The sequence below is a fragment of the Zingiber officinale genome, chromosome 4A (assembly GCF_018446385.1).
Source record: "Zingiber officinale cultivar Zhangliang chromosome 4A, Zo_v1.1, whole genome shotgun sequence".
Classification (NCBI taxonomy): domain Eukaryota; kingdom Viridiplantae; phylum Streptophyta; class Magnoliopsida; order Zingiberales; family Zingiberaceae; genus Zingiber; species Zingiber officinale.
In genome coordinates, this window is record NC_055992.1 from 94,254,749 (window position 1) to 94,326,837 (window position 72,089).

The 72,089-nt window shown below is 40.0% G+C and overlaps 3 protein-coding genes and 1 long non-coding RNA gene across 5 annotated transcripts; 2 read left to right on the forward strand and 2 right to left on the reverse strand.

The window, feature by feature from the left end:
• Positions 1 to 7,134: 7,134 nt before the first annotated feature.
• Positions 7,135 to 15,472, forward strand: LOC121970201. Of its 2 annotated transcripts, XR_006108870.1 has the most exons (8): positions 7,135 to 7,273; positions 7,401 to 7,608; positions 8,475 to 8,672; positions 10,796 to 10,833; positions 10,980 to 11,430; positions 14,352 to 14,809; positions 14,959 to 15,033; positions 15,203 to 15,472. It is a non-coding gene; the product is annotated as an uncharacterized LOC121970201 (long non-coding RNA). The 2 variants fall into 2 exon arrangements; XR_006108869.1 differs by having other exon boundaries at positions 10,796 to 11,430.
• A 4,547-nt stretch (positions 15,473 to 20,019) lies between these two features.
• Positions 20,020 to 25,632, reverse strand: LOC121970202 (ethylene-responsive transcription factor-like protein At4g13040). The gene is made up of 7 exons (XM_042520750.1): positions 25,564 to 25,632; positions 24,920 to 24,970; positions 22,631 to 22,761; positions 21,563 to 21,647; positions 20,773 to 20,953; positions 20,571 to 20,692; positions 20,020 to 20,471 (listed from the first exon to the last, which is right to left on the reverse strand). Exons 2-7 carry the CDS (start codon positions 24,960 to 24,962, stop codon positions 20,320 to 20,322), a joined length of 714 nt encoding a protein of 237 aa, XP_042376684.1. The 5' UTR covers positions 24,963 to 24,970; positions 25,564 to 25,632; the 3' UTR covers positions 20,020 to 20,319.
• A 1,218-nt stretch (positions 25,633 to 26,850) lies between these two features.
• Positions 26,851 to 29,652, reverse strand: LOC121970204 (serine hydroxymethyltransferase 4-like). Its single transcript, XM_042520753.1, has 4 exons — positions 28,863 to 29,652; positions 27,817 to 28,207; positions 27,628 to 27,729; positions 26,851 to 27,283 (listed from the first exon to the last, which is right to left on the reverse strand). The coding sequence occupies exons 1-4, from the start codon at positions 29,550 to 29,552 to the stop codon at positions 27,039 to 27,041; spliced, it is 1,428 nt and encodes a 475-aa protein (XP_042376687.1). The 5' UTR covers positions 29,553 to 29,652; the 3' UTR covers positions 26,851 to 27,038.
• A 1,148-nt stretch (positions 29,653 to 30,800) lies between these two features.
• Positions 30,801 to 33,240, forward strand: LOC121970203 (adenosylhomocysteinase-like). The gene is made up of 3 exons (XM_042520751.1): positions 30,801 to 31,564; positions 32,194 to 32,730; positions 32,818 to 33,240. The coding sequence occupies exons 1-3, from the start codon at positions 30,854 to 30,856 to the stop codon at positions 33,025 to 33,027; spliced, it is 1,458 nt and encodes a 485-aa protein (XP_042376685.1). The 5' UTR covers positions 30,801 to 30,853; the 3' UTR covers positions 33,028 to 33,240.
• The last annotated feature ends 38,849 nt before the right edge of the window (positions 33,241 to 72,089 follow it).

Genomic DNA, 72,089 nt, shown 5'->3' on the forward strand with positions numbered 1-72,089 from the left:
CGAGCCTATGGCTCGGATAATATACGCCCGGCCGAATGACGCGGGGTCTTCGCCATCAAGTCTATGGCTCGGATAATATACTCCCGACCGAATGGCGCGGGGTCTTCGCCATCGAGTGTATGGCTCGGATAATATACTCTCGGCCGAACGGCGGGGGGTCTTCACCATGTCTTTATACAACTATCCGTTGGGCGCACAATGTTCATGCATTTGCTTTGTTCTTATAACTTTCATTCCTCCAGCCACAAGATACATCCGAACAGAATAATCATGAAAATACATTACATCGGCGCACCTTTCATCCGGCCCGATAGGGCTGGAGATGGTTTGCGCTCCATGACCTATCCAGCCGCCGTCCATCCTCATCCTCCAAGTAGTAGGCTCCAGATCGGAGCTTCTCGACGACCTTGAAGGGTCCCGCCCAAGGAGCCTCTAGCTTGCCCACGTCACCGACCGGCTTCACTTTCTTCCAGACCAAGTCGCCCACCTGGAATGTTCGAGGAATCACGCGGCGGTTGTAGTTCTGCTTCATTCTTTGCCTATAGGCCATCAGTCGAACGGACGCTTTGGCTCGCTCCTCGTCGATCAAGTCCAATTCTAGCCGCCTCCGCTCGGAATTATCTTCGTCGTAGTTCTGGATCCGGACGAACTCTACCCCGACTTCGACTGGGACGACTGCCTCGCCTCCATACACCAGATGGAAAGGTGTTACTCCCGTTCCCTCTTTAGGGGTCGTGCGGATCACCCATAGGACCCTCGACAGCTCGTCCACCCAGCTTCCTCCCATGTGGTCGAGCCGAGCCCGAAGAATTCGGAGTATCTCCCGATTGGCTACTTCGGCTTGACCATTGCTTTGGGGATACGCCACAGACGTGAAGTGCTGCTCGATGCTATATCCCTTGCACCATTTCTCGAGCTGATTTCCGACGAACTGTCGTCCGTTGTCCAACACGAGCCGACGCGGAATGTCGAACCAACAGATGATGTTTTGCCAGATGAATTTCTTGACCATGTGCTCGGTTATCTTGGCCAATGGCTCAGCCTCCACCCACTTGGAGAAGTAATCTACTGCCACTAATAGAAACTTCCGTTGTCCGATCGTCATAGGGAAGGGTCCTACGATATCCATGCCCCACTAGTCGAACGGGCAAGACACTGTGGACGTTTTAATTTCTTCCGTCGGCTTATGTGAGAAGCTGTGGTACTTCTGACAGGAAAGACACGTTGCGACGGTCCGAGCGGCGTCCTCGTGTAGCGTTGGCCAGAAGTATCCAGCCAGCAGGATCTTCCTAGCCAAAGATCGGCCGCCCGGATGACCTCCACAAGATCCTTGGTGTACCTCCCAGAGAATGTACTCTGCGTCTTCTAAGCTAACGCATTTTAGCAGCGGTCAGGAGAAAGCCTTTTTGTAAAGCTGATCTCCGATGAGAGTGAACCGGTCGGCTCTCCTCCTAAGTAGCTGAGCTTCATCCCGATCGGATGGTGAGGCCCCTGAGCGCAGAAACTCCATGATGGTTGTCCTCCAATCGCTCGGGAATGTGAGGCTTTCCATCCGGTCTATATGTGCTACCAAGGATACCTGCTTGATTGGTTGTTGGATGACGACCGGTGATATTGAGCTTGCGAGCTTGGCTAATTCATCTGTCGCCTGGTTCTCCGCTTAGGGTATCTTCTGGACCACTACCTCGGTGAAGCCGGTCTTGAGTTTCTCAAAGGCTTCCACGTACAATCTGAGTCTTGCATTGTTTATCTCAAAAGCGCCCATGAGTTGTTGAGCGACAAGCTGGGAATCCGAGTGGATCACGACCCGACTGGCTCCAACATGCCGTGCGGCTTGCAATCTGGCTATGAGGGCTTTGTATTCCACCTCATTATTTGTTGCCCGATAGTCTAGCCGGACGGATAAATGCATCCGCTCTCCCTGAGGCGAAAATAGCAAGATCCCAATTCTGCTTCCGAGCCGAGTGGACGATCCATCCACATATATTTTCCATGTAGCTTCGGGCTCAGGCATTTGTACCTTGGTCACGAAATCCGCCAAGGACTGTGCTTTGATCGCCGAGCGAGGTTGGTATTGGATGTCAAATTCGCTCAGCTCCGTTGTCCACTTGATAAGTAGTCCGGATGCTTCAGGGTTTAGGAGTACCCTTGCTAGCGGGCTATTCGTCATCACAATAATGGTGTGCATCAAAAATTAAGGGTGCAACCTCCGAGCGGCAAAGACCAAAGTGAAAGCCAACTTCTCGAGACCGGTGTAGCGAGACTTAACATCCTTTAAGATATGACTTAAAAAGTACACTGGCTGCTCCTCGCCGCTCGGCCTTACTAATGCTGAGCCCACAGCATGCTCAGTTGATGATAAATAAATGCGGAGCGGCTCACCTACGGCTGGTTTGGCCAACACGGGTAAGGAATTCAGATAAGTCTTCAATTCCTCGAACGCCCGATCGCACTCCTCGTCCCATTGAAACTTGGTGGCTTTACGGAGAATCTTGAAAAATGGCAAGCTCCGGTCGGCAGTCTTAGAGATAAATCTTGACAGCACCGTTATCCGACCGGTGAGACGCTGTACCTCTCGAAGATTTCTGGGAGGCGGCATGTCCTGCAATGCTTTTATCTTGCTGGGGTTCGCCTCTATGCCCCGCTCGGTCACAATGTAACCCAGGAAGCACCCGCCTTTTGCTCCGAACATGCACTTCTGAGGGTTAAGTTTGACGTCATATCTTCTCAATGTTTGGAAGGTCTCCTCCATATCCGCGTAGAGATCGGCCGCCCGGAAGGACTTGATAAGTATGTTGTCCACGTACACTTCCAAGTTGCGTTCGATCTGCTCCCTGAAGACTTTGTTCATCAGACGCTGGTAGGTGGCTCCTGCGTTCTTCAGTCCGAACGACATTACATTGTAGCAGTAGGTGCCGTCCGCCATGACGAAGCTGACCTTCTCCTGGTCTTCACAGGCGAGCGGCACTTGATGGTAGCCTTGGTATACATCTAGCATGCATATCAGCTCGCACCCGGCCGTGGAGTCCACCAGCTGATCAATCCGAGGCAGGGGGTAGAAGTCCTTCGGGCATGCCTTGTTCAAGTCCCGGAAGTCGATGCAGACCCTCCACTTGTTGCTCGGCTTGGAGACCAGAACCACATTCGCAAGCCAACTCGGGAATTGTACTTCCCTTATGTGGCTGGCCTCCAGAAGCTTTTCTACCTCCGCCCGGATGATTACATTCTGTTCCGCGCTGAAGTCCCTCTTTCTTTGCTTCACCGGCCGAGCGTCCGGCTGGACGTGAAGTTCATGTTGTGCCACGCTTGGTGAGACCCCTGGCAGCTCATGGGTCGACCAAGCGAAGACGTCGCAGTTCCGCTGCAGGCATTTGATCAGCTTCTCCTTCTGCTTCTCCTCCAGATCGGATGCTATGAAGGTAGTGGCCTCCGGTCGGGAAGAATCAATCTGCACCTCCTCTTTCTCTTCATAAACCAAAGAAGGAAGTTTCTTGCTTATAGTATTTACCTCGACCCGCAACACCTTCTGAGCGGACTTGGATTCGGCTCGGACCATCTCCACATAGCATCTCTGAGCCGCTAGCTGATCTCCCCGCACCTCCCCTACGCGATCTTCTACCGGAAACTTGATCTTCTGGCAGAAGGTAGAGACGACCGCCCGTAACTCATTGAGCGCCGGTCGTCCCAAGATAACGTTGTACGCCGAAGGAGCATCAACCACAATGAAGCTTGTGGTTCTCATCCTTCTGAGCGGCTCTTCTCCCAGCGATATAGCCAGCCGGACTTGTCCGACCGGCAAGACTTCGTTCCCCGTGAATTCGTAAAGGGGGGTCATCATTGGCAATAGTTCAGCTCGGTCGATTTGCAGTTGGTCAAAGGCCTTCTTGAATATTATGTTGACCGAGCTGCCTGTGTCAATGAAAATGCGGTGAATAGTATAATTGGCTATTACCGCTCAGATGATCAGGGCGTCATCGTGAGGGACTTCAACTCCTTCGAGGTCCCTGGTCCCGAAGCTGATCTCTGGTCCGCTCGCCTTTCCTGGCTGCAGCCGACCGCGTGGATCCTCAGCTGCCGTGCGTGTGCCTTTCTGGCTCTGTTGGAATCTCCGTTGGTCGGGCCTCCGGCGATGATGTTGATCTCTCCCCAAGATGCGTTGCCCCTATTTTCCTCCTCCCGAGCGGAAGGTCGAGGTCGTTCGTGTGATGCCCGATGGTGAGCTCCGGGCTGCTGACGATGCTGCCGCTCGGGGGATCTCCTTTCTATCCTTTGAACGGGGCTCCGTTGTCGGTGTTGCCGGTCTGGTCAAGGCGATCGGTGATGGTAACTCCTCGGCGTGGGATGAGCGATGGGGGGGAGGCTCCGACAGTCGCGGGTGTTGTGAGTAGCCGACTGATGGAGTGAACAAAACATCGGGGTCCATACCTTCCCTCTGGGTTTGGGCCGATCAGCCGTGACTTGCAGGACGGCGTGCGACCGAGTGTGCTGATGAGGACGGGCGGCTTCAGCTCTCGGTCCTCTGGGTGGCTGGTGACTGATGGGCTGCTTCCGCTCGGCGGGAGCTGGTTGGTCACTCTGGGCTTCTTTTCTTCTCGCCGCCTGGGCTTCCTCCACATTGATGTATTCGTTGGCTTTATGCAACATGTGGTCGTAGTCCCGGGGCGGCTTCCGGATGAGTGAGCGGAAGAAGTCACCGTCCACGAGCCCTTGCGTGAACGCGTTCACCATTGTTTCCGAGGTGACCGTTGGAATGTCAATGGCCACCTGGTTGAAGCGCTGAATGTACGCTCGGAGCGGCTCCCTCGCGCCTTGCTTGATGGCAAATAGGCTGACGCTTGTCTTCTGGTGGCGCCTGCTGCTTGCAAAATGATGGAGGAACGCCGTTCGAAATTCCTTGAAACTTGTGATGGATCCATCCGGCAGTCTCTGAAACCACCGATGCGCCGATCCCGAAAGCGTGGTGAGGAATACTCGGCATTTCACACCATCTGTGTATTGATGCAGAGTGGCGGTGCTGTCGAACTTACCCAGGTGGTCGTCTGGGTCGGTTGTCCCGTTGTAGTCTCCGATCGCAGGAGGCACATAATGCCTCGACAGTGGGTCGCGTAGAATGACATTTGAGAACTGTCGGTTTGTCCGCTCAGGAGACGCGTCCGATCGGGGAGCCTTTCCTTTTCTGACGTCCCGGATGGGTGCTTCGTCCGATGAAGATCCCTTGTCTTGGTTGGCTTGTGCTACCTCTGAGGGCGTCTGGAACAGAGCCCGATGAAAAGATATCGGGGCGGGCGGCGCCCCCATCTGAGTGTCGGTCGGCCCCTTGTTTTGCCCCCATATTAAGAGCTGCTCCTGCTATCTTCGGGTGGCGCTCGGCCACCCGAGGCTGATGTCGCCTGCTGCGCTGCCCGCTTAGCCTGAGCTTTCTGTTGCTGCTCCACTATTTTTGCGGCTCGCGCTTGGACGAGTGCCTCGAGCTCTTCGGGAGAGAGCGTTACCAGAAGTTGACGTCCAGCTTCTTCCATCTTCTTGGCTCGGATTCAGGTGTGTTCCCCACAGACGGCGCCAATTTGATCCTGTTCGAGTGCTGAGTCGACGGAAGCTGGGAACGTGGCATGCTCTGCTGTCTCCGACTGGTGGTGTAGCTCTCCGGCGAACCTGCAAAGAAGCCGAGTCGGGAGGGGTTTCCCGGCGACGGCCCTCCGACGCTCAAGTCAGGCAACGAGAGAAGCAGCGTAATGTGGCTACAGTAGAGATGTGCACATACCTTCGTCGACGTCTGGGGGTCCTTATATAGGACTCCGGGGAAACGCGGGCACGCTTCCTGATGCGTGTATGTTTCCCCAAACATACCTTATCGAGCCTGTGTCAGAAAAGTACCTCTGGCGTCATTCCGCAATCGTCCGAGCATATCCCGGATGTGACGGTGGAAGCTTCCACCGTATGATCTTGTGTACGGCTCAGCCGCCAACTCTGTTGCTTGTCGGTGGCAGACATCTCGAGGATGATGTTATCCCCTGTCTCCTTTGTCCTCTTGCTCTCCCTGTCTGTTCCAGGGCTGAGCGGGTCGGCCGCTCGGCAAGCATATAACTTCTGCCTCGGTCGTATGCTCGGATGAGACTGCTCCCGCCTGTGTTGCCTTGTGTACCGGCCGAACGGACATCCCACTCGGGACTTGAAACTTTTTACCTTGAGCATCGGAAACCCGACCCCCAGTCGGATTGTCTTCCTTCGGTTCGAGAGATTCATGGCCGGTCGGTCTGCATCGCTCGGTCGGTCAGCCCGCTTCATTAGGTCGGTCGGTCGGCCGATCTCAGGGTTGAATCTCTTGACCTTTGACCTCCACATGTCGTTGACCTTTCGCCAATGAGGATCCCCGTCCTTATCACCGGATCAGTTCTCATACCAATTTTTTATTTTTTAAAAAAGATTTATAAGGGTGTATGCCCCTTATGGAGTTATGATGTAAGGGTGTTTTCAGACTCAGTGTTTGAGTGGCTTTCTAAAACTAGTCTTTGTTTGGATTGTTTTGAGACTTGTGGATGAGTTGAGGTGCTCAGGAGGTTGGCTTGAGGTAATTATGGATTGTTTTGGGTAGTTGAAAAAGAGAGAGCAAGAGATAGGTTATTCTATTTTGTCTCTTAATTTTTAATCAATTTTCTTCCAATATGTCTTACCTATAAAGGACCTCTTAAGGAATCAATACCTTGACTATTGTTCAGAAATCCGGATAGTACTGGTATGAATTTTTTATAATTTTAAAAATCTATAAGATTTTAAATAAATATAATCGGAACTCCCTAAATTAATCATTAGATTTCAATGATTGATATAGAGAATTCTGATTATATTAATTTTAGGTTATATGATTTTTTTTTTTTTAATGTCTTAAGAATTTTAAATATATTTATGAGAGCGTGAGAGGGAGGTAGTGGAGGGAGGAGGAAAGAGATATTGATTAGAATGAGAATATCAAATAAATTAGTATGTCCTTGATAATTATTAAAGTACAAGTACGCTGTTGGGTAAATTCAGATGGGTCTATGGTAAATTGCCGTTGATTATTTGAAAATGTTTATATTTACCGTCTCCGTAGCACATCCCGTCCCTGGTATGAATAAAAGGACGGCGAAGTGATTCCACTCGCCGTCGTCCTCTCTTTTCTCGGTCCATATTCTTCGCTCGCGCTTCAGCTTTTCTTCCTCCTTCGCTTTAGGGTTTGATCTCATCTTCGGCGATGGATGCCTCGTGGTTCCAGGCTTTGGAAGTGGGTTTGGAGGTCAAGTATTGTTGATAGTAATGCCATCATCCGCTCTAGGCTAACTTAGGTTTTTTTTTTTTCCTTTTTCTTTTCTTTTTGTTGTTGTTATTGATCGATGTCCTTTTTTTTCGGTGTTTGATCTTAGTACTGATATGACGATTTCTGCGGACTGCAATAATGGATCGTGCGTTTTCTGCTGTTGGCAGATATGCTTATTTGACAACGAGAGAGAGCACGCCGGTCCATGATCATGGCCGCCGCCATGGCTGTGTGTACCAGCGTGCTCTTTCTCGTTGTCAACTGGGCGGCTTGCCTTCTTGCGTGATCGACCATCTTCTTGGCCCAGGCTCCAGGTTTGTCTCTTTGTTGCTTGGCTTCGACCTTTGATGCTTGGCTTCTCCTTAGAGGTTTTTTTTTTGGATCGTGTCTATATTCTTTATCATTGGGGTTGGTTTGCGTAAACCCGGAGCATGATTATAACCTAGACCAAGCTGAGAGCTCGCTGCTTCGTTGGTTTGTTCTTTAGAAATGTTATGCAAACACATGTAATATTTGTTTCCAATTTGACTGTTTAAGCTTTCAATTACTTTGTTTAGCACAATGCTTGTCAAATGGTGTTATAGTTAAGTAATTTTCTTCATAGAATTGCCTATTTATTTCCTGGAGAACCTATGAATTTGTGAATTTATACTTAGATAACTTAGCTTCCTGAAGTTCAATTTCTTGATGCAGTTCGCTAGTGATTCTTCACAGAATTTCAAATTTTTTTATTAACAACTGTCTTGCCTTATATATTTCTCTTATAGGAAGAAAACAAACAAATATAATGATTTTATATACAAGTTTAATCTTTGCTCCTAAGCGTCCAAGGTGGATAAACCATCAGTACTATTGTTATGATGTTATGTACTCTAGACATGTGGTAAATAATACGCATCCACCAACTTTGATTAAGTGCTGCATTTTGTAATGTTTGTACGAGTTCTGCAGTATTTATGGAGTCAAATAGTTTGTATTAGCAACAGTAAGGTCCCAACTTGTGAATTTTAAGGAAGCATGTTTAATTTGCTTGATCTTCCATTCTTGATTCAAGCATAAATTATCTAATATTTTCCTACCTAATAAAGCAATTACGAACTTTTTACATTTATTTGTCTTTTAGCAGTGATTTAAGTTGGAAAGCAGTTGTATGCAGTTGGTTCTTCTTATTGTTATACAGTGCAGGGATTGAAGTGCCTGATCAGTGCATTAAGTAGTTGACAAAAAAAATTATGCTTTGGAAAGAAAATCAGTTGATTTGGAAAGTATGAGTTCGCAGTTGGTTTGCTGTGTTTTGGAAAGAAAATCATGGTACATTCATTGTTGCTGATTTATCTTAAGGCAGAAGTGAAAGGGTCAAGGAACTTGAGGAAATTAGGTATATTCTGACAGTTTATTAAGCTTAAGAAACTTATTGTGGACCATCTAGTTCGTGTAACTTTTTCTTGATCTAGGAGGTTTTTTAATTTTCCTTTTATATTAGACATTCTAGACTGATAAGAGCTCTTCCTTGTGTTATATGCTAACCTTTTGGTTCTACCATGTTAATGATTCAATTTTACAGCAGGAAATAGAACAGATATATGCCTCTGTTCGTTTTATACTGACATATATTTTTGGGTGTATTGTGGCATCAATCTTTCTTATTTCCTATGTGATAAATTTTAAGTTGTAAAATGTGGAGATAAGTAGATAACCAATCTGGTTTGTTAAAACTATGACTTTATTCATGACCAGATAAAAGATGGCTTTATTTCTGGTTTGAACCAGTGCTAAATTAAATTTAATTTTTCCAAGAGTAACAAACTAGACTAAGTGTACTTATACCGTGCTCACTTAAGCAACAAGTTTTTTCTTCAACATTTGTCCTTTATTATTATTATTATTTTAGTTGATACTAAAAGTATCCAAGCCTTCGGCCCGACTAATCCTGGGTGACCGACTCGGCCCTATAGAAGTTTCTTACCGACCACTAGGTAAATCAGAAAGTGCTCATGGAGGCTCATCCTAATAGCCAACGTTCTCGAGCTCGCTATCCATTCGAAGGAAATATCTCCCAAAATGCGCCGCAACAGAGTCTCAAACTCCAAATGCTTGGTCTATTGTTGGAGGGTCTGACCACGACACCATTTCCCCGAGGCATTGTCCTTTATTATTTTAATTTTATATATAGATCGTCAAAATCATATCATTATTGGGATCTAATGGTCAAACATCTAAATATCATTTATATTTGATTGGTAATGTTGATGAAATTGGAATTGTTAAGAAAAAGATAAAAATTAATAAATAAAATAGTTTCTTATACCAGATAAACAATGATCTTCAATGGATGTACCTTATATTTAATCAAATATCATAAATTTTAGAGCATATATTATAAATAATAGAACTAATAAAGTTAGATAGCAATACATAATATAGTATCACAATATTAGTAATTGCATATTATTATCATTGTAAGGTTAATAATATCATATTGTTATTATTTGAGAAATTCCTATTTTAGAATGTTAGATTGTTAATAAATAATAATCACATTTATTAATATGGAAGATTAAATTAAAATGCATTATAATAAATAATAAAATCAAGATGTGAATAATAAAATCATATATCAATGATATATATGTGGTTAAATATTATTTAGTAAAATTAAATTGTTATTTAATATTTCATATTATGGGGGTTTAGGTGTTATCTAAGTTGCATCCAAATTATGGTTATTGAATTTCTATCACAATCTGATAGTAAGTTTTCACATTCACACTAAGCAAGAGAGATAGGTTAGGTGCTTGGTCTTAGTTGGCTATTCATGCACTCCTGGTCTTATGACAATCTTGAGTGGTTGCTAGGTTGAAATATTTAAGTTAGATTTGTCTCTCTCCCTCTCGGACAGTTGGGATTGGCGAAAGTTCACTAGATCTCCGAGCCAAATCCATCTATTTTGGTCGACGTTCAATCAATTTTGGTTGTTTTCACTTTCAGCTTGGCTTAAATTTGTTTATCTCCACCTATTTCCTTCCAGAATGTAACTCATTTTCAGTTAATTTATCGATATTGATTAACTTGATTCAACTTAGGTGATCCATATTGCTATAGGTTAATCTCGACAACTATGGTTTTATGTGCTTTATCCTTCTCACATAAGATGAGACCACCTCAAATCCTCAGATGCATACTTCCTACTCTTCCATTCATAAGAAAAAGAATGAGTCAACTGTTAAAGTAATCAACCTTTTGAGATAGAATATTTTCTTTTATTGTACTAGTCTTCTTCGAATTTACATGATAAAGACTGAATGATGCAAGTGATCTAGTAGCAAAGAAAATTGGAACGTGGTCTGTGGACAGTAAATTCAGAAATTAATACTTATCATTGATAAAATAATACCAACTTATTGTGCTTCTTCTTGTAAGTAAATAGTGAAAACATGATTAGTTTTGGCGAAACCTTTTATTTTTTAAAAAAGTCATGAGGTGTTCTTTTAACTTTTGCAGATTGAACTATTAGTGAGGTTTACTGATGGGCCCCCAAGGTATCCTGTATCTCTATAGTGCTAACCTTCATTACGAAGGAAACATACTAATTGTCATTGTTCTATCAAGACTAATAACCATGATAGATGGAAAGACTAACCCAAATTATGTCATCTTGCGGCATCCCAATGGATGTTTCCACCAGTTTCCACCAAGATGATTGCTGTTACTTAGAGACAAACTCTGAAGCAACAGAAAGAAGGAGCTGAGGAGCAGGTTTGATCAGTAGGTAGCTGTGAGAACTATGCAATGTATAATCTATCAAATCAAGATCTGAATTCTCAGAGATAGGTAAAGCATGAACATCTATGTAGAGAGAAATAATGATTAAGCAGTCATGAGTCCTCCACATGAGCAACTTCAAGCAGCTTGGGACAAACCAGAAAAGATGGATGTGCTACTTAGCAGGAAACAACCAGAAAAGATGGACAAACCTGATATTTCTAAAATGCACGACCTATTACTGAAGCTCAAATCCATGATATTTCATTATGATTTTCTGGGTTTACAATCTAAATAGGGCAGGCCAAAGACGTCTGTCAATTTCTATTATGCTTTTGGGGGCTTAACTACAAGCTTGACGAGGGAAAAATAAGGTTAGAAATCTCATTACCTATTCATTGCTTTTGTTCACTTATGAATATTTTCATATGGATTTGATCACTTTTGACATCTCGTCCAGCAAAAAAGTATTGAATCATTAAGTTGTTTGGTCTAACAATTGATCCAAAATGTTGTTTAAAGTGTGATTTTAAATGTTGAGCTATGCACAAATGAAATTTATTAGTCTTGTTCTACCTGCTTACCAGAATATGAAACTGTTCGACAATCTATCTGTCGGAGATTTTGGGAATTAGCAGAATTTAAATACATCGAATTAAATTCACTTATTTGTCAAGATGACCTGAGCAGAAATCTCAGGCTACCAACAGGGGCTGGTTTTTGCCAAGTGCTTACCGCGGAGTGGCTGAGCAAGCAGGCGTCCGAGCAGCAAAGTTCGAGCGACTGAGTCCGTAAGGACGAGAAGCCGTGCACGCGAGTCCAAGCGGATGAGTGTCGAGCAGGCAAGTGGATAAATATACCGAGTGGCCTATGTCCTGAGTAGCTGACAAGTCGAGATTGTGGAACACCAAGTCTCTAGATGAGTGGAGCAGAGCGATCGGGCAGAGTAAAGGGTTGCGTGGACAAACAGTAGAGTGGCCGACCGGAAGAGTGGCTGACTGGATAGATCGGCCGAGCGGCAGGGCTGTGGTCGAGTCACCGATTAGATCGAGTGACCGACCAAGCATAGCAGCCGAATGAAGAATGGTCGAGTGGGCATAGCGACCGAGCGAGTGAAGAGGCCGAGCGAGCGGCCGAGCGAGTATTTGGCCGGTCGGGCAAAATAGTAGAGCAACCGAATGGACGAGCAGAGAGGCCGAATGACCGAGCAAGCGGCCGAACAACCGAGCAGGCAGCCAAGCGAGTAGAGTACACTAGTTGAGCAGGATAGGTGACCGACCGGGCAGATCGGCTAACCGAGAAGAGCAGTTCGTCAACAGTGCAGCCCGAGCGATAGAACAAGCCGAGTGGGCGAATGGACCGAGGCCCGCAAGGGTCGCAGTTTTCTTGAAATAGATTCACCCCACCTTCGGTTGTGCTTCGAGGTTTACTCGGGTCGTCTATTTCCCATGATACAACGGTTAACCGTGATCCTCACCAAGCATTGGTGGTCACGGTGAACTGTGTGGTACTCAATTGCTATCAAGGGCGCTTCGCCGAGCAGGAGTTGCACTACAGAGGAGGAGGGAAATAGAAGTGGAGAGTTACTGCTTCATTCTGTGTGTTGCTCAAGACCACAACCTCCCTTTATATAGGAGCACCATCCCCTTACCGGCATTGAATGGCGAGCAATGGCCATTCAATACCCAGGGAATAACGATAGCCGACGACTATCAATGGCCGACCATTACTATCCGGGATGTTACGAAATTGCCATTAATAATGGTTAATGTTTCTGTTACCTTCTTGAGCAGTAAAAAGAATCCACATGGCAAAATGATTGGTTGTTTCACTTGGACAAATTTTGCCCCGACCGGTCCGACATTCGGCGCGCGCAGGTTATGCCCGCACACAAGTCAACTTGGTTCAGTGCAAATTTGGGCCATGGATTTGCACTCCACGCGTGAGAGAGAGTCTCTCCCTATGTATTTATTGACCTCATCAATGCATATAAATCAATATAAACCAACTAATATATCTTGAAACTCTCAATGTGGGAATGAAGCTTCATGCCTCTTCCATCTCTTTTCCATTTACATATATCCAAGAGAAACAACTTTGAAATCGAAGGTTGTTGATATTGGTTAGATTCAACTTAATTTGCCGTGTGGTTTTTTTACAAAAATTGAAAATGTAAAAATTTTAATAGGAAACTACATACCTAGGATAAAAGATTAATGCATCATTTCACATACCTGGGTTTAAAGACTTAAAGCATGATTTTATGTCATGCTTTGACATGTATCAAAAGTGAATATCAATTCACAGTTCAGATGAGTTTTGTTTCTTTAATGCTCTTTCAATTTGTTTATTTACTTATACAAATAATAGAAAGTCCATTAAAATTAAATTTAATTGTAATATAAAATAGAGTTTTGTTTCTTTATTTCTCTTTCAATTAGTTTATTTACTCATAATAGAAATAGATAAGTCCATTCAAATTAAATTTAATTGTAATATAATATTGACACTCAATACTTTTTCACATGTACTAAAGAATGCTAGTATAGATTCAAATTGGATAAGAAATTAAGGCCTCAAGCATGATGATAAAATACACACTTGCCATATAACAATTGTATTAAAACAAAATTTATTTATTAGATAAATTTAGGATTTAGATTTGTGATATTTTTTATCGTAAAATATAATAGAAAAATATGGGATAAAATATAAATCCACTCTGAATTTTCTTTATTTAATTCTTTCTAATTTAGATTTTGATGAGAAAAATAGTTTTGTTCATTTTTATTCCAATTTAGGTGAAGATGATTTTCTTCTACTTAATCTATTTACTTATAAAATAATACTATTGCCATTAATAATCCATTGAATTAGAAGTTTAGAAAAAATAAAAAAAATAATGCACATTGAGGAGCCTTGAGTGTTAGACATGTCATTATACTCAATGGCACAATCAACACAGGCAACATAAAATTTTATGCAATCACATAGAATCCTTTTCTTTTCATGTTTTTGTTGTCGAACAAACAATACTATAATTTGAATTTTATTGCAGAGTGCTCTACCTTATTGATGTCGTGAAAGGGCTAAATAAAATGAGACTATCAATGGTAAAATAACTTTTGGACAAGCCATAGTTTCTCCAAAAGTTTAGTCTTTCAACAAAAACATAAATAGAAAAAAAAAAAACCGAAAGCATTCCATTGTTGCATTTCATGAACATGGACATGAATATCTCAAATATTGGCCAAACATTTCTTGGATGCAATTATGTAACATGAAAGTTATACAGATGCCTCAAGACCAGGGACCAAGTGATCCATTACGGACAATTGCATCCGATGTTTGATCCGATGTTTGGGCCAGCACACGGTCGTTCTCCTCAACAGTCAGAGCTGGGACTGAGGGGGACAGCAACTCAGAATCTCCAACCCAATTGTTCAATGTGTGAATCCCTTTAACATCCATGCCAATGTGACTTACATGTTGCACATCCATTGGGAGCCCAATCTCCATCTCCACCTCGTCCTCCCTCTCCAGAGCAAACAGCTGAGCAAAACTCCTGATCAGCCTCTGAAGGGCTGCAGATATGTTGTGTCTCGGCATAGGAGGAAACCCAAGTGAGTTCTTCATCCTTGATCCTTTCTATGATCTATTCGTCTTTCCCTTGTAGGAGAAAAATTCCATTAATCAAACTCTGAAGGTTGATGCAATGTAAGGCATGAGAACTTACTGTGCGATGGTTGAAAGGTAAACTTCTTCTGCTTCTTTAATTGAAATAGTATTGGCGTTGCCTTTAAATGGAGTAGAGTATGACAGAAGTAATAAAACCCTTTTTGAGAGAAACTATGTTGATTGACTTGGTTAGCAAGTCTTCCCATCTCCATTTTGTATTGCAGGAATTAGATCTGTGGTTGGTTGCTACCTACTTGTTACTGATAGCAGGGGCATTTGTGAGCTCAGTTGTGTTTCTGGTAAGCATCATGGTGCAGTAGATGTGTCAATGATAATATACCTAGGTCTGTACTGCTATTTTAGATCCTTCATCGGATACATTGTGAGAGGCTTCTTGATAGTTTTATCCTTAAAATTTTGCGTTGTTCTTTGTATTCATGAATCATTAAGTCACCATATCATCTGTAGGGGTACTCTAATCCTTTTGCTGGCCTTAGAAGCAAATGAAGATTTTGAAGACTTCAAATCGTTTAGGTGCGTATTCCACTGATCTTTTTTCTCACGTTAGGATTTAAAAAAAAAAATGAAGATCACACAAAGGATGTATAACATGACAAAAGATATGCATATGTAATTTTATTGTTCTTTCTTATCTCCCTCCTTCTCTTTCCAAGTTGATGGAGTTTAAATGTATTTCCCTTGAATGCCCACATGAAGATGCCAAGTATTCATGAACCATTAACCATAGCTTGGTTGGGGTGTGATGGGAAGATGGAGAATGTATTTTCGAAGCTAAAAGAATACAGATGCTATATACATATATTAAGTCGATACTATAAAATTTGCTGACCGATTTAAATCAACATTTCAGTTTCAATTGGATTTATATTATAATATGATTTCATCAGGTTGCGAAAACCTAATTAGTTAAAATCAAAAGGGCGTTTTTGTTTTAAAAAGGGTTGTTATATTTTGACATTTTATTAAAAGGTCGTTTCATTTTATTGTTTACAACAATAACAATTAAGTTTTTTCTCACTAGGTGGAGTCGGCTATATGAATCTTTTTATGCCATTGAGTTTTATCTCTTATTATATCATCATCTATATTTAAATAAATTTTATCTTGTTTTATTGTTGCTAACCAAGTCTTTTTTGGTCTTCCTCTTCCTCGTTTGATATGCAAGTTTATCATAGTTTCATATCGCCTAACTGGAGTATTTATTGGTCGTCTAAATACATATCCATACCATCTTAAACGTGGCTCTTGGAGTTTGTCCTCAATAGATGTAACTTTGACTTTCTTTCTAATGCTCTCATTGCTTATTTTGTCCATCTTCGTCTGTCCACACATTCACCTTAACATCCTCATCTCTGTAACTCTCATCTTATGCTCATGTGCTCGAGTCATAGTCTAATATTCAGCTCCATATAACATAGTAGGTCTAACAACGATTTTATAGAATTTACCTTTAAGTTTAAGAGATATTTTACGGTCACATAAAACACACGACGCTCCCTTCAATTTTACCTATCCTGCTTGTATTCTATGTAAGACGAATCTCTCAATTCCTCCATCATCTTGTAAAAATGATCCTAAATATTTAAATCTCTCGGTTCCGGGTAACTCGTCCTTTCTTATCTTAATAATTGTTTCATTACTTCTAATATTGCTAAACTTAAATTTCATATATTTTGTCTTTTATCTACTAAGCTTAAAAACCTTTTCCTTCTAGTATTTCCCTCCAAGATTCTAGCTTAGCATTTACTCCTCCACGTGTCTCATCTACAAAAATAATATCATCTGAAAACAACATGCACCACGGTACTGTGTCTTGAATGTGCGTAGTGAGTTTGTCCAAAATTAGTGTAAACAGATAAGGACTTAGGGTTGATCCTTGATGTAACCATATCTTTATTGAAAATGCTTCAGTTACTCCGCCTGAAGTCTTTGCTCTGGTCGTTCATCCTCATACATATCCTTAATTAGTTCAATATATGTTACGCTAACACCTCTCTTTTCTAAAATTCTCCATATAATTTCTCTTGGACTCTATTATAAACTTTTCTAAGTCAATGAATACCGTGTGTAGATTTTGTTTTTGCTTCCGATATTTTTCAATTAATTGTCTAAGGAGATGTATAGCTTCTATTGTCGACCTTCCAGGCATGAACCCAAATTGATTTTCTGTCACTGTGGTCTCCTTAATCTTTTTCCTATTATTTTTTTTTTCAAAGTTTCATAGTATGACTCATTAGTTTAATACCCCTATAATTTGTACAATTTTGTATGTCTCACTTGTTCTTATGTAAGGGAACTAGAGTACTTATCCTCCATTGATCAGACATTCTTTTCGTTTTCAATATCATGTTAAATAATTTTGTAAGTCATTCAATACCTTGTTTTCCTAAGCACTTCCATACCTCTATCGGAATATCATCTGGTCCAATGGCTTTTTCATTGTGCATCTCATTTAAAGTTTGTTTTACTTCTGAAGTTTGAATTCTACGATAAAAATTAAAATTTATATGCTCATTTGACCTAATTAAATTACCTAAGTTAAGTTGGTCACCTAAACCTTCATTAAAAAGTTGATGAAAATACCTCTTCCACCACTCTTTTATTTCTTCATCATTTACTAATACCCTATGACATTCATCTTTAATATATTTTATTTGGCTAAGATCTTTTGTTTTCCTTTCTCTCACTTTAGTTATTCTATAAATGTCTCTTTCCCTTTCTTTTGTATCCAATTTTCGATATAACCATTCAAAAGTTTCATTTTTTGCTTCACTCACTACTTTCTTAGCTTCTTTCTTAGCTATTGTATATTTTTTTAAAGTTTTCCTCGTTCTTACAAATATATAATTCTTTATAAGTTATTCGTTTTTCCTTCACTTACTCTTGTACTTTCTCATTCCACCACTAAGATTTTTTACTTAGTGGTGCATGCCCCTTTGACTCGCCGAGTACACTGTTAGCTACTATTTTCAACTTTGATACCATCTTATCTCATATTGCATTAGAGTCATCGTATATTTAACCTAATGCTTGTACTTCTACCTTCTCCTTAAATATATTTTGTTTCCCATCCTTTAACTTCCACCACTTAATTCTAGGAATTGTATATATTTTCTTTTTATTAATACTATGTTTGAGGCGTATATTCAACACTACTATCCTATGTTGGGTAGTTAAGTTTTCTCCAGGGATGACTTTGCAATCTTTACAAATCTTTCTATCTTTCTTCCTAACCATAAGAAAGTCAATTTGCGATTTATTATTCCCACTTTTGAATGTGACTAAGTGTTTTTCGCTTTTCTTAAAAAACATATTAGCTAATATAAGGTCATATGTTATCGCAAAATCTAATATAGTTTTCCCTTCCTCATTCCTCGTTCCAAACCCATAACTCTTATGTACTCTCTCATATTCTTCATTTTTCACTCCGACATGTCCATTTAGATCACCTCCTATTAAAATCATTTCATTTGGTGAAATATTTTGTAATATTTCATCTAAGTCCTCCCAAAACCTTGATTTGGTAGCTTCATCTAATCCTACTTGTGGTGCATATACGCTAATTATGTTCATAATTTCTTTCGCCACTATTATCTTAAGAGCTATAATTCTATCCTTTTTTCTAATTATTCTTACAACTTCATCCTTTAACAAATTATCTACAATGATACCCATTCCATTTCTTGCTTTACTTTTTCCAGTGTACCATAACTTAAAACCCGAGTTCTCTATCATTTTTGCCTTCTCACCTATCCATTTTGTCTCTTGTACACACAAAATACTAATTTCTCTCATAATCATCATATCTACTACCTCCATTGATTTACCAGTGAGAGCTCCTATATTTCATGTTCCAAATATTAGATTATTAGTTTTCCTATCATATTTGTTTTATCTAACTTATGGTGTGAGAACTTTTGTCTATTTAACACTACACCCAAGTTCTCATGGAGATGTAGTGGTCCTTGCTGAGACGTTACAGTCGGACCCTGTAACGCGAACTCTTGCATATTTATCACTACACCCGAGTTCTGGAGATGTAGCGGTCCTTGTCGAGATGTTACAGTCGGACCCTGCAACACGTTCCTTCCGAGGAACAACCTAGCATTAGCACAATAGTTTAATGGATTCATTCATTGAATATTTGGCATAGTTTGACGCTGGTTGGCAACCTAACGCAACCCTCCTCCTTTATCCGAGCTTGGGACTGGCTATGACCGATCATCATGGGCGGGGTATAATTCAGTGGTGAGTGTTTGAGATAAAGTTATAATGGTTGGATGTTAAAATTCAATAGAGGATTTCACCGCCTCTGTGGAACTTACCATTTGGACTTCATCCTTTTACCTTCCTCTTAATGGTAATGGGTGATCATTAATGTGGCGACTTTATATTTTTTTTTAAAATTGTGTATAGTTATCTTCTAATATTGTTTAGTATTGTTTATATTATTATCTTTTGTTTAAATTTTTTGTCTAAATTTTAAATAGGTTGGATGTATTGGAGTAATTATAAAAGTGCAGCTGTTACAACGTGAATGTTAAATGAGCAAGTTGAAGTTACATTGTAACATTTATGGTTTTATAATTGTTATAACGTGAATGGTAAATGAACAAGTTGAATCTATATTATTATAGTTGTGAAATCATAGTTATTATAGTATGAATATTTTTGAATAGATTAAGTATGTGTTGTAGCAATTATGAAATTCTAATTGCTACATTATATTATATAATGGGTATGACCATTTTAGGATTTAGATGAGAGACAATAATGCAACTAGTACTAAATACTATTGGAGTGCAATTAGATACTTGTACATGGTTGAACAGTGAATTAGGGTGTTTTTTTAAGAAAAAATTAAAGTAGGGTACTATTGGAGTGCTCAAATAAAAATATAGTTTAGTTTTGTTCAATTTATTGGACATTTTTCATAAAAAGATCATTATCTTTATATTGTAATTTGAGCTTGGACAAGCCTTTCTGTTTTTCTTGTCACACGATCTACACAACTTTTGATCTCAATCAAATGATCTATTGAGCAATTCAATTCATCCAGTCCAAAGAATCCTCCACAAATTCTACAGAGAATGAATACTTCCGTAAGATACGCATTTCAATTTGAAGGCAATTCAATTCATCCAGTCCAAAGAATCCTCCACAAATTCTACAGAGAATGAATACTTCCGTAAGATATGCATTTTCAATTTGAAGGCGGTTCGACCAAACCATTCGACCACTCTAATGAACAAGTATCATCCAAGTTTTTCAAAGAATGGAAAGAGAGAGTATTACGATAGTCTTAAACATCCCAGAAGAGTAACATTGGACAGCAATCAAGAAGAATATTTATGCTGCAACTTGAAAACGCTAAGTGAATGAGGAAAGCACGAGTAAGAGCCTTTTTATCCAATTCTAACTCGCCCTACTTATTTAGGACTTTACATGGATCAAATTAATCAGAGACAAATCTAAGAGATGATGGAACTATGCACATGTCTAAATTAGCCTCAATAAATAAATGTATGAGAGCCGTATACCCTAAACTCCATGCTTCTCTAGGGTCACAAGACAGATACATTGGCATCAATATCTTCATTATCGTCCGACATTGATGAATCGTGACTGCCTCCTTCCTGTTCCCAGTTGCTGCTGCTGGAAATCTGAGCCTCTGACGGCTTCTTTCGCTTTCCTGGACTAAGCCTCCTCTGGTTCTCTATTGGAAAAAAAAAAGAAGAAAAAAACAATGAGAATGGGCATGGAAGGTTCTCGTCGGCATGACATGGTATTGAGAGAAAAACGGGAGCTTCATTACTCTTGTTATTGATCGCACTGCGCGTCATTGTCAAGAACTCTTCCCAGTTGTATTGCCTCAGTTCTTGTTTCTCCTCTGCCAACAGCTCAAAATTGGGTTCTCTCCCACACATAAAGGCTGCTCTGTGGGGAGGGATGAATGCATTAACAAAACAATGTCGATAATGTGTCAACAGGCAGGCATGCATCCAAGAACACAATACCTGTCGTATAGTCGGGCAGCTTCTTCTTGAGATCCAACAGTCCCCAAGTGTATTTGTTTCTTATCGACCTTTATTGCTGCCTGCCATTTCATATTTTTGAAATAAACCCCCCTCATCATGCACGGTTCCTGATTGTCATTGTGTTTCCTCCTATGTCGCTTTCCATGTTTTATATCTTTACCTGCAAACAGAAGCAAAAGAAAGGGATTTAAAATCGATCATCGCCAAGCTATACTTATCACATTCATTTGTATTTGGCTGACTTTTATCCCTCTACTTTTCTCTATACAGGACAATACCACTAGCCATGTTCAAATATATTAAATCAAATTTACTACAGTCACTAAACTTTTTTTTTCCCTATTCCTCTACCTGTTATAACTTTCACTCTAATAAATTTAACACTTCTAACTATATAACTTACTCATTGCATTTGAATATGCACATCTCAATATATTCTCTCATTCGATCATGTATTAGAGCTACACCTAATTATTCATGAATATTAGTATTTTTTTAAATCTTTTGTGGTAATTCCAGAAGACAAAGCAAACTCACACAATCTCAAAGACAAAATGAATGATTCCTTTTAGTTGTTTAGTTTCTTTGTACATAATTATTGGCTTTGCATTGACGTATTGCACACGCCAGATTATGTTTAGTTTCTCAATCAAAGTCAGTTCTTTTTTTAGCAACTAAACCTTAACGCAGTTTCACGTTATTCATAAGTTCTCATGTTTAAAAGGTTTAGAAGCATTTAGGTGTAAAGATGCACTTGGAAACTACAAACCTGGGTAATATGGATTTGGCTCTTCTTTTGACATAATCATGGAAGATTCATCCATGGATCGAGTATATATTTCAGACTTGCTTACCTGAGGAACAACACATTTTTTTAATATAAATCATTCACAAAATTATTTATAGTTAACAATGTTATAATAGGTCTCTAACAAGTGCCAAGAATAAGCTACTGGAATAATTGAAATAAGTATTGTGCCAGAAGGGAACCTATTGATCCAAACTCATAGATAACAAAAGAAAAAGTCATTAATTCACTAGTAGAGTTAATTGTCTTCTGAATCCAATGTCCTAAAAAGTACAAAATGGTGTGCTGAAGGTTTATGCTTAAAAAAATAATTAAAATCAGAAACTTTGCTTGACCAAAAGATATGCAATGCCAAATAGAAGAAACATCAATGTGCAATAATATATTGGTCTCTATAAGTGTTATCACATTTTATATGAATTTGGTCATATCAAGCCATCAAGCCCCATTGCAATAGGGAAGTGTGAACTACTGTCAATAAGAACCAACTGAATAAAGGCTAAGCATACTAACCACCATTACCATTATAAGCTAAGTTTAAAAACTCTTTGTTTTAAGAGTTTACAAAAACGTTCTTGATATAATTTTCTTATTTGTAAATCTTTGAAATAGTTTCATTGGACAGCATATTAACACCAATGTGTACATATCTCCCAAAGTTTATTGCGTGAATATGTCTAGTTAACATATGTGATAAAGTTGTCTTCCAAAAGGACTGCAAAATTCAGTAAGCTAACAATGTATTTAGGTATGCTTAATGGCCATCAGTATCAGAAATCATTACTTGCTCCCGTTATTAAGAAACAGAGTATCAATCAATAACTTCAAACTGATGGAATGAAATACGAAGATGTTGAAACGGACAAAGAACACAAAATGCTTCTGATTGCTTAACTGAAATCACAGATCACAAACAGAGTCTGTTTCTTTGGTAGATGCCTAATAACAACTCATAGATCTTTCATTCAGGAAACACAAAGTTAAAAAATTAGATGACTCATAAAATGGGATCCTGGAATAAATTTATACCAGATTTTGAAGACTTGTCTCCACTGAAGGCACCGAATGTACAGCCATTGTCTTAACATGTTGACTGGAATTTTCATCAGCAGTCGGTATCTCAATGTGTTTAGGAACTACCACAGGCGAGGAACCTTTTCCTGAAAATTCACATTAGAACGCTAAGCTATATAGTTACAAGCTCAAACATAGAGACCAAAACTATATATATATATATAGACACACACGAAAATATTAGCCTGCACACCCTTAGGTGAGAGACTGTGGGTGATCTGACGTGGCTTCCTCTCTCATCTACATGAGTACTTTCCTCTTAAATTAAAATAAAATTCTCTCTTCACTTTCTTTTGATTGCATGCAACAATCAATGTGGTGCTGGTTTTCACCACAACTTAAATACACTAGCCACCGTTGTGGTGCTGGTCTTTAAAGACAAGGTGGTGCTGGTTTTAACCTGGTGCTCACCTTTGGTGCTGGTCTGTAACATCTTAGCACCAACATCACCTGGTGCTGATTTTTAACCTGATACTGGTTTTTAAAGACCAACACCACCTTGGTGTTGCAGCACTAGCACCACCTTAGTGTTGGTCAGCATAGCACCAGCACTAGCACCAGGCAGCGGCGTAGCCAGGATTTTTTATTAGGAGGGGCAATTTTCAAAAATTCATGAAATGAGAAAGGTATTACTTACAACTCTTGGAAGATCATTGCTTTTGAGAAAAATAGAGAAGATAAAATAGAGAGGAAGAAGTAAAAAAAAAAGGAGAACTTTCCTTTCTTCGTTAGCAACCTTGACTAGTTTCGGTGAGCTTGGCAATAACACAAAGAGAGCAAGTTAAGACAAAACATGACTATTTTGCTGTGCCAATAAAATTCTAAAAAATACTAGAAGAGGAAGAAGATAGAGGGGTTGATGGCTGCTTAATCTTGTTGTTAGAAGAGGGCAGCAACTGGTGTTGTATTTCTTGCTTGCTGGAGAAGAGAAAGGAGAAGAAAAAAGCTCATGTGCTTTAGAAGAGGAGAGGAAAAAATTATAGGTTTACTAACATTGGAGAAGAGGAGAAGAAGCAAATGAGGAAGAAGAGGAAGAAAAAAAATAAAAGAGAGGAATGGGCGAAGGGGTGGCATACGGTACGTTAGGATGTAACATTGTGGCAAAAAGGCGAATACGCTCGCCCCCAGCGCCCCCGCCAACCCGTCCTAGGGCCAACACGAAGGAGGTAAATCACGGGTGGCTAACGTTAGGATGTAACATGCATAGGGGGAAGAGGGAGAAGAGGGAGAGAAAAAAAAATCAAAGGTTTCGTCAAAGATATCCTAATTCTTTTTAAATCGTTCAAACTCTTTTAAACATTAAACTTGGTTCGGTCATAATTCAACTTCAAATCAATTCTAATTTGAACCAACATAATTCTTATCTCCATATCTACCCGTTGAATTTAGTTCAAACTCTATTCAATTTTAATTTAGCTTCCTTATTTTGTGCCCTACGATTTAGTTCATCCATTTATTATTATATATTTTATTTTTAAAATTCAATACTTAACATTTCAAATCATGATATTTCCTCGTATAAGTGGTACCAATGGATAACTTAGGTCATGAACTTTCCAAATATGTGATCAATTTCAGTTTTTGACATTGAATGGTGATGAATCAACTACTCAAAGTGACGATAAGGACTTCCATATATATATATATATATATATATATTATTAATTTTTAATAAAATGTGAGAGGGGGCGATCGCACCCCCTCTCCTTAAGGTGGCTACGCCCCTGGCACCAGGTGGTGTTAGTTTTTAATCTGCTGATGATTTTTAAAGACCAACACCACTAACACCTTGGTGTTAGTCTTTGAGACCAGCACCTAACACCCACATGGTGTTAGTTTTTAAAGACCAACACCACCTTGGTGGTCTTGGTGCTAGTCTTTATAATGGTGGCTAGTGTATTTAAGCTGTGGTATTGGTCTTTAAAAACCAACACCATAGTGATTGCATGCAATCAAAGAGAAGAGAACATTTTATTTTAATTTAAGAGGAAAGAGAGAAAAGTTGTTTCATGTAGATGAAAAAAATTGGACTTTGGCCACGTCAGTGCCACGTCGGGTGTGCAAGATATCATCTCTCTCTCTTTATATATATATATATATATATATATAAACAAACCTCTAAATTAAAAGTAATTGAATTAGAAAATTATCTCTCACGTCATATTCCCAAATAAAAAGAAACAAAAAAAATAGTTATGAAGTAAAAAATCTAAGAGAGTTGGAGCAAAGACTAAAGAGAAGTACCAGAACAGATCCCTAAATATCTTCTTCGCCTGATGCTAACCATGACTGCTGCTGCATGACACAGAAGAAGAACATTATTACGAAAGGAATAGTAATGATGAAGCAATCCGAAACAAACTAAGCCACGCCAACTTGAAACAAGACTCGCGTGCCTTCTTCGGCAACCATGCAAAACGAACATTCGAACCTTCTCGATTTGTGAAGGATTACCAGCCCCCAATGCCCCAATCTCCATCAGCACCACGAAATCAACAAGCAAGATTCCAAAACTCATCAAATTCCTATCTTTATCACCCCGTGGAATCTCAAAGAGTATGTATTCCCCTTTAATTCTAAACAAACAGTTAAAAGTAACAATAGGAGCTCACCAACCAATCACCCGAATCACCAAACCAGCAAGAACTTTCGAAGATAATATTCCCCAAACCCTTGATCCACCCACCCACTCACCGGCCACCCCCGAATTCCGGAGGCAGAAAACAACCCAAAAAGGTCCAAAATCGCGTCCAAATATCTCCGCGAAATACCACGCGCAAGCACAAAATTAATCATCCGGAAACATCGAAAACAACCAAATAATGAAAAAAAAAAGATAATTCTAGAAAGAGGCTGAAGGAGTTCAAAACCCGCGGTGATGCTGGCACCTGAGAAGGTCGTAAGTCGCGACCGTGCGGCTGCTACTTCAAGGAGGCCCTGAGGAGACGAAGACGAAGCCGGGGCACAATTCCACCACCTTTCTTTTCTTCGACTCCTTCGATCCTCCTCTCGACGTCGCCTTCTTCAAGTCTGTGGGGGGCGTGAGCATTGAAGGGATGGCGGAACGTATACCTTATGCGCCACCACCCTTTCTATGCCCAAATGACCTAATCACCCTCAGGCTTTGCGTGTAAATCCGACAAGGAAGCGAGGAAAGATTGGATCCCGTAGGGGCAGTTTGGGAATTTCGAAAGAACTTAGGTTTGGTTGACGGAGGGAAGGGGTAACAAGACTAGGCGGCAGCCAGTCCCACCGACGAGGTAGCGGTAGTTGGATTTATTATAGCGAGAGAAAAATAAATTAAAAAATCATTTTCATGTATTTTTTTTTTTTAAAATAAAATAATCGGTAGAGATTGGACGGGCGCGAGGATAACGTCCGGCCTGCCCGACGAATTCTTCTCTGTCCGCCTGCACATCGTAACCTTAGCCTGCTCCGCAATGGGGACTGAACCATGAGGCACCGATTCAAGACTTCATGCTCTGATCGGATTGATCAGTTCAATCAAGAGTTGGACTTGAGGGTCGGGACTAGGGGAGAAAATTATATTTTTAGTCTTGTTATTTATATTTTTTCCAATTTTAATTTTATTATGAATTAATTTATATTTTTAGTTCTATAATTTATAATAATTTTCAATTTCAATTTTTTTTTCTAAAATTAAAATTTTTTAAAAATGATGAATTGTAAATTGAATTTGGAGATTTTGATTTTTTATGACTCATGTGCTTTTTATATTCCAACCACAAATTAAACATTTTTCGTTGAAAAATTTTAATTTTGGAGAAAAAAAAATTGAAATTGAAAAAAATATTACAAATTACATGACTAAGAACGTAAATTAATCCATAACAAAATTAAAATTAAAAAAATATAAAATACAAGACTGAAAATGTAAATATGTAAATGAAGAAAAGAAAAGGAGCGCAGAAAAACATGAGAACCAAATTAGGACTTTTTATAATCCAGATTTTTCGATTCTGACAAATCAGATTATTCGGTTTCACTGACTTTTGACTTTTAAAATTAACCAACCGATTCAACCATCAGTAGAGTAGCGACTTGGGAGCTATAAGCATTGTATGCGAAGCGTTTCATGCCATCTCCGATGAAATCGATCTATTCTGGTCCTTGAGACTCGAGTTGGAAACAAAACAAGATATCATAGACCTGGATTGTTGAACAAAGCAGGATAATGGATTTGAAGAAGCAAGGGCAGGAACATAACAAGAAGCAAGAGCATTTGGTTTAACAGCAAGAAAATAAAATTCGATCGGCGTTAAAAGCCAAATCAAGCACAACTTTTTCAAAACAAATGGAACGGTAAAGCATGAAACGAGAGATCAGCGCGAACTAAGCCATCCTAATCCTTGTACTTCATTGCGGACATTTGAAAGCCAGGCATGTCAAATGATGCCGAAAACTTTTCGACGGCTGCCTTCAGCTCCTTGATATCCTTATTGCTCACCAAGCCTTTGTTGAAGTCCTTGAGCAACTTGCCATGTTCTTTTTGGATGGTAAGGCAAAGAGTGACGGCTTGGTGAAGGAACTCTGCGATCTGCTCGAAATCCTTTTCAACCAAACCCCTTGAAGTCATTGCAGGAGCGCCTAAGAAATTAACCACAGGATGTATGATTACAAGGATAGTAGGGAAAAATTGTGTATAGTCCACAATGGACGAATAGGTAAATTGTAGTTTGAAGTAGAGAGTTTACGGGTATTGTGTAGGGAAAAACAAGATAGATGCATATCACTAATAGTATAAAACACTAGAATTCAAGAGATCTCCAGTGTATGAAACATCTTTAAGAAGAAATGTTGCTTAGTCATGGGTGGCGGTCTCAATCTCACCGAACTCAAAGTTTCAACAGATGTTTTATGAAAAAGATTATATAAATAAGCATTTCAAAACATATGATCGAGTAATCAAGCTAGTGAAACAAAGTTCTTACCAATCCGGACGCCACCAGGGGCCAACGCACTGCTGTCACCAAAAACAGCATTCTTGTTAACAGTAATATTGCAGAGATCACAAAGTTTCTCCACCTTGTTTCCTGGGAAAATGGAGTTTGAAGGTTCTTATTTCAACCTTGAACAGATGACAAATAGATATTTTCTTAATATAATAAAATGTTTGGTACCAGTTAAGCCCAGGGGTCGAAGATCCCAGAGAACAAGGTGATTCTCAGTTCCATCTGTCACGAGCTTGTAGCCCTTGCTGATCAGATAATTCCCCAGAGCAACAGCATTTGCCCTGACCTGCTTGGCATATGCCTTGAAACTTGGCGACATGGCCTGCTTCAATGCAACAGCCAATGCAGCAATCTGGTGATTGTGAGGGCCACCTTGTAGAGCCGGAAACACAGCAAAATTGATTTTGTCTTCAAAATCATAAACTGCATCTTCTGGCTGTCCCTTTTTCGGAGGCTTAGGGCCTTTCCTGTAAAAGATCATGCCAGACCTAGGACCTCTGAGACTCTTATGAGTTGTGGTGGTAACCACATCACAGAACTCAAAGGGATTTGCAGCTTCCTACATAGACCACAGTTTGCAAGGTAAGTCACTGTAGAAAAGGCAACAAATCAACTACTTTGTCATAGACCTAGATTCTGCTAGCAAAGGATTGCTTCAAATAATCAATACAATTCTGTGCACTATCAATTTGAAAGGTTAATTAGTCAAGGTATAATTTCCCAAAAGGTAAGAATTGAAGGAGAAAAGGCAGCAACTCTCACAAACTCGAAAGATCCAGGTTTATGTGCATCCTTATTCTAGAACCATTTAAGACCTGACAAATACACACGAAGAAATATCTCTATCCTCCAGTACTACTTGGCAACTCCAAGTCTCCAGATCCATTTGCCAAAAGACACTCCAAGTCTCCAGATGCATTTGCCAAAAGGCGCAAATATATGCCAACAACACACGTATGGAACACCAAGGTTAAAACAGATTGGAGCAGTGGTAATGCATCATCTATTCAGATCAGATCTGGACGAATATCCAAAAACAAAAAAAAAACAAAAAAAACAAAAAAAAACAAGACACAATAAATTCCAAAACCATATATTCAGATCTACCAGATCCGTCAATTACCGAAGCTGATTTTAAATGGAAAAAAGGATATACAAACAATAAAATAAACCAAAAGAGAAGAATGAAGATATTAGACATCATCTATGATTACCTGAGCGGCCACCAGGCCACTGATGTGAGCCATATCGCACAATAACAAGGCCCCGCACTTGTCGGCGATGGATCTGAATCTCGCATAATCCCAATCCCTAGGGTATGCGCTTCCACCGCAGATAATGAGCTTGGGGCGGAAGTCGAGGGCCTTCTCCTCGAGCTTATCGTAGTCGATGTAGCCGGTCGCAGGGCTGACCTTGTAGGGGAGACTCTCAAAATAGATGGAGGTTGCGGAGATCTTCTTACCTCCGGATGTGTAGTATCCGTGGGTGAGGTGGCCGCCGGATGGGAGATCGAGACCCATGATGCGATCGTGAGGGTTGAGCAAGGCGGTGTAGGCAGCGAAGTTCGCGGGGCTTCCGGAGTAGGGCTGGACGTTGACGCCCCAGTTGGAAGGATCGAGTCGGTAGGCAGCGAGGGCGCGGGAGCGGCAGAGGTTCTCAATGGCGTCGATGTGCTCGTTCCCGCCGTAGTAGCGGTTGCCGGGCATACCCTCGGAGTACTTGTTGGTGAGGGCGCTTCCGAGGGCTTCAATGACGGCGAAGGAGGTGAAATTCTCGGAGGCGATGAGCTCGATGCCATGAGACTGCCGATGCTTCTCGTGCTCGATCAGATCATGGATCTCGGGGTCGACGATGGACAGAGGCGAAAGGCCCCACTCGCTGATGGACTCCATAGTGGCGGCCATGGCAGTGGCAGAGAAAGCCTCGAAGGAAGAAGAGGATGCGGAGATTGTGGAGATCGGGCCGAGAGAATTTATAGGAAAATGAGAGGGTTTGCGCTGTTCCCAATCTCACCGGTCACCACTTGGATATTTATTGAGATTGATATTTTTAATCCCAAAGACATTTTTTTCTTCTAATTTTTCTATAGAATAAATTTAAAGGCCAAAAATGAAAGGAACGTCCCTTTTGTTGTAACGATTAATCCACCCAGTCATTTTAAAACATATTATTTAATATTATTATCTTCTATAAAATATGCTATATTGTAGCTATATTATAATAAATATGAAAATTGTAATTATTATAGTTACGATAACAATTATAATTTTTAGTTGCTCTATTTAGATAATTGATTGAGCGATTAAGAATTTAATATATATAATTAGAGATAATAATATTAAATAATATATTTAAGGATAAAGTGAGATGTACTTTTTGTTTTGATAGATATAAAAGAGGAACGTTAACATTCAGAAGAAGAAGAAAAAAATTCTTTTGATTTTTGATAGAGGGAGGTCATGAGCTCACAATGCAGCTTAGTCATGGTGAGCTCGTGATGGCTTGCTTAGTCATGAGCTCGGGATCACACTTCTAAGTTTACGACAAATAATAAGAGCACACCCAGAGATTTACTATAAGTAAATAAAGAAAAACATTTTAACTCGTGTACCATTTATTCACCAATATGTCATTGAAAATATGAATCCTCTCACCTAACTACAATCTACCTTGGATTAAATCCATTGTATCTAAATTCCCCTTCGCCCTAAAGAAACCTTATAAAGTAGGTGAGTTGGAAAACTTCCATGAGTGATGCGTCACTCTCTTGCACCTACTCCATTGCTATCATCAACGTGACATCACACTACGTAAATCATAAGAATATTCTTAACGTCTAAGGGATTATTATTATTATTATAAAATTTCATTAATTTGCGACTGAAAATGGTTAACTCTCCGAAGTCAATGGATCTCAAATCTCACTACGTGAGAGTAATTGTCCTTGAGTAATTTTTGGGTCAATATTCATTGAGGACCATAAATATAAATAGAGAGAAAATTCAAACCGGACCGGAAATGGACCGCTTGATTGGTGAAGCCGAATCGGACGTGGCGTGTTTCGCCACCCCCAACTCCGCCTCATCTCCACCGTCCATTCCTCCCGGGGCTCTCCTATATAATGTGGTCCATAATCCACCGTCTCTCTTTCGAGCCTGTCGTTCGCCCTCTTTTCGAAGTGAGAAGTGAGAAGTGAGAAGTGAGAATGGCTTTGATCGTGGAGAAGACGTCGTCGGGGCGCGAGTACAAGGTGAAGGATCTGTCCCAGGCCGACTTCGGCCGCCTTGAGATCGAGCTCGCCGAGGTGGAGATGCCCGGGCTCATGGCCTGCCGCGCCGAGTACGGCGCCGCCAAGCCCTTCGCCGGCGCCTGCATCTCCGGATCCCTCCACATGACCATTCAGACCGCCGTCCTCATCGAGACGCTCACCGCCCTCGGCGCCAAGGTGCGCTGGTGCTCCTGCAACATCTTCTCCACGCAGGACCACGCCGCCGCCGCCATCGCCCGCGATTCGGCCGCGGTGTTTGCCTGGAAAGGAGAGACCCTCGCTGAGTACTGGTGGTGCACCGAGCGATGCCTCGATTGGGGCGCCGACGGCGGCCCTGATCTCATCGTCGACGACGGCGGCGACACTACGCTCCTCATCCACGAGGGCGTCAAGGCCGAGGAGGACTACGAGAAATCGGGTAAGCTGCCAGATCCGGCATCCACGGATAACGCCGAGTTCCAGATCGTGCTCGGGATCATCCGCGATGGACTCAAGACCGACCCTAAAAAGTACCACCGAATGAAGGAGCGGATCGTGGGCGTCTCCGAGGAGACCACAACCGGTGTCAAGCGGCTCTACCAAATGCAGGCTAGCGGCACTCTCCTGTTTCCTGCTATCAACGTCAACGATTCCGTCACCAAGAGCAAGGTGATTTTTCTTGCCCTAAATAATTTTATTGTTCTTTTCCGATTTAAATTCTTTGGGCTTCAGATCTAAATCTTGCTATGGTTTGCCGTAGTTTCTTATTGTATATATATATATATATATTTTGTTTTTGTTCTAATTTAACTGCTATAATTTGGCCTATTGTAGTTGCCTTTTGTTTGCTTAGATACATTCTCCATTGGTGATTTCCACATTCTACTTGAAACCCGAGTCACCGACATTGATTGTCCCCTCGTTTTATTCCATATTTGTATCTGGATCTAGATCCAGATTTAAAGTTTCACCACCAGTTTTTACTGCAATAGAAATTAATCCACAGCAATTTTTTTTTAACATTAAACAGATAGATAAATTTAAATATGTTCAGCAAGGTTGAGCAAACTCAGCTTCTTGCTCCAAATTTCCATGATCTAATGTAAATTTAGACTCCTGATGTGACCTTAATCTTGACAAATGCAACGCAAATATGGCTCTCTAGATTGAAAAACCTGAGATCTTAGCCAATACTTTTGATCTAGTTCTCTTTCTTTCTTTCTTTATTTATGTTTAAGGAAATTTGACCATAGATTCTTCCTTGGCTTGTATTGGACTTGCTTGTGCTTTGATTACAGTTTGACAATCTATATGGCTGCCGCCACTCTCTCCCTGATGGCTTGATGAGGGCTACTGATGTTATGATCGCCGGCAAGGTCGCTGTGGTCTGCGGCTACGGTGATGTGGGGAAGGGCTGTGCTGCTGCCCTCAAACAAGCTGGTGCTCGTGTGATCGTTACTGAGATCGATCCCATCTGTGCACTTCAGGCCCTGATGGAGGGCCTCCCTGTCCTCACACTAGAAGATGCGCTTTCTGAAGCTGATATCTTCGTGACCACCACTGGAAACAAGGACATCATCATGGTCGACCACATGAAGAAGATGAAGAACAATGCCATCGTCTGTAACATTGGCCACTTTGACAATGAGATCGACATGCACGGGCTGGAGACCTACTCGGGCGTCAAGCGCATCACCATCAAGCCCCAGACCGATCGTTGGGTGTTCCCCGAGACCAACACCAGTATCATAGTTCTTGCTGAGGGCCGTCTCATGAACCTCGGTTGTGCCACAGGCCACCCCAGCTTTGTGATGTCTTGCTCCTTCACCAATCAGGTACCGATATTGAAAGATCCAATCTTATCATATTTTGAGTAGTTCCTTTCCAACTATGAAATACAATCCAAAAAAAAAACATGGCAGGTGATAGCACAACTGGAGTTGTGGAAGGAGAAGTCGACTCGAAAATACGAGAAGAAAGTGTACGTGTTACCTAAGCATCTCGACGAGAAAGTGGCAGCTCTTCATCTCGGCAAGTTGGGAGCTAAGCTCACCAAACTTACTCCTGCACAAGCCGAGTACATCAGTGTCCCAGTTGAGGGGCCATACAAGCCTGCTCACTACAGGTATTAGGAATCATATGTGAGCGGCAAAGACAAAAGGCGAAGATAGGAAGTATCAAAGGCTTGAAGATTTGTTGTTTCTTTTCCTAAGGATATCGATCCATTTCGAGTTCAACGAGGAATAATTAGGCTCGAGAAGTGATGTAATGGTTAGGGAAGTAATTGTCTTTGGTAGTAATTTCAACTGAAACATAAACTGAGCATCCTCGAATGGTTGACGCCTAAATTTGATAGGATTCCACTAACCCATCAGCTCTCCCACACTAGCCGGTGTGAGACGATACGCAGGCCAACAGCCTACCAGTACCAAATTGATTCTCGATGCGGGGATGGAGTTTCCCACCCGGCTGCCTCTTTCCAGCTTCCTTAGTACATGGCTGCTATTCTTAGGCTATGTTTACTTGGGAGAGTGGAAAGTAAAATTAAGGAAAAGTTTCCACAGTGGAAAAGTTTCCGTCGTTTACTTCATTAAAATTTTCCGAAGGAAAAGTAACGCAATCCATCCGCGGATAATTTTTGAGTCAAAATCGATCACTTCAAAATCGAACGGAAAGCAGCGGATGGAAAAAAAAATGACGCATGTACCCCTTTTGCATTCACAAAATTACACCATATACCAAAAAAAATGACGCATGTAGCCTTTTTAACTCATAAAATTACACTATGTACCAAAAAAATGACGCATGCACCCTTTTTGATTTACAAAATTACATCATAAGTATTCACCTTCCTCTATCAAGGTAAACAAGTGTGCAAAGGAAAAGATTTCTTCACCATTTCTTTTCTCTTCCTCCAAAGATAACTTTCCATAGTTGATTCCTTTCCTTTCCTCATCCACACTCTTGAGTAAACATAGCCTTAACTTCTGCGGTAGCTTCTCCTTCTTGCCCCTGACAGACACGACTGTACGAACTTCAACAACTTATACGCATGGTAAGTATTATAGTAGATTTGAAGGTGGAATCCAGCACAAATTATATAAGAAGATGAAGTTCAAGATGCATATATGAAAATTTTCTCAAGCAAAAACATGTATTCACTACATGGAGTTGATTCGTTCAGGTTCGAAGTTGAAAGAATAAATGTATTCAGGAAAAAAAAATGGAAGGATCGATATCGACCAAACATTTTAGGATGCTTTCATAGCTGGAGAAAATATTAATCAATACATCGTAAAATAAGCACAGAGACAACAACTTGATCGCACAAAATTATCTAGACAATTGTCGCAGAGGAAGCTAACTTTGAATTAAGAACCATCAAATCTTATCCCACTATAAATCTTGATTTCTATTATCAACTATATCATCATTTATATATCATCCCCATAAGTATTCAGTTGGCTAAAAGATGACAGATTTACTACAATGAAATAAAGATTAATTTTCGACGGGTACATATCCTAAAAAAATATGTCTCCCACCACCTAGTCATTTGGTGGTCAATTATAAATTGACTCTATGATTTACCTCTCTTCACATAATCTGAGAATGAACTATGAGGAGTGTCTGAGATGAACGTAATCACCTCAACTACATACTCTCTACGGGATCAGGTCATTACTTGATGGAGATGCAGGATACGATTTTTGGGAAACTGTATTTTCCCGCATTCTTTTACATGGCTTGCCAATGGAGAAATCTTGAGCCTCAGGTTAGGCGATCATTTAGTAGTGGAGTATAATGCAGGGTTTGATAGACTTGTAGAGTTTTGCCCCTATCTTGTAGCTCCAGATTGCGATAGAATGTTTCAGTTCACCCAAGACTTAGCGGTGTACATTCAGATTACGATGTTTGGACTCTCCGTCAACTCCTACTGGGAGACACTAGATCAAGCCATATTATAGAGATGACCTAGCAGTGAGTGTCTTAGGAGAAGGAGATTGATAAGCAGATCTCGCAAATTAAACCTCGGAACCAGAACCATTCGAAATATTGGATAGCAAAGGCAAGACTGAAGTCATGGCTCACGAGCTATCATTGGGGAGTCTTTCGACCATAGAAGACTTGTCGCTCATCGTCAGAACCTTATCATATTCATCAGCAAATCGAAAGAATGATATTGACATAATTAGGTATTTCTAGTGTGGATCACGAAGGCATGTGAAGCCAGATTGTCCCTTAGATTAATCCATTTGTTCTACTGTAAGCTTCTGGGGACATATGTGTTAGGATGTATACTAAAATCTTAACTTTTGAATAAACATTTATAAGAATCACATTGGTCAAATGACTACATTTATGCTAAGTGTAGTTGCCAATTTAATTTATATTGTAGATAACACGGTGTGAGGTGACGCACAGAAGATCATGTTATTAGTATTAGTTAGAGCCCTAGAGTCAATCATTTGATGATTGTATTATGGACTTGTTGTATCATATTCTTATATAAATAAAGACATTTGTTTTTGGTTATTATACTTACTTGTATTGGTGCCAAATAAACTAAGTATAATAGCGTCTTTGAGTAGAAGGTTCTTACCTATATCAATCGGTTAGTTGAACCGATAGTGAGATGATATAGGGAACACTACTCTTAATCATTCCTAGTCGAGTATTAACATTTAGGGACAATGTTAATGTGACGAGACTAGCATGTAGGTCAACTCGATGACTTGATCTCACAAGTCATGGATATGGAGATATCAAGTTGACACATGAGTATGCATTGGAGAATATATACTGAATGACCCACCATGAGAAAGTATCATGGATCGTTATATGAGTGTCATATACTTTCTCATGTGGCTATTAGTATGACTACTAGTCCTTGGACCTGAAGTCACCATGGATCCCTACATAAGGAGTTACGTACTTTGGTTTCGTCAAACGTCACCCGTAACTGGGTGGACTATAAAGGCGATTACTAGGTATGTAACGAATTATGCAGAGGGATGTGAGTGATGTAGATGAGATCTATCCCTCTTATATGACGGGAGTGACATCGATATTCTTGATAGAGTGAGACCACGAAGTGCATGGCCATGCCCAAATGAGTCAATATGAGATATTGAGCTCATTTGATTGATTGAGTCTACTTGGAGTTCAAGATTTAGATTGATTAGAGGATGACACGGTCTATGCCTCACATTGATCAATCTAGATGTCTAGGATAGAAGGACAATGTCATATATTGTGAGGAGTCACAATTAGTAGTCACAAGGTGATGTTGGATCTCAACATTCTTATAACTTGGGTAGTAATGATGTGTTGCTAAATACCGCTCATTACTTATGCTTCTAAATTGGTTTAGGAGCATTGCCAATGTTATAAGAACCTATAGGGTCACACACAAAGGGCAATTAGATGGAGATTAGATTCATTTGATGAACCTAAAGGATTAGGTTCATGTGATGAACCAAATGGGATTAAGAGTAATCCAAATTAGGATAATTGAATTGGACTCAATTTGGTTTATGTGTTAAGTGAGTCTAATTTGGACTTAGACTCATTTAATTAATTTAATTCAATGAATAGAGATTCATTAAATTAAAATTGACTTGAACCAATGGTTAGATTAGATCAACCATGGGAGAGAAGTGGTCAAGTTTGACTTGACTTGAGAGGAAGATGAAGAGTCAAGTTTGACTTGGCCATTTGTCACCTCATTGTGAGTTGGCATTAAGTGGGCCAATGATGATGCTCCACATCATCATGGTAGCTTAAGTGGGATGTCACCTCATAGGAGTTACCAAGAGTTGTGACTCTTGGCATCCCATGGAGGTTACAAACTCCCTTAATGTGGCCGGCCACATAATTCATAAAAGTGAGTTTTCATTTTGTGGTAACTCCTATCTTCTTCCTCTCTAGTTTTCTTCTTGCTCTCCCTCTCCTCCATTACTGATCTCTAAGGTTGCTAGCACATCCTTAGAGATTTTTCTCCATCTCTTGCTTGTGTGGATACACATAGAGAAGTGTCTACTTTGACACCTTCAAGATCCGGTGAACCGAGGACGAGCGGGATACACGAAGGGCTTCGCATCAAGGGTAAAGATCTTATCCTTTGTAGATTTAGTGTAAATCTACGTTAGAAACTCGTACACGTAATGTTTTCAAAATTTTAATCTTCGCACGGATCCGGTGGCTGGGGTTTCGGGGTTTCCGCAACGTAAAAATCGATTTTTGCGGTCCGAAAAATCCAACAGTGGTATCAGAGCCACGTGCGAAGTCTTGTACGAGTTTATTTTGTATTTTTATGAAAAATAGCAGTTCTGTAATATTCTATAAATTTCCTATTTTTATAGTTTTTATGGGTATTTTTCTCGTAAAAGCGAAGCACAAGTGTTTCGACACTTGTAGGCTTCGACTACCGAGAAGATTTTTCCGAAATGGCAAGGTTTCACCCCAATCTTTTTGGGACAGCGGGCTAAGGCGCTATAGGATCGCTAAGAAACACTCGCGATGGTTAGATCGCGGGTAGGGGGGCTGCCCCTAGCCCCGTAAGGGGATTCGTTCTGCTATTGCGCCCGAAAACCCGCTAAACGGAACCGCCGGGAATTTTACTCATAAAAATTGTAGTAAAAATTACAGAAAATTATAGAAAATATATAATTTAGAATTATGTATCATTTTGTGATAGTCATGGCCCCAAAAGACCCAATCTGATTGGAAATGTGTTATAATTCATAATACAGCCTGTGTGTCGTTATGTGATGTGCGTGTTGTATATTTGATTCGTGACCTGCGCGTCGTGCCTTTCTCTATTTTATATTCTTGTTGTAAATTAGTTTAGACTCGAATGTAACTCGAGTTTCAAAATTGTAATGTACAAAATTGGAGCGGTGGAAGGTCCACTCGAGACGGAGTTACGAGGAGGGCGCGAGCAACACAGGGTGGTCAAAGGGAGGAGCTTGAGAAGTTGTTGACCTTAGGTTGACCATCCAATCTTCTCATTGGCTTGAGAAGATCGTAGTAGGGCCATGACTAATCACAAATAATTTAATTAATTGCGTGAGTGTATGTGATGTATAATTAGTAATTAATTAGTGCATAGCGATTAGATTAGATCTAAATCGTGTACAAAATGCACCCTCTCGATTAGATTAGATCTCAATCGCGTCAACTCAAATGCCTACCGTGCCATGATACCTAACACTACCTCGATCACATGTGTTGTTGAATATGCCAAAGCAGAGCAACACATATTATCTTGGTAGGGTACGGAGGGACAATCTTGGTCCCGCTTATCAACGCATGAGTGAGTACAACTCAATTAGATTGAGTAACTAGTTAACTCAATTGGATCGAGTTTAACTATAGGCATTTTCCAATGGTTGGTAGATAGGTCAAAATCACATTTATGTTAATTCTTGAGCGTATTAGCCAAAGCTAACTCGAGTTTTAATATAAATGCGGATCTTGATCCTATAAACAAGAGTTGCATAGAGATGTAATTGGTAAATTGTTACCTACCGATCATACTAAGTCTTGGGCGATTTAGTCAAAGCTAACTCAAGGCATAGTATGATGTGGATCTTGTCCCACATGAATTATAGAATTCAGTGGGAGCATCATTTAGTTAAAGGCCTAATTAAATGATTAAAAGAATATGATATTTACTTTCTGCTTTAATTTCTGTTGTAGATTACCATGACGTCGAATACGAACTCTTTCTCCCTGCGTTCTATCCTTAATAAGGACAAGCTTAACGGAGCAAATTTCCTAGACTGGTACAGGAACTTGAGAATAGTTCTCACCTAGGAACGTAAACTGTATGTTCTGGAGCAACCCATTCTGGAGGCTCCTCCTGCCAATGCCACGCGAGCAGACAAAGATGCTTACAAGAAGCATCAAGATGACGCATTAGATGTGTCCTGTCTTATGCTCGCAACCATGAACTCTGAGCTTCAGAAGAAACACGAGTTGATGGGCGCTTACGATATGGTTGGACATCTTCGTCAACTGTATCAAGGACAAGCGAGGCACGAGAGATTTGAGATCTCAAGGGCACTATTTCAGTGCAAGATGTCAGATGGGGCTCCCGTAGGCCCATATGTACTCAAAATGATTGGGTAAATAGAAAACCTACAGAGATTGAGATTCCCGCTTGGCCAAGAGATGGCTACTGACCTGATCTTGCAATCCTTGCCGGATAACTATAGTCAATTCGTTCTAAATTACAACATGAACGAAATTGACAAGCCACTGCCCGAGCTGCTTAGCATGTTAAGAACTGCTGAGCTGAACCTTAAGAAGGCTAAGCCCCACTCTGTTCTAATGGTTCAGAAACACAAGGGCAAGGGAAAGCCCAAAGGCAAAGGAAAGTCCCAAGCCAAGGGAAAAGGCAAGACACTGAAGCCTAAAGGAGGGGTCACCAAGGATGCTACCTACTTCCACTGCGGTCAGACCGGACATTGGAAGAGAAACTGCAAAGTATACTTGGAGGATCTTAAGAAGAAGAGATGTGAGACTTCCACTTCAGGTATATATGTTATAGAAGTCAATCTATCTATTTCTTCATCATGGGTATTAGATACCGGATGTGCTTCTTACATTTGTACTAATATGCAGGCGCTGAGAAATAGCAGGGCATTGGCAAAGGACGAGGTGGACCTACGCGTAGGCAATGGAGCACGGGTTGCTGCTGTTGCTGTAGGAACTTATCATCTATCTCTGCTCTCTGGGCTTGTATTAGAATTAGATGAATGTTGTTATATGCCTGCTTTAACTAAGAACATAATTTCAGTTTCTTGTTTGGACAAGAAATGTTTCTCTTTTATAATAAAGGACAAATGTTGTTCTATTTATTTAAAAGATATGTTCTATTATAGTGCACCTTTGATGAACGGACTCTACATTCTAGACCTTGAAAGCACTATCTATAACATAAATACCAAGAGGTTCAAGTCAAATGACATGAACCAAACCTATCTCTGGCACTGTCGCTTAGGTCATATAAATGACAAGCGCTTATCCCAGCTCCATAAGGATGGTTTGTTGGACTCATTTGATTTTGAATCTTATAAGACGTGCGAGTCATGCTAACTAGGCAAGATGATCAAGACTCCCTTTAGTGGGCACAGCGAAAGAGCGACTGATTTGTTAGGACTTATACATAGTGATGTATGTGACCCTTTCAATGTCGCTGCCAGAGGCGGTTATAGGTACTTCATCACATTTACTGATGACTTTAGTAGATATGGTTATGTGTACTTGATGACACATAAGTCAGAATCCTTTGAAAAGTTCAAAGAATTCAATAATGAAGTACAGAACCAGCTTAGCAAGAGTATTAAGATACTTCGATCAGATCGAGGTGGAGAATACCTTAGCCATGAGTTTCGTGACTATCTAGCTGAGTGTGGGATCTATCCCAACTCACTCCTCCTGGAACACCACAGTGGAATGGTGTATCCGAAAGGAGGAATCATACCCTATTAGATATGGTACGGTCTATGATGAGTCACACAGATCTTCCTACATTTCTTTGAGACTATGCTCTAGACACGGCAGCTTTTATACTCAACCGAGTTCCATCCAAGGCCGTGATAAAGACACCATATAGGATATGGACTGGGAGAGATGCCTAGGTGTCTTTCATGAGGATTTGAGGTTGTGAGGCTTACGTTCGACGTCAAGTTTCAGACAAGTTGGGACCCAAATCCGACAAGTGCTATTTTATCGGATATCCCAAGGAAACTAAGGGATATTACTTCTACATTACCAGTCAACACAAGGTAGTTGTGGCGAAGACTGGGGTATTTCTAGAAAGGGATTTTGTTTCTAGAAAGACTAGTGGGAGTACGTTCGATCTTGAAGAAGTTCAAGATGTGAACAATAGCACTGAAGCCTCGATGGAAGTTGAACTGGAACCACAAAGTGTTGTGGATGATGTTGTTCCATAAAGAGTTGAGGAACAACAACTAGTTCAAGTAGACATACCTCTTCGCAGGTCTGATAGGGTACGTCGTCAGCCTGAGAGATATTCATTTCTCTTGTCTGACCATGATGACGTTGTGCTTATAGAGGATGAGCCCACCTCCTATCAGGAAGCTGTGACAAGACCAAATTCTGAGAAATGGCTAGAAGCCATGAGATCCGAGATGAAATCCATGTACACTAACTAAGTCTGGACTTTGGTTGATTCACCTGAAGGGGTAAAACCCATTGGGTGTAAGTGGGTCTTTAAGAGAAAGACTGACATGGATGGACTTATTTATAAGGGTCGCTTGGTAGCTAAAGGTTTCAAGCAGATTCATGGTATTGACTATGATGAAATTTTTTTCTCCAGTAGCGATGTTTAAGTCCATTCGGATCATGCTTGCTATTGCAGCATACCATGATTATGAGATATGGCAGATGGATGTCAAAACCGCGTTTCTGAATGGAAACCTGCTCGAGGATGTGTACATGACACAACCTGAGGGTTTTGTAGATCCACAGCATACTGGCAGAGTATGCAAGCTGCATAGGTCCATTTATGGACTAAAGCAAGCTTCTCGGAGCTGGAATCTTCGATTTGATGATGCAATCAAACAGTTTGGTTTCATCAAGAATGAAGATGAACCTTATGTCTACAAGAAGGTTGTAGGGGATATAGTTGTCTTCCTCATATTGTATGTGGATGACATACTACTCATTGGGAAAGACATCTCTTTGCTTCAGTCTGTCAAGACCTGGCTAGGGAGTTGTTTCTCAATGAAGGACTTAGGTGAAGGATCTCGCATTCTTGGCATACAGATCTATAGAGATAGATCTAAGAGATTGCTTGGCCTAAGTCAGAGTACATATATTGACAAGGCACTCCTTCGATTTGCCATGCAGAACTCCAAGAAGGGATTTCTGCCGAGTCATATGGCGTGAGTCTTTCAAAGACTCAAGGTCCCTCTTCTAGAGAGGAGAGAGACCGCATGGATCAGATCCCTTATGCCTCAGCCATAGGATCTATCATGTACGCCATGCTATGTACTCGACCTGATGTCTCGTATGCTTTGAGCATGACGAGTAGATACCAGTCAGATCCAGGTGAAAGTCACTGGATAGCGGTCAAGAATATTCTTAAGTACTTAAGAAGGACTAAAGAATATTTCTTGATATATGGAGGCAATGATGAGCTAGCTGTAAAGGGTTACAGTGATTCTAGCTTCCAGACCGATCAGGATGATTATCGATCGCAGTCAGGGTTTGTGTTTTGTATTAATGGTGGTGCTGTGAGCTGGAAGAGTTCGAAGCAGGACACAGTCGCTGATTCTACGACAGAGGCCGAGTACATTGCTGCATCAGAGGCAGCAAAGGAGGCAATTTAGATCCGTAAGTTCATCACTGAACTTGAGGTGGTTCCTAGTATCGCTGACCCTATTGAGCTCTATTGTGACAATAATGGAGCTATAACACAGGCTAAGGAACCTCGCTCACACCAGCGGACCAAACACATACTACGGCGCTTCCATCTCATTCGAGAGATTATCGAGAGAGGAGATGTGAAGATTTGCAGAGTACCTACAGAGGCTAACATCGTAGATCCCTTGACCAAGGCATTGGCACAGAGGAAGCATGATGGTCACACTAGGTCATTAGGGCTTAGAGCCTATACTGATTGACACTAGTGCTAGTGGGAGATTGTTAGTTAAAGCGCTAGAGCCAATCATTTGATGATTGTATTATGGACTTGTTGTATTATATTCTTATATAAATAAAGACATTTGTTTTTGGTTATTATACTTACTTGTATTGGTGCCAAATAAACTAAGTATAATAACGTCCTTGAGTAGAAGGTTCTTACCTATATCAATCGGTTAGTTGAACCGATAGTGAGATGATATAGGGAACACTACTCTTAATCATTCCTAGTCGAGTATTAACATTCAGGGACAATGTTAATGCGACGAGACTAGCATGTAGGTCAACTCGATGACTTGATCTCACAAGTCATGGATATGGAGATATCAAGTTGACACATGGGTATGCATTGGAGAATGTATACTGAATGACCCACCATGAGAAAGTATCATGGATCGTTATATGAGTGTCATATACTTTCTCATGTGGCTATTAGTATGACTACTAGTCCTTGAACCTGAAGTCACCATGGATCCCTACATAAGGAGTTACGTACTTTGGTTTCGTCAAACGTCACCCGTAACTGGGTGGACTATAAAGGCGATTACTGGGTATGTAACGAATTATGCAGAGGGATGCGAGTGATGTAGATGGGATCTATCCCTCCTATATGACGGGAGTGACATCGATATTCTTGATAGAGTGAGACCATGAAGTGCATGACCATGCCCAAATGAGTCAATATGAGATATTGAGCTCATTTGATTGAGTGAGTCTACTTGGAGTTCAAGATTTAGATTGATTAGAGGATGACACGGTCTATGCCTCACATTGATCAATCTAGATATCTAGGATAGAAGGACAATGTCATATATTGTGAGGAGTCACAATTAGTAGTCACAAGGTGATGTTGGATCTCAACATTCTTATAACTTGGGTAGTAATGATGTGTTGCTAGATACCGCTCATTACTTATGCTTCTAAATTGGTTTAGGAGCATTGCCAATGTTATAAGAACCTATAGGGTCACACACAAAGGGTAATTAGATGGAGATTAGGGTTATTTGATGAACCTAAAGGATTAGGTTCATGTGATGAACCAAATTGGATTAAGAGTAATCCAAATTAGGATAATTGAGTTGGACTCAATTTGGTTCATGTGTTAAGTGAGTCTAATTTGGACTTAGACTCATTTAATTAATTTAATTCAAAGAATAGAGATTCATTAAATTAAAATTGACTTGAACCAATGGTTAGATAAAATAGATCAACCATGGGAGAGAAGTGGTCAAGTTTGACTTGACTTGAGAGGCAGATGAAGAGTCAAGTTTGACTTGACCATTTGCCACCTCATTGGTGAGTTGGCATTAAGTGGGCCAATGATGATGCTCCACATCATCATGGTAGCTTAAGTGGGATGTCACCTTATGGGAGTTACCAAGAGTTGTGACTCTTGGCATCCCATGGAGGTTACAAACTCCCTTAATGTGGCCGGCCACATAATTCATCAAAGTGAGTTTTCATTTTGTGGTAACTCCTATCTTCTTCCTCTCTAGTTTTCTTCTTGCTCTCCCTCTCCTCCATTACTAATCTCTAAGGTTGCTAGCACATCCTTAGAGATTTTTCTCCATCTCTTGCTTGTGTGGATACACATAAAGAAGTGTCTACTTTGACACTTTCGAGATCCGACGAACCGAGGACGAGCGGGATACGCGAAGGGCTTCGCATCAAGGGTAAAGATCTTCTCCTTTGTAGATTTAGTGTAAATCTAAGTTAGAAACTCATACACGTAATGTTTTCGAAATTTTAATCTTCGCACGGATCTGGTGGCTGGGGTTTCGGGGTTTTCGCAACGCAAAAAGCGGTTTTTGCGGCCCGAAAAACCCAACAATTAGTTCCTTATAAATTATAAATAGTAGCTCATAACCAAGATGGAATGGGATAAACCATTGGAGTGGTTGTAGTGTAATTTGGTATTAGTTTATCTTGACTATAAAATTACACTAGTATACTATGAGTGTATTGAGCAGGACCATTTGAGGTAGTTTCTTTTTATACTGATTACATAAAAGAACAAATTTAAACCTCTGTTATTATGGAAGTGCGTACTCTTAATCATGATATAATAACAAGAACTTATACTTAATATTTATTTCTTTAATTTATCAAAGGGTGCGATTTAGTTTGTTAAATCAATAGGTCCGATAAGTTAAGAAATGATATTATTTATATGGTGTGTCGTTGATTATAGAATGAAACTGTGTCCTAGTAATCTAGGTTGATGATGCCCCCTTGAGGAGCTCATAAGGATTGTCATGTAAACCCTGTAGGTAGACTTAGTCCAATATAACAATAAAGTTATGTGATACTACTCTTGGAACTAGATATTAATTAAGTGAGTTGTCAGTAACTCATTTAATTAGTGGGCATTCAATATCTTAAATACAGGGAGATTAATGCACATATAATAAGAAGGAGCCCATAATGTAATTTGGGATTGGTGCGGTAGTTCAATAATAACACTTTAGTGGTATGAGTTATTATTGATAAATTTGAGTTGGGTGTTCGGGACGAACACAGGAAGCTCAAGCTCATCGGGAGACCAAAACTAATTTCTCCTCTCGGTCCCTGTTGTAGCCTCTATAAAGTCTTGTATCCACAAAGTCTATTTCTTACTCAAGTAATGGGCCGGATACATCCTTGCTTGGAGCAAGGGGGCTGACCAAGCATTATTTTGGAGCTCATGTAGTGGCCGTCCAAGCCATGCTTGGTGACCAAGCATGGGGCCGGCCATAGGTAAAGGAAAAAGGAAGTTTTGTTTAAAATAAAATTTTGTTAAAATCTTTCCTTATTTGTAGTTATCTACAATAGTTAAAAGAGAGATTTTATTTTGTTAAAATCTTTCCTTTATGGTTAAAAGAAATATTTTAATTTTCTTTTATAGCCATTCTCATGGTTTTAAAAGAAAATTTTAAAATCTTTCCTTTTATAGCTATCTACAAAAGATTAAAGAGATATTTTATTTTTGTTAAAATCTTTCCTTATTTGTAGTTATCTATAATGTTTAAAATAAAGATTTTAATTTTTGATAAAACTTTCTCTTTTTGTAATCATGATTTAAAAAGGAGAAGTTTTAATTAATCTTTCCTTTTTTTGTAGTTATCTATATGTTTTAAAAGAGAGAGATTAATTTTAAAACTTTCCTTTATTGTCATGTACAATAGGAAATTTAGAAAAGAGAGATTTTAATTGTTGTTAAAATTTCATTTTTAAATGGGAGGCCACAGATAAGGAAGTTTTAATTATGTTTAAAACTTTCCTTTTTTGCCGTGACCAAGGATTATAAAAAAAAGCTAGAGGGTGCCTTATGGGAGGTGAATTGATCTCTCTTAGCTCTTCTCTTTTTCCTTGGTGTGGCCGACCCTTGCTTCTCATCTTTCTCCTTGGTTTCTTTCTCTTGTGCCCGGCGACACCCTTTCTTCATCCTCCCTTTCTTCTATCTAGGGACGACACCTCATCTACTCATAGTGGCCGGAGCTTGGAGAAGAAGAAGAAAAGGAGAAGGAGTACATAGGTGGCGGGTTGCTTGGAGTAGAAGAAGAGGAAGAAAATTTCCTATTTTGGCATCCCTTAGTGGCTCGAGAGTTTTGGAGGAGAAGAAGTGGTTCGAGTGGATTCCATCTTGGTAGATCGTCGCTCACACGAGGTCTAAGAGGAGGAGAGGAATACAATAGAAGATCAAGAGGTCTTTGAGCTACAAAGAAAGGTATAACTAGTTATTTGTTTCTGCTTCATAACTAGATCATGTTCTTTGTATAGATCTTGAAAAATCAAACACAAGAGGTTATCGGTTTTAAGTTATCATTTTTGTTATCGATTTTATTTTTCGATTCCATGTTTCGATAATGTGTTTCTATTGAGGTTTCTATAGTTAAACCTAGTTTACTGTAAGAAGTTAAATATCCAATTTCTTTGTGAGGCTTTGTCTAGGAAGTGGTGAATGATCCCATACCCAAGAAGGCCTAGTGCCTCGCCACGTTTAACCTGGAAGCCGATCTTTAAAATAGATATTTGATAACTTCTGTAATATGGTTTAACTTAGGAAGATTACATCGGTTAAACGTGGAGTAAAAATATTAAGTATCATTTCCAATCCAAGTTTAACTTCTGAAGGACAATTTGGATTAATAATGTTAAGCATCATTTGCAATCCAAATTTAACTCCAGTAGAGTACATGGGTAGCTAGGATAGTTCTATGCTTGTACAATATTTTTGTATAGGGGAACTAGAACGGTATTCCGAGTAGCAACCAACAATATGAGTAGAGAGTGTACATCGAAGGCTCTATTAGAGATAGAGCCGTCAATTTGGGTTGGGCCCGTCGGGTTGGCCCGTCCCATCAAACAATTTAAGCGGGTTGGGTTGGAATGTTATCAACCCAAGTCCGTCGCGGGCCGACCCGCCTAGGCCCGCGACTCGCACGGGTCAGCCCGTGAAGGGCTTGGGTTGGCCCGCGGGTTGAGAAATATATGTAAGTTAAGTTTTGTGTCAATTTATTATATTTATTTATTATAATTTTGAAATAAAAATAGTACTTTTCATTCTACATAAGCATTGTTGGTGCAACATCCTTCAGGTCAAGGTTGACCTGGTTGACCAAGCTTGAGCCTTGGTTTGGGTTTCGATGTTTGACAATGCAAGGCTGATTGAAGAAGAGTCAAGTAGGTCAAGGATGACCGGATACTTGACTGGGAAGTCCTAACTGGGATGTTAGGCAGAAGGAAAGACCTAGTGAGTGAAGCTAGGCAGTGAGGAAAATCCTAGTGAGTAAAGCTAGGTGAAAATCCTGGTGAGTGAAGCCAGGTGAAAATCCTAGTGAGTGAAGCTAGGTGAAAGTCCTGGTGAGTGAAGCCAGGCAGAAGAGAAGTCCTAGTGAGTGAAGCTAGGCAGATTGGAAGTCCTGGTGAGTGAAGCCAGGCATGGGGAAATCCAGATGGGTCAAGATTGGCCAGACATCTGGTGAAAGTCCAAGTAGGTCAAGGGAGTGATCGGATACTTGGCATGATGAAGGAAAGACCAAGTAGGTCAAAGGATTTGACAGGATACTTGGCAAGAGGAGAAAAGTCCAAGTGGGTCAAAGGGATTGACCGGACACTTGGTGAGGGAGTCCTAGCAGGTCAAGGGAGTGACCAGATGCTAGGCATGATGTACCAACAGGTCAAGGTTGACCGAATGTTGGTTTGAGAGGCTTGGGACTTGGTTTTGGGCAAAAACCAAGAGCTTGATCGATTAGTGGATCGATCCAGGCTTTTCCCCAGCGAACAGAAAGCCTCTGGATCGATCAGTGGATCGATCCAGGCCTTTCCCAGCGAACAGAGAGCCTCTGGATCGATCAGTGGATCGATCCAGAGCTCCCAATCGATCAGCCAATCGATTGGGACGCTGCTGGTTCGCGCGATAAGCGCTGGATCGATCCGTGGATCGATCCAGGCGTTTTCCCAGAGCACAGAGGCGCTCTGGATCGATCCGTGGATCGATCTAAAGCCTCCCCGATCGATTGGGAGCTTTCGAATCGATCGGGATCCGACCGTTGCGTCGTATTTGAGCTGCAGCATTGCTTCCACGACAAATCTCAGATCTTCACCAGCGACTCCACAGAGCTCTCCACGCCAGTTCTTGAAGTTCTTGGAGGTTCTTCCAAGTCAAGAGGCGGATCTATTGCAAGAGGAAGAAAGCTAGGGTTAGGGTTTTCTTGTACTCATTGTAAACTTTGTGCTTGGATTTTGTATCCTTTCCCCTTCCTCTTGTAGTGTGAACTTGTAGGGCTTCTCCGCCTTCGGTAGTTACCGAAAAGGAGGGTTTTATTAGTGGAGGGTGCGTGAGTAGGTGTGGATCCTTGGACTAGTCACATCTTGTGAGGTGGATACCAAGTAAACCAACCTTGTTAGCGTTGTGTGGTTTGTTTCTTGTATTTCCGCTGCGCATCTTTGAAGAAACAAGCAACGACGAGCACCTAGCACGCGACGAGCTATTCACCCCCCCCTCTAGCTACTTTTCGGTCCCAACAAGTGGTATCAGAGCGAGGCCGTTCTTCACCGGAATCATCGCCGGAAGGGTCAAGCATAACAAGAAGAGCTAGAGGGTGAAGAAGTTGAAGCAAAATTGTCAAAGTCAAAGAAATTCAAAAGCTCAACTTCTACAATGGAATTCCTAGATGGGCTCGGATTTGACACGAGGGTAGCTCCACCATACACTTCCACGAGCTTCGATTCTTAGAAATCAAGAATCGAAAATTTTCTTATGATGGAGATAGAGCAATGGTTTGCTCTTATGGAAGGCTTCAAGACTCCAACAAACTCAAAGGGCAAAGTTCTCAAGAGGAGCAAGTGGAGCCAAGAGCAAGTCCAAAGGTGCGAGGCAAATGACAAAGTGACCAAGCTTTTGGTCGTCGTTAACATTTGGCCAATAGGTTTTGGGTTCCTAGGAGCATCTTCTCTACCCCATAGAAGGGTTAGAGAGTGCCAACTCCGATTAGAAGGGTAGTTAACCCAACTTAGAGGAAATTGACACTCAAGGAGCATTTTCAAGGTTGTTGTTAACCTTTGAAAATGTAATGGAATTATTATTTACTCCTTGAAAGAGTAAAATGTGCCTAATGGTGAAAATTTTGATTTTATCTTAAAATGGCATAAATTGGGAAAACCTAGAGAAATACCAAGTTGGGATTTTGGTATTCTCTTAGAAATTTAAGGCAATCTAGACCTTGATTTATGTGATTACTCTTGATAAAAAATGGAATATGTCAACATTTGAGGATATGCTTAATTTTTAAGTGGCATAAACAAATCAAGAGAAATAGAAATGTCAATTTAGGTTTTGACATTTCTTTGAAGCATTTAGGGCAATCTTGGTTTAACGTTTTAAGTTAAAACAAGTGGTATATTTTGAGTTAGCAAAGTGGTTAAAGATACTTAGATATGTAATCTAGGTATACTTTATTTATGCTAAATCTTGCCATGATTGTTTGCCCATGATATGCCATGACATCATATTTAGGTTTGTACTTTGCATTCATTCTTTTATTATGAAAAATACAAAAATACCATGTCATGTTATACATACATCATGTAGTTATAGGAATCTTTCTTTTGAAAGCTATTTCTTTTTGATATATGCCATAACATTATCATGCATTATGTTTATTTCCTTAAAATTAAGGACAAGTGTTTTTACCAACAAGTGGTATAAACAAATGGCATTTATAAACAAGTGGAATCAACAAGTAACATCCTTGTTGGATGTTTACCACTCAAAATGCCTAGAAAGATATGCATGATCCCTAGATTAGGGCAAAACCAAAATTTACATCTCATAAAGACCTATAAGATGACTTGTATGTGTTTTGTGCACATTAGATACAAGTGAGATGTTAGGATGATGAACAAAACTCAATATGTTGATTTAGTGCATTCTTTTGAGTTTTAAATTCATCAAAACACATAGTTATGTGTGTTTCCCATCATTGGGAAAGCTAATGTACAAGTCATGTGCATTAAGCCCAAGGAATATAGTGGGATATTGGTTTTGAAAATGTTTTTAAAATAATTTTGGAAAACCTTGGTGAAGGCTATCTTTTGATAGTAATCACCATTGAATAGTTAGACACGAACTTGAAGAAAACACTAAAGTTTTTGCAAGTTCTCAAGTTTGTGTAAATCTTTGAAAATATGATGTATTTTCATAGAAAACTATTTTTCCATGATAAATTATACCCTAAATAATGTCTACACAAATTTTTACGATTTTGGAATTTTGTAGAATTTTCTAGGGGTTTCTGAAGTTGACTGAAATGAAATCTCAGCAACTATCAGAGCTCCGATCGATCCATGGATCGATTGGAGTGTCTGAATCGATTAGTAGATCGATTCAGAAGGCAATTCTAGCGAGCAGAAGCTCGCTGGATTGATCATCCGATCGATCCAAGAATACTGAATCGATCAGTGGATCGATTCAGCAGGGTTCAATCGATTGGAACCCAACTCCAATCGATTGAAGATGCTGATTTTGGCTGGGAAAGCTTATTTTCAGCATTTTGAACCTATTTTAGTCTAGGTAACCATTCCAAACCCCTGAAAATACATTTGTATACATAAAAAGGGTATTTTCGTGTGGAAAACAAGGATGGATTGGTTAAGGAAGGCTAAGTTGAAGTTTAGGTTGATGTTTGTTTCAAATTTTGAATATTTGAACCTCAAAACTTCTAAAATTGGGTTTCCTAAAGTTTTAGGGATTCCAAGTCATTGTTGGTGCAATGACAGAAGTTACCACCATGTCTTTAGGGGGAGGGACTCTTTAAAGACATGAAAATTATTTTTCATGAACCTTGGAAGGTGGTTAACCTTCCGTTAAGAACATGCTCAAGGTTGAGCGTTTGAACTTTAATGGGGAGTGGATATCCTCATTGTTCAAGTGGCTTCAAGTGGATAATGCTCAAGGATGGGCATTTGCCTACATTGGGGGAAAATGTAGGGTTAAGGATAATGAAGGGTATGGGACCTTCATTATCGTGTTGATCACAACGAGTGAAGTTGTGAACAAAATGAGCAACTCTTCAGGGGGAGAGTTTTCAACAAGTGAATTTGTTGATGTGTGCCCAAAGATGGGGCATGGTTTGATGTGTGCCAATAGGGGGAGAATGAAAGGGAGTAAGTTAGGATTTCATTACCTAGAGGGAGTTTGCCCTCTTAGGGGGAGAATGAAGAGCTTAACTTATGTATTCATTGCCCAGTGGCATGAAGCAGGTTTAGGCTATGAGATTAGCCTAACTTACATGTGGTATTGTAAGTGATAGTGTTGGTATTGTCAAACATCAAAAAGGGGGAGATTGTTGGTGCAACATCCTTCAGGTCAAGGTTGACCTGGTTGACCAAGCTTGAGCCTTGGTTTGAGTTTCGATGTTTGACAATGCAAGGCTGATTGAAGAAGAGTCAAGTAGGTCAAGGATGACCGGATACTTGACTGGGAAGTCCTAACTGGGATGTTAGGCAGAAGGAAAGACCTAGTGAGTGAAGCTAGGCAGTGAGGAAAATCCTAGTGAGTGAAGCTAGGTGAAAATCCTGGTGAGTGAAGCCAGGTGAAAATCCTAGTGAGTGAAGCTAGGTGAAAGTCCTGGTGAGTGAAGCCAGGCAGAAGAGAAGTCCTAGTGAGTGAAGCTAGGCAGATTGGAAGTCCTGGTGAGTGAAGCCAGACATGGGGAAATCCAGATGGGTCAAGATTGGCCAGACATCTGGTGAAAGTCCAAGTAGGTCAAGGGAGTGATCGGATACTTGGCATGATGAAGGAAAGACCAAGTAGGTCAAAGGATTTGACAGGATACTTGGCAAGAGGAGAAAAGTCCAAGTGGGTCAAAGGGATTGACCGGACACTTGGTGAGGGAGTCCTAGCAGGTCAAGGGAGTGACCAGATGCTAGGCATGATGTACCAACATGTCAAGGTTGACCGAATGTTGGTTTGAGAGGCTTGGGACTTGGTTTTGGGCAGAAACCAAGAGCTGGATCGATCAGTGGATCGATCCAGGCTTTTTCCCAGCGAACAGAAAGCCTCTGGATCGATCAGTGGATCGATCCAGAGCTAGTTCTTGAAGTTCTTGGAGGTTCTTCCAAGTCAAGAGGCAGATCTATTGCAAGAGGAAGAAAGCTAGAGTTAGGGTTTTCTTGTACTCATTGTAAGCTTTGTGCTTGTATTTTGTATCCTTTCCCCTTCCTCTTGTAGTGTGAACTTGTAGGGCTTCTCTGCCTTCGGTAGTTACCGAAAAGGAGGGTTTTATTAGTGGAGGGTGCGTGAGTAGGTGTGGATCCTTGGACTAGTCACCTCTTGTGAGGTGGATACCAAGTAAACCAACCTTGTTAGCGTTGTGTGGTTTGTTTCTTGTATTTCCGCTGCGCATCTTTGAAGAAACAAGCAACGACGAGCACCTAGCACGCGACGAGCTATTCACCCCCCCTCTAGCTACTTTTCGGTCCCAACAATAAGCACTCGTTTGTGTCCATTTATATTTAAAATACATATTTATGGATACATTTGATTGATGAAACCTTTACGAAGTAAAACGTTGAAGATGTGAAATATTTTTTAAATTTTTTTAAAAATATTTGATGGGCCCGTGGGTTGGCCCGCCAAACCCGTAACCCGCCTTAGATTGGGTTGGGTTGGAAATTTCTCAACCCGCCAAGTTGACGGGTTGACCCACCCCCGCCCCACCCCGCCAAATGGTTGGCCTGCCACGGGCCGACCCGTCCCACCACGGGTTGAACCGTCTGACAGCTCTAATTAGAGACCATTGATATTGCCCCTTTAGGAGGACGGTCCATGCAGGCACGATAGGAAAAAGCATCACAGAAGGCTTGGTCGTCGCACCAGCAGCGACCTCTACCTCTCCACTTGCAATTGGCATTGATTCCTCCATGCCAGCCTATTGCACTTACAGAAATGCAGCTGTCAACTCAGAGGTTGATGTGTCTACACCATTATTTGAGAGGAGGCAAAGTAGGTTGAAGACTCGGTCATTCGGGATATGATTTCAGTTTATTCCGCTGAGGCAGGTATATTGATAGATATTGGTAGTTCATATTTATTTATATCTAGAGCATCTCTAGGTATGATTAGGAGGGTTCATATATTCAGATCACATGGATTAGTCGTATCTTTATCATCTAGAGACGTGTTGATCATCAATTAGGAAGTCAAGGGATGCTCTTGGACTTTGGTAGTTTTACACTCATAGTGGATCTTCAAGTGCTTGAAATGAGAGAATTTGACATCATCCTAGGCATGGATTGGTTGGCCACGTACCATGCTACATTCAATTGTAGAGCGAGAGTAGTCACCTTCTGACCTTCGGACCAACCCTCTTGGGAATTCGTTGGGACCAAGGACGATGGGATTTCACTTATTTCAACACTATAAGCTCGGAGGCTACTATCTCATGGTTGTTAGGGATACTTGCTATCGTTGATCCAGATAGATGAGAATGGTGTTTCACAATTCTTGGATATTCCTATAGTTAGAGAATATTCAGATATATTTCTAAAAGAACTCCCCAATTTGCCTCCAAAAAGGCAAGTAGAATTTGTAATTGAGTTAATTCCAAGAACATCACTGGTATCAAAAGCCCTGTATCGAATGGCGGCAAAAGAACTAAAAGAATTGAAGATTCAACTATAGGAGTTATTGGATAGAGGTTTTAATCTGTCCTAGTGTTTCCCCGTGAGGAGCTTTGGTACTCTTTGCCAAAAAGAAGGATGGATCTCTAAGATTATGTATTGACTGTTAGTATTAACCCTAGTACTAATTATGAGATGATTGTAAAAGCTCCTTTTGTATCATATTTCATTATTAATAAAGGCAAAGTTGGTTATTATATCTACTTCAATTCAACACTGAATGAATAAGTATAATAATGTCCTAGAGTAGGAGGTTCTAATCTACAACATATCAATTGGTTGAATTGATAGTGAGATATTGTAGATATACATAGAATACTACTCTTAACTATTCCTAGTCAAGCATTAATATACAAGGACAATATTAATTCGTTGAGACTAGCATGTAGGTCAACGGATGACTTAATCTCACAAGTCATGGATATGAGATATCAGGTTGGCATATGAGTATATATTAGAGAATATATACTGAATGACCCGCCATAAGAATGTTTCATAGATCATTATATGAGTGTCATAAACATTCTCATGTGACTATTAGTATGAATAGTCCTTAGACCTGAAGTCATTATGGTTCCCTACATAAGAAGTTGTATACTTTGGTATTGACAAACGTCACCCGTAACAGGGTGGACCATAAAGTCGATCACTGGGTATGCAATAAGTTATGTGGAGGGATGTGAGTGATGTAAATGGGATCTATCCCTTCCATATGACGGAAGTGATATCTATGGGCCCCTTGATTAGTAGGACACAAGAATGCATGACCATGCTTAAATAGTCAATATGCGATATTGAGCTTATTTAATTGAGTGTGTCTACTTAGAGATCAAGAAGCATAAAGATTGATAAGAGGATGATACGGTATATGCCTCATTGACCAATCTAGATATTGAGGATAGAAGGATTGAGTCATACAAGATAATAGCCACGGAAAGGTTAAGTCGGATCTCAACATTCTCGTCACTTGGGTAGCAATGGTGCCTTTCTAGATGCCACTCATTGCTTATGTATTTAAATGTTGATTTAGATACATTGTCAACGTTACGAGAACCTATTGGGTCACACACAAAGAACAAGTCAATGAAGATGAATTCATATGATGAATCATTGGATGAAGTCTAATTCAAATTGGACTCATTGAGTAAGACTCAATTAAATCCAACTATTGGATTGAGTCCAATTAAAATTAGACTCATTGAATAAATTGGATTGATGATTAATGAGTTGGACTCATTATATGATTTCATGAATTATTTGATAATTAATGAGTTTGACTCATTATATGATTTTATGAATTTGAATTCATGAAGAAAGAAGAGTGTACAACTTGAATTACTCATGCATTTGATGCATTGGATGAAGAGTGAACAATTTGAATTGCTCATGCATTGCATGCATTGGATGTATTGGATTCATTGGATGAAGACAAATATTAATGTCAATTAAGGCAATTGACATTAAGGCATGAGACAATTTCATGAATCTATAAAAGGGAGTTTTTGGATTCATTTTCATGATGAAATTTTGGTGTTCTTGCTCTTCTTCATCCTCCTCTCTTCCACTTGGCCGAAACTTCCAAGAAGGGTTGCTAGCACAACCTTTGGTTGTTTCATTCTCCACTTGGTGAGTTTATGAGACAAATGAGACTTGTTCGTGTGGATACCATAGAGGTGCGACCACTTGATTGCGCTAAGATCCGCATCTAAAGAAATGTTGCTATCGAGATTGCGAAGGATATACAACAAAGGTATAACTTTCTCATGTATAAAAATTAGTACTTAGTTATGGTTTTCTTTCGCATGGATCTTCTAGAAAGGAACTAGATATTTTTCGCTATGCTTTCGCGTGTTTAGCGCCCTACATTGACTATCTACAACTAGTGCAATATCCATCAAGAACAAGTACCCTCTGCCACAGATAGAGAATTTATTTGACCAGCTCAAGAATATTAGTGGATAATCTAAGACTGATTTGTGCTTAGGCTATCATCAGCTTAGAGTGAGGGATACAGATATACAGAAGACAGTGTCTCGTATACAGTATGGATATTAGGAGTTTTTGGGAATGTCATTTGGGTTTACCAATGCTCCAGCTATTTTTATGGACTTAATGAACAGGGTATTCCTTGAGTTCTTGGATCAATTTGTCATTGTATTCATTAATGATAATCTGATATACCTGGAACTGAGGAGGAGCACGAGCAACATCTTCGCAAAGTTTTTAAGACGCTTCGAAGAGAACATCCCTACGCAAAGTTCAACAAGTGCATATTTTGGCTATTTTCTATTGGATTTCTCGGACATATTATTTCTAGTTGAGGAATATCAGTGAAACCTTAGAAAATAGAGGTTGTTACCAGTTGGGAGTAGCCAAAGATTGTTCAGGAGGTTCGTAGTTTTTTGAGATTAGCTGGATACTATTGGAGATTTGTGGAGGGTTTCTCTAGCATAGCTATGTCGTTGGCTCGACTGATTAAGAAAGAGTGAAATTTAGCTGGACAGAGTCTTGTGAGGAGAGTTTTTAAGAACTTAAGCAAAGGCTAATTACTACACCTGTCTTAGGACTCCCCTCTGGTGACGATAGTTTCATACTCTTCACAGACACATCATTTAAGGGGTTAGGTGCAATTTTGATATAGCATGATCATGTGGTGTCTTATGTTTTTCGTCAGCTGAAGAATCATGAAAGAAATTATCCTATGCATGATTTGGAGTTGATAGCTATTATCTTTGCATTAAAAATTTGGAGACATTATTTGTATGGGATTACTTTCAAGATTTTCTTTGATCACAAGAGCTTAAGTACCAGTTTACTCACAAAGAATTGAATCTTAGATAGAGAATATGGATGAAATTCTTGAAAGATTATGACAGCTCTATTAACTATCCCCCGGGAAAAGCCAACGTGGTAGCACAAGCTTTGAGTAGGAAATCCCGAGGGGTTTTGACTTGTCACCGAGTTAGTATAGTGTTTCTCCAAGTTGGGATTAGTAGAGTAGGGACAAACAGAGTGAGTGATATTGATGTCCATAATTGCTTAAACACCTATTGTTGAGCGGATTAAGGGTGCTCAAGCTAGTGATCAACATCTACAGTTCTTATGTAGTCGAGTAGTTTCATGACAACAAACAGAGTTTTCATGTGATGAGAACGAGATTCTTTATTTCCATGGGAGATTGTGTGTTCCTAAGACACATCCCGTCTATGAGAACTTACTCCATGAGGCACATTAATCTAGATTTGCGATTCATCCATGTGGTACCTGAATATATAGGATCTTGAAGCTCTCCTATTAGTGGAATGATATGAAGAAGGGCATTGTGGATTTCGTAGCTCAATGTAGAGTATACCAGCAAGTGAAGGCTGAACATCAGAGACTAGTCGATATACAATAGAAGATTCGAATACCATAATATAAATGGGAGCATATTACAATAAATTCTGTTGTGGGATTACCCAGAATTCGGAAGGGACATGACACGATTTGGGTAATTGTTGATTGATTAACCAAATCCACTCATTTTCTGTTGATCTGTTGGACATATTCATTGGATCGCTTAGCAAGGTTATACTGTAGATTAGAGCCCTAGAGCCAATCATTTGATGATTGTATTATGGACTTGTTGTATCATATTCTATATAAATAAAAGGCATTTGTTTTGGTTATTATACTTACTTGTATTGGTGCCAAATAAACTAAGTATAATAGCGTCCTTGAGTAGAAGGTTCTCACCTATATCAATCGGTTAGTTGAACAGATAGTGAGATGATATAGGGAACACTACTCTTAATCATTCCTAGTCGAGTATTAACATTCAGGGACAATGTTAATGCAATAAGACTAGCATGTAGGTCAACTCGATGACTTGATCTCACAAGTCATGGATATAGAGATATCAAGTTGACACATGGGTATACATTAGAGAATGTATACTGAATGACCCGCCATGAGAAAGTATCATGGATCGTTATATGAGTGTCATATACTTTCTCATGTGGCTATTAGTATGACTACTAGTTCTTAGACCTGAAGTCACCATGGTTCCCTACATAAGGAGTTATGTACTTTGGTTTCGTCAAACGTCACCCGTGGACTATAAAGGCGATTACTGGGTATGTAACAAATTATGCGGAGGGATGTGAGTGATGTAGATGGGATCTATCCCTCCTATATGATGGGAGAGACATCGGTATTCTTGATAGAGTGAGACCACGAAGTGCATGGCCATGCCCAAATGAGTCAATATGAGATATTAAGCTTATTTGATTTAGTGAGTCTACTTGGAGTTCAGGATTTAGATTGATCAGAGGATGACACGGTCTATGCCTCACAATGATCAATCTAGATGTCTAGGATAGAAGGACACTTGTCATATTTTGTGAGGAGTCACAATTAGTAGTCACAAGGTGATGCTGGATCTCAACATTCTTGTAACTTGGGTAGTAATGATGTGTTGCTAGATACCGCTCATTACTTATGCTCCTAAATGGGTTTAGGGCATTGCCAACGTTACAAGAACCTATAGGGTCACACACTAAGGACAATTAGATGAAAATTAGGTTCATATGATGAACCAAGAGGATTAGATTCATTTGATGAATCAAATTGGATTAAGAGTAATCCTAATTGGGCTAATTGAGTTGGACTCAAGTTGATTCATGTGTTCAATGAGTCTAATTTAGATTATGACTCATTGAATCAATTTAATTAAATGAATTAGATTCATTATATTAAATTGACTTGAATTAAATGGTTGGATTAGATCAACCATGAGAGAGATTAAGTCAAGTTTGACTTGACTTGAGAGAAAGAGGAAAAGTCAAGTTTGACTTGACTTTTTGCCACATCATTAGTGAGTTGGCAAGATGTGGACCAATGATGATGCTCCACATCATCATGGTTACTTAAGTGAGATGCCACCTCATGGAGGTTACAATTCTTCACTTTAATGGCTTCACATTAATTGCACTTAATGTGGAAATGGGGGTTACACCTTTTTTGAAAGTGGCCGGCCACTATTGTGATGGCAAGGAATGAATTTTTCATTCAAGGCACATTCACTTCATTCTCTTCCTCAAGCTCTCCCTCTCCCTCTCCTCCTCTACCATTGCCGAGACCCTTTGGAGTGCTAGCACACTCTAAGGTTCTCTCTCCATTGAGTTGTTTGTGTGGATACATATAGAGAGTTGTCTACGTTGATAACTTCGAGATCCGACACCATTTGGGCGAGCGGGAACGCGAAGGGCTTCGCTTCAAAGGTATAACCTTTTTTTTCCCTTGTAGATCTAAGTGTAGATCTAGGTAAACTCGTACTCGTAGTTTTTCGAAAAATTTTATTCTTCGCACGGATCCGTTGGCTAGGGAGATTCAGGGTTTTCGCGACGCGAAAAGCGGTTTTTGCGGCCCGAAAATCCCAACAGTGGTATCAGAGCCACGTGCGAAGGCGTGTATGAGTTTATTTTGGTTTTTATGAAAAATAAACATTCTGTGAATTTCTGTAATTTCATGATTTTTATAGTTTTAAAGGGTATTTTTCTCGTAGAAGCGAAGCACAAGTGTTTAGACACTTGTAGGCTTCGACTACCGAGAAGATTTTTCCGTTACGGCAATGTTTGGACCCAAAACTTTTTGGGACAGCGGGCTAAGGCACTGTAGGATCGCTTAGGAGCAACTCGCGATGGTTAGATCGCGGGTAGGGGTACTGCCCCTAACCCCGCAAGGGGATTTGCTCCGCGATTGCGCCCGAAATCGCTAATCGGGACCGCCAGGAAAAATTTACTCATAAAAATTGTAAAAATTATGAAAAATTACAAAAAATTATGAAAAATATATAATTTAGAATTATATATTATTTTTGTGATAGTCATGGCCCAAAAGACCCAATATGATTGGATTTGTGTTGTAATTTATAATACGGCCTGCGTGCCGTCATGTGTTTGTGTTTGTTGTATTTGATACGCGACCTGCGCGTCATGCCTCCCTATTTATATTCTGGTTGTAAATTAGATTTAGACTCGAATGTAACTCGAGTTTCAAAATGTAATGTAAATTTTGAAGCGGTGGAAGGTCCACTCAAGACGGAGTTACGAGGAAGGCGCGAGCAACACAAGGTGGTCAAAAGGAAGGCGCTTGAGAAGCTGTTGACCTTAGGTTGACCATCCGATCTTCTCATTGACTTGAGAAGATCGTAGTAGGGCCATGACATAATCACAAAATTATTTAATTAATTACTTTTGTGTGTATGTGATGCATGCTAGTTAATTAAGTAATTAATTAGTGCCTAACGATTAGATTAGATCTAAGTTGTGCACATGATGCACCCTTCGATTAGATTAGATCTATCGAGTATATGCTACGCATCATCGTTTAGATTAGATCTAAATCGCAACAACTCGTAATGCCTACCATGCCGTGATACCTACTACTAGCTCGATCACATGTCGTTGTTGAATCTGCCAAAGCAGAGCAACACATATTATCTTGGTAGGGTATGGAGGGACAATCTTGGTCCCGCTTATCAACGCATGGGCGAGTACAAACTCAATTAAATTGAGTATTCCTAGTTTACTCGGTTGGATCGAGTACAACTATAGGCATTCTTCCAACGGTTGGAAAGATAGGACATAGATCCCATTTATATTAATTCTTGGGCGTATTAGCCAAAGCTAACTCGAGTTTTAATATAAATGCGGATTTTGATCCTATAAACAAGAGTTGCATAGAGATGTAATTGGTAATCGTTACCTACCGATCATACTAAAACTTGGGTGTATTAGCCAAAGCTAACTCAAGGGTTAGTATGATGTGGATCTTGTCCCACATGAATTATAGAATTTAGTGGGAGCATCATTTAGTTAAAGGCCTAATTAAATGATTTAAAAGAAAATGATATTTATTTCTGTATTTATTTCTGTTGTAGAATTTCCATGACGTCAAACACGAACAACTTCTCTCTGCGTTCTGTCCTTAAGAAGGACAAGCTCAACGGAGCAAATTTCCTGGACTGGTACAGGAACCTGAGAATAGTTCTCACCCAAGAACGTAAACTGTACATTCTGGAGCAGCCCATTCCGGAGGCACCTCCTACCACTGCCACACGAGCTGACAAAGATGCTTATAAGAAACATCAAGATGACGCATTAGATGTGTCCTGTCTTATGCTCGCGACCATGAACTCTGAGCTTCAGAAGCAACATGAGTTGATGAGTGCTTATGATATGGTTGAACATCTTTGTCACCTATATCAATGACAAGCAAGGCATTGGAAGAGGAACTCCAAAGAATACCTGGAAGATCTTAAGAAGAAGAGAAATAAGATTTCTACTTCAGGTATACATGTTATAGAAGTCAACCTCTCTATCTCTTCATCGTGTGTATTAGATACCGGATGTGCTTCGCACATTTGTACTAATGTACAAGCGCTGAGAAATAGCAGGGCATTGACGAAGGGTGAGATAGACCTATGAGTAGGCAATGGAGCATGAGTTGCTGCTGTTGCTGTAGGAACTTATCATCTATCTCTGCCCTCTGGGCTTGTACTAGAATTAGATGATTGTTGTTATGTGTCTGCATTAACTAAGAACATTATATCAGTTTCTTGTTTGGACAAGAAAGGTTTCTCGTTTACAATAAAGAACAAATGTTTTTCCGTCTATTTAAACGATATGTTCTATTGTAGTGCACCTCTGATAAACGGACTCTACATTCTAGACCTTGAAAGCCCTATTTATAACATAAATACCAAGAGGTTCAAGTCAAATGACCTGAACCAAACCTATCTCTGGCACTGTCGCTTAGGTCATATAAATGACAAGCGCTTATCCCAGCTCCATAAGGATGGTTTGCTGGACTCATTTGATTTTGAATCTTATGAGACGTGCGAGTCATGCCTACTAGGCAAGATGACCAAGACTCCTTTTAGTGGGCACAGCGAAAGAGCGACTGATTTGTTAGGACTTATACATAGTGATGTATGTGGCCCTTTTAATGTCGCTGCTAGAGGCGGTTATAGGTACTTCATCACATTTACTGATGACTTCAGTAGACATGGTTATGTGTACTTGATGACACATAAATCTGAATCCTTTGAAAAGTTCAAAGAATTCAAGAATGAAGTACAGAACCAGCTTGGCAAGAGTATTAAGATACTTCGATCAGATCGAGGTGGAGAATACCTTAGCCATGAGTTTCGTGACTATCTAACTGAGTGTGAGATTCTATCCCAACTCACTCCTCCTGGAACACCACAGTGGAATGGTGTATCTGAAAGGAGGAATCATACCCTATTAGATATGGTACGATCTATGATGAGTCACACAAATCTTCCGACATTCCTTTGGGGCTATGCTCTAGACACGACAGCTTTTATACTCAACCGAGTTCCATCCAAGGCCGTGATAAAGACACCATATAGGATATGGACTGGGAGAGATGCACAAGTGTCTTTTATGAGGATTTGGGGATGTGAGGCCTACGTTAGACGTCAAGTCTCAGATAAATTAGGACCTAAATCTGACAAGTGCTACTTTATAGGATATCCCAAGGAAACTAAGGGATATTACTTCTACATTCCCAGTCAGCACAAGATAGTTGTGGCAAAGACTGGAGTCTTTCTAAAAAGGGACTTTGTTTCTAGAAAGACTAGTGGGAGTACATTCGATCTTGAAGAAGTTCAAGATGCGGATCCTAGCACTGAAGCCTCGATAGAAGTTGAACTCCACAAAGTGTTGTGGATGATGTTGTTCCACAAAGAGTTGAGGAACAACAACCAGTTCAAGTAGACATACCTCTTCGCAGGTCTGATAGGGTACGTCGTTAGCCTGAGAGATACTCATTTCTCTTGTCTGACCATGATGACGTTGTGCTCATAGAGGATGAGCCTACCACCTATCAGGAAGCTGTGATGAGACCAGATTCTGAGAAATGGCTAGAAGCCATGAGATCCGAAATGGAATCCATGTACACCAACCAAGTATGGACTTTGGTTGATTCACCTGAAGGGGTAAAACCCATAGGGTGTAAGTGGGTCTTTAAGAGAAAGACTGACATGAGTGGACTTATCTATAAGGGTCGCTTGGTAGCTAAAGGTTTCAAGCAGATTCATGGTATTGACTATGATGAAACCTTTTCACCAGTAGCGATGTTTAAGTCCATTCGGATCATGCTTGCTATTGCAGCTTACCACGATTACGAGATCTGGCAGATGGATGTCAAAACCGCGTTTCTAAATGAAAACCTACTCGAGGATGTGTACATGACACAACCTGAGGGTTTTGTAGATCCAAAGCATACTAGCAGAGTATGCAAGCTGCATAGGTCCATTTATGGACTAAAGCAAGCTTCTCGGAGCTGGAATCTTTGATTCGATGATGCAATCAAACAGTTTGGTTTCATCAAGAAATGAAGATGAACCTTGTGTCTACAAGAAGGTTGTAGGGGACATAGTTGTCTTCCTCATATTGTATGTGGATGACATACTGCTTATTGGGAAAGGCATCCCTTTGCTACAATTTGTCAAGACTTGGCTTGGGACATGTTTCTCAATGAAGGACTTAGGTGAAGCATCCCGCATTCTAGGGATACAGATCTACAGAGATAGATCTAAGAGATTGCTTGGCCTAAGTCAGAGTACATATATTGACAAGGTACTCCTTCGGTTTGCCATGCAGAACTCCAAGAAGGGATTTCTGCCGATGTCACATGGCGTGAGTCTTTCGAAGACTCAAGGTCCCTCTTCTAGAGAGGAGAGAGACCGCATGGATCAGATCCCTTATGCCTCAGCCATAGGATCTATCATGTACGCCATGCTATGTACTCGACCTGATGTCTCGTATGCTTTGAGCATGACGAGCAGATACCAGTCAAATCCAGGTGAAAGTCACTGGATAGCGGTCAAGAATATTCTTAAGTACTTAAGAAGGACTAAAGAATATTTCTTGCTATATGGAGGCAATGATAAGCTAACTGTAAAGGGTTACAGTAATGCTAGCTTCCAGATCGACCAGGATGATTATCGATCGCAGTCAGGGTTTGTATTTTGCATTAATGGTGGTGCTGTGAGCTTGAAGAGTTCGAAGCAGGACACAGTAGCTGATTATACGATAGAGGCCGAGTACATTGATGCATCAGAGGCAGCAAAGGAGGCAGTTTGGATCCGCAAGTTCATCACTGAACTTGGGGTGGTTCCCAGTATCACTGACCCCATTGAGCTCTATTGTGACAACAATGGAGCTATAACACAGGCGAAGGAACCTCGCTCACACCAGCAGACCAAACACATACTACGGCGCTTCCATCTCATTCGAGAGATTATCGAGAGAGGAGATGTGAAGATTTGCAGAGTACCCACAGAGGCTAACATCGCAGATCCCTTAACCAAGGCTTTGGCACAGAGGAAGTATGATGGTCACACTAGGTCATTGGGACTTAGAGCCTACACTGATTGACACTAGTGCTAGTGGGAGATTGTTAGCAAGAGCCCTAAAGCCAATCATTTGATGATTGTATTATGGACTTGTTGTATCATATTCTATATAAATAAAAGGCATTTGTTTTGGTTATTATACTTACTTGTATTGGTGCCAAATAAACTAAGTATAATAGCGTCCTTGAGTAGAAGGTTCTCACCTATATCAATCGGTTAGTTAAACCGATAGTGAGATGATATAGGGAACACTACTCTTAATCATTCCTAGTCGAGTATTAACATTCAGGGACAATGTTAATGCAATAAGACTAGCATGTAGGTCAACTTGATGACTTGATCTCACAAGTCTTGGATATAGAGATATCAAGTTGACACATGTATATACATTAGAGAATGTATACTGAATGACCCGCCATGAGAAAGTATCATGGATCGTTATATGAGTGTCATATACTTTCTCATGTGGCTATTAGTATGACTACTAGTTCTTAGACCTGAAGTCACCATGGTTCCCTACATAAGGAGTTATGTACTTTGGTTTCGTCAAACGTCACCCGTAACTGGGTGGACTATAAAGGCGATTACTGGGTATGTAACAAATTATGCGGAGGGATGTGAGTGATGTAGATGGGATCTATCCCTCCTATATGACGGGCGAGGCATCGGTATTCTTGATAGAGTGAGACCACGAAGTGCATGGCCATGCCCAAATGAGTCAATATGAGATATTAAGCTCATTTGATTTAGTGAGTCTACTTGGAGTTCAGGATTTAGATTGATCAGAGGATGACACGGTCTATGCCTCACAATGATCAATCTAGATGTCTAGGATAGAAGGACACTTGTCATATTTTGTGAGGAGTCACAATTAGTAGTCACAAGGTGATGTTGGATCTCAACATTCTTGTAACTTGGGTAGTAATGATGTGTTGCTAGATACAGCTCATTACTTATGCTCCTAAATGGGTTTAGGGCATTGCCAACGTTACAAGAACCTATAGGGTCACACACTAAGGACAATTAGATGAAAATTAGGTTCATATGATGAACCAAGAGAATTAGATTCATTTGATGAATCAAATTGGATTAAGAGTAATCCTAATTGGGCTAATTGAGTTGGACTCAAGTTGATTCATGTGTTCAATGAGTCTAATTTAGATTATGACTCATTGATTCAATTTAATTAAATGAATTAGATTCATTATATTAAATTGGCTTGAATTAAATGGTTGGATTAGATCAACCATGAGAGAGATTAAGTCAAGTTTGACTTGACTTGAGAGAAAGAGGAAAAGTCAAGTTTGACTTGACTTTTTGCCACATCATTAGTGAGTTGGCAAGATGTGGACCAATGATGATGCTCCACATCATCATGGTTACTTAAGTGAGATGTCACCTCATGGAGGTTACAATTCTTCACTTTAATGGCTCCACATTAATTGCACTTAATGTGGAAATGGGGGTTACACCTTTTTTGAAAGTGGCCGGCCACTATTGTGATGGCATGAAATGAATTTTTCATTCAAGGCACATTCACTTCATTCTCTTCCTCAAGCTCTCCCTCTCCCTCTCCTCCTCTACCATTGTCGAGACCCTTTGGAGTGCTAGCACACTCTAAGACTCTCTCTCCATTGAGTTGTTTGTGTGGATACATATAGAGAGTTGTCTAAGTTGACAACTTCGAGATCCGACACCATTTGGACGAGCGGGAATGCGAAGGGCTTCGCTTCAAAGGTATAATCTTTTTTTTCCCATGTAGATCTAAGTGTAGATCTAGGTAAACTCGTACTCGTAGTTTTTCGAAAAATTTTATTCTTCGCACGGATCCGTTGGCTAGGGAGATTCGGGGTTTCCGCGACGCAAAAAGCGGTTTTCGCGGCCCGAAAATCCCAACAGTAGAGAGATTACCAAACTTCATGGTATACCTCTGAGTATCATATCGGATAGAGGTTCATATTTCACATCAGTTCTGGCAAAGTATCCAACAAGTCATGAGTACAGAGCTCCATTTCAGTACAATATTTCATCCGCAAACGAATGGGCAGTATAAGCACATTATACATACATTAGAGGATCTATTGAGAGCATGTGTTTTGGATTTCGGAGGTAGTTGGGAAGATGATCTACACCTGGTAGAATTTGTAAGTACCCTGTGGTAGTTTTGATGTAATCAATCAAGTCAGAATTAGGTCCTATTATCTTTTGATGCCTTGTGTCTAAGTGTGCAAAAACTTAGGAGCACAAAAAGTCGAGCGAAAGACGTAGCTAGTGAGAAGGATGACATGGGAGAGAGTCGACGGGCTTGGTGCATCCGAGGGATGAGATATTGCAAAAGAGTATTCTAGCGGACAAGAAAGAGTCACATGACATTTTTTAGGGACGAGAAGCCAGAGAGGAAGGTTGCTCGAGAAGACCAGAAAATGGGTTCGGGTGAGTCCTATTCCGAATGGCCAAAATCACCCAAGCGAGTGGAATCGGAGTGAAAGACCCAGACAGAAAGTCAACTGAAAGTTGACTCTGATCTGGACACCTAGATCACCTGGGGCAGCCAGGGTGCCCCGGGTGCACGCCCTGGTCGAGGGCTGGTTTAGCCCGGTCGGGGTGCCCGGATATGGTCCAGGCGCCTGGATCATAAAACTTATCTTTTTGAGCTGTCGCGATCTGTTACGTCGTAGATAAAATTTTCCACCCCCAGGCGTCTAGAACTCTTCCAGAAGCCCGGATCAGCGCTATAAATACAACCCTGATTTCAATAGTTGAAGAACAACACTTGTAAACGACTTCTTTTTGTTCTACTACTTTTGTAAGATGTCAACGTTGTAAAAAGGCTACTCCGCCCAAAAGAGATTTGAGTAAAATTCATTTGTCTAGGATTAGCAATTCTCTTATTGCAAACCTAGTAAATTCTCTTGCCTCTATTTTTAATTTATGCTTTTACTTTTTGTTATTAAACAAGTGTTTTCTTAATTTAGCTTGAAACGTCGAAAAAGGTTTGAGTTTACTTGTGTAGGGCTATTCAATCTCCCCCTGTGGCCGACTACCAGGGGACCTACAAAATTCACTGACCTACAAAATTCACTTACAACAATAAATAGCAATATCAAAGTAGACTTAGAGAAAGACTATTTAGAATACTAGTCAAATGGAAGTTGATTGTTTTAATTAACTTAAGGTTTTAATTCATTAACCTATGTTATAAATACTAAACCAAACCTCTCATTCACCTCATTCCCAATTCCCCTTCCCCAATCTATCGCCAACACCCTCATTCTTCCCCAATCCATCTTCTTCTCCTCTTCTGATCTTTGAAGTCTGATCCGTCGCCATCCTCTTCGAGCCGCCCTCCCTTGCATGAGTTTGTCTTCGACCAAGAGTAAGGAGTCGCCGCCACCCTCTCCTATCGCCCCGACGCCATTGTTGTTGGAGAGAGAGAGTTGTCGGTCTCCTCGTCGTATCTTCACCTGTGCCAAGCCTAGCCTAGCCAACATTCGTTACTGTTCCAAAGCCCGTTGTTGTCCTTAAGGTAGTCACCGCCCTATTTCCGATTTTCAATCGAGAACAACCGCTCTGATCAATTCCAACTCCGGCAACCACCGCTGTTGTTTTCCACCTCCGACCACTAAGCATGCCCCCATCACATGTGCCACTGCCGACTACCATGAGCCCTTGCTGAAAGAGAAGTTGTAGGGTAACAAACTCCTCTACCCTATTAGTGCTATTTGTTTTAGTTCGGATTACAATTGGATTAGGGGGAAATTTACAAAGAAGTTAGATCAGTAATAATAATGTCCCCAACTTTGAATTAAACAAAATAAATTTTAATACTTTGGAGTTTGCCTAACATGCAACTAAAATCCACGGCACAAAAGAATAACAGCTAGGATAATCCAATATCATGTGCTGGCTAAGAATCATAAATGAACATGAAAATGTTAAGATTTTACTATGTACACAAGGAATTTGTTTAGATTACGTTTGGTTAGGGATAATATAATTAAATTTGTAATGTAATAAAATTTATAATGTAATATAATATAATTAATATTATATTATTATATTTGGTGATTATATATTATGTATGTAATCTTTTATTACAAAAATGATGGTATTCTTTTGTTTAGTGTCTATTATTTTTTATAAGAAATGTAATTCATATTATTATAAAATGATAAAAATATCCTGTAACCTTTGCTGGCGGTGATTGGGGTGGACAGCGACGACCGATTACTGTAAGAAATAAACTAGGGGTATATTTGACATATTAAATTTTGAATTGAAATGTAATCGAGTTAGTCTTGTAATTCAGATTATAAAAATTTATAATCTTTTGTAATCCACATTAAATTACATTATATGTTTAAAATTGTACCAAATAAGGTAATCAATCTAGTAATATAATCTCGACTACATTACAAGGTTAATTATTTCTCACCAAACGCAGCCTTAATTGAAGACGATGGAACGTATAGACATATTAATACAAAAAATACCTTCGCAAGAATAACAATATAATACATTTGAAGAAGATGGATCATTTTCCAAACTCCAAAGTAATATTTAAGTAACGCTAAATCTAAATGACTAGAATTTAATCGGCTAAAAAATTAATCTGATCAGTTAGAAAATGAATTAGTTATTATTAATGATATTTATCCATAACAATTTACTTATTAGTTCTCAAGTATGGAAGTCAGAAAATTAATTAGGTATTATTAATAATATTTACACCTAACAAATTACTAATTAGTTCTTAATTAAACTACTTGTTATTTCCAGACATGGAAATATGAGAATCATAATGCGCCTTAATTTTTAAAAATTCTCTCTCTGTATTTAGTTTACCCTCCTTAATTACACACCCTCCCCACTCTTTTTTAACTTTAACCCCAAAAATTTTTAAAATATATTTTATACCCTCCTTAATTCAGCCCTTCTTTTTTTTTAGACCTAAACAATTTTGGAAAAAATCTTTTACCTAATTCATTATAAGTTACCTACGGCCACCACGGATTAATATGGATCAGTCTATCAATTTAAGAGCAAAATTTAAAAATTAAAGTGATTTTTTTGTTTGAAAAATTCAAACATTTTTATTTTGAGCTTAAATAGAATAAAAAAATTTCAGATCCATTTTAATTTAGTTAGATTTAAACTGATAAAATCTCTTAATGTCAATTTCAAAGACCCAAAATTTTCGAATTTTCAGATAAGACTGCAGAATTGACGTGGGCAATTTAAAAAAAATCCCACTTTGCGATATTATGCCATGGTAAAAATCACAATGGTGTCCATATTTATCATTATCATTAAAGACCCATATTTGTATAATTTGTTTTTAACAAAAAAAAAAAAAACAGGGGAATGAATCTGGCTATTTACCCACTATGTTTTTCTTTAAAAAAACTCTTTCCATAGAAAGTATTTAATCAATATATATAAAAATTAAATATGAAAATAGGTGAGAAATGATATAATTAACTCATAAAATATGATATTATTTAGACATCTTTAATAATGACTCTAAATATTATTTAAAAATCTATTTTAACTGGTCAAAATATAACCATTTAGTGCTATCCTAACTTTAAATCACTAAAATTGCAGTCACAAAATTGTTTATGAACTCAAATGTAGCCGGCATTATTTATTCTAAACATTTGGGATGGGTGCATTTATACATATATGGGTAAATTTGGTGGGCCAGACAAATGAATTTATTTAGTTAAAAAATTAATTAAGTTGAGTTTAAAAATTAATTAAATATTATTAATAAAAATTAATTAGGTATTATTTTTAAAATTAAATATGAAAATAGGTGAGAAAGAATATAATTGATTCATAAAATATAATATTAGTTGGACATCCTTAATAATGACCCTAAATATTAAAAAAAACATATTTTAACCTGCCCCTAAAAATAAAAAAAAACATATTTTAGCCTACCAGATTCTAATCATTTAATTATCTTAGAGATATTCAAACAAGCCAAAAGCTTTCAATTGAATTAGTAGTGGATATGGACATGAATCATAACCCTATTTGTGACCCATGAAAAAAAGGGAAAACCTCAATCAAGCTCTAATCTTGTCCGAAAATGAAAAAGATGATTGATTAGAGATGTGGCTCCTCGATTGACCACATGAAGACTCTGCTTCATTCTGCAATACAAAGAACGTTAGTGCGAGTTTAGAGAAGGGATCCTCAATATTGACCCTCTAACATTAAGTCAATCATCAAAATAGTAGAAAGACGACGGAGCAATGTAACAACAATGAGAGCACAAACACAAATAACATATATCACATGCATCCGTCGGTGCATGAACCCCCTTTATATAGTGTTCCAGTAGATGATGTGCATGCTTCTCAAGGCATGGACATGTTTTCCTAGCTGTCCTATGAAAAAATATATCAGGAAAGTGTCTCTGACACCATATCTTAACAGGACGTGTAAATCCCTGACACGATAGTAGAAGCTTCCATCGTACGATTTACCTGTTGACTATGCCCTATTGTTGGCAGCACTACCTCCCAGAAGGATATGCCAAGATATGGGAGGGGTCCCACTATTTAGCCTAGCGGGTGAGCCGCTCGGTCGGGATTCTCGGCCCAATCGCTCAAGGTTGTTCTCCGTAGTCCCTCGGCTAAGTAGGTTGTTTCCTGCCTGATTGGACAGGCGGTCCGGTAGGCCTAGCATTCACTTGGTTAGTTATGAGCATCTGATGTTCTCTCTGTAATGATTCTGCTGAACGAGCAATCTACTCAGATGAGCCTCTTGGCCGATTGGACCCTTCAAGCCCGATTAGAAGTTGGTGCCCGCTCGACCAACTTTGGTGAGCCTGTTGGTTCTCTAGCGTTGACCACTTTGACTTTGACTGCCTTGACTTTGACTTCCACGTCAGTCTCATTTCCTATCTCTGACTTGCCCTTGGTATGCTCCTTTTACCACTACATTACAAGTCTTTCCCTCGAGTCTAGTCGAAGGAGACCGTAAGTCCGACTAACTGGACGAGCAGGGTCTTCAGTGACCTTTCCGCCTTATTGGACATTCTCTGTTCTAGAGCTGCCGATCGGCTCACATCTTCTTTATAGTCGCTGCTCGACTTTGAGTTCCTCCAATCAAGGTTTTATAGTCATCGCTCGACTTTATCTTACCAACTTGAATTTAGAGCTGCCGCTCGGTTGTTTTCCACTGACCCGGGTTTAGAGTGTTGGTTGCTACTCGGAAAACCTAGAGGTTCCACTGTACAAAAATTTTGTACAAAGGTCTGAACCTTTTCCTAGCTACCATGTGTTCTTTTAAATTAAATTTTGGATCGCCTGCGGAACTTAACACGTTTGATCCAAAACTTAATCTATTCGTTCTTTTAGGTTTTGACTTGGGTCTCCTGCGGAACTTAACACGTTCGACCCAAATCGCCTTAAGTTATTAATTCCATTAAATATTAATTTCCATAATTGGTTCCCAGTACTGACGTGGCGAGGCACATGACCTTCTTGGATATGGGAGCAACCACCACCGACTAGACAAAACCTTTTATAGAAAGCTAATATTTAATTTCCTAAAATAACTTTAGGTTAACCGAAAAGAACAATCAAATCACAAGGATAAATAAAACAAAAGAACACAACATCGAAAAACATATTCGAAATACTAGAACGTAAGCCTCTTGTATTTGGTATTATTTCCATAAATAACTAGTATGATGCGGAAAAGGAAAAACTACTAGTTATACCTTCTAGAAAGACCTCTTGATCTTCTATCGTATTCCTCTTCTAACCTCGGACATTGTGTGGGCAACGATCTTCCGAGATGAGAAACCACCAACTACCTTCTTCTCCTCCTAGCTAGGTTCGGCCACAAAGAAAGAAGCTTCACCAAGGAAGAAAATCAAAACACTAACCAAGCTCCAAGAGATGCTCG

Excerpts from the sequence above, each read along its gene's own strand:
- LOC121970202 (XM_042520750.1), bottom strand. The coding sequence starts at position 24,962 with ATGGTTAGCATCAGGCGAAGAAGATATTTAGGGATCTGTTCTG. Across the intron at positions 22,762-24,919 it reads ATATTTAGGGATCTGTTCTG|GAAAAGGTTCCTCGCCTGTG; the intron begins GTACTTCTCTTT and ends GTGAATTTTCAG. Across the intron at positions 21,648-22,630 it reads AGACAAGTCTTCAAAATCTG|GTAAGCAAGTCTGAAATATA; the intron begins GTATAAATTTAT and ends GTTGTTCCTCAG.
- LOC121970204 (XM_042520753.1), bottom strand. The coding sequence starts at position 29,552 with ATGGCCGCCACTATGGAGTCCATCAGCGAGTGGGGCCTTTCGCCTCTG. Across the intron at positions 28,208-28,862 it reads GTGGCCTGGTGGCCGCTCAG|GAAGCTGCAAATCCCTTTGA; the intron begins GTAATCATAGAT and ends TGGTCTATGTAG. Across the intron at positions 27,730-27,816 it reads TCGACCCCTGGGCTTAACTG|GAAACAAGGTGGAGAAACTT; the intron begins GTACCAAACATT and ends CCATTTTCCCAG.
- LOC121970203 (XM_042520751.1), top strand. The coding sequence starts at position 30,854 with ATGGCTTTGATCGTGGAGAAGACGTCGTCGGGGCGCGAGTACAAGGTG. Across the intron at positions 31,565-32,193 it reads ATTCCGTCACCAAGAGCAAG|TTTGACAATCTATATGGCTG; the intron begins GTGATTTTTCTT and ends CTTTGATTACAG. Across the intron at positions 32,731-32,817 it reads CTTGCTCCTTCACCAATCAG|GTGATAGCACAACTGGAGTT; the intron begins GTACCGATATTG and ends AAAACATGGCAG.